Source organism: Papaver somniferum, chromosome 6 (assembly GCF_003573695.1).
Source record: "Papaver somniferum cultivar HN1 chromosome 6, ASM357369v1, whole genome shotgun sequence".
NCBI classification, from domain to species: Eukaryota; Viridiplantae; Streptophyta; class Magnoliopsida; order Ranunculales; family Papaveraceae; genus Papaver; species Papaver somniferum.
Genome location: NC_039363.1, coordinates 148,909,966 through 148,982,054, shown reverse-complemented (window position 1 = coordinate 148,982,054; position 72,089 = coordinate 148,909,966). Strand labels below are relative to the sequence as shown.

General features: G+C 36.6%; 3 protein-coding genes, 1 long non-coding RNA gene and 1 pseudogene across 4 annotated transcripts; 4 read left to right on the top strand and 1 right to left on the bottom strand.

Annotated features, from left to right (window-relative positions):
* Positions 1–18,500: 18,500 nt before the first annotated feature.
* Positions 18,501–20,161, top strand: LOC113289764. Its single transcript, XM_026539139.1, has 2 exons — positions 18,501–18,874; positions 19,676–20,161. Exons 1-2 carry the CDS (start codon positions 18,647–18,649, stop codon positions 19,943–19,945), a joined length of 498 nt encoding a protein of 165 aa, XP_026394924.1. The 5' UTR covers positions 18,501–18,646; the 3' UTR covers positions 19,946–20,161.
* Positions 20,162–23,970: 3,809 nt separating this feature from the next.
* On the bottom strand, positions 23,971–24,924 carry LOC113291648. The gene has a single exon (XM_026541160.1). It carries the CDS (start codon positions 24,922–24,924, stop codon positions 23,971–23,973), a length of 954 nt encoding a protein of 317 aa, XP_026396945.1.
* A 10,216-nt stretch (positions 24,925–35,140) lies between these two features.
* LOC113289763 lies at positions 35,141–37,869 on the top strand. Its single transcript, XR_003331101.1, has 3 exons — positions 35,141–35,934; positions 36,164–36,907; positions 37,241–37,869. It is a non-coding gene; the product is annotated as an uncharacterized LOC113289763 (long non-coding RNA).
* A 1,151-nt stretch (positions 37,870–39,020) lies between these two features.
* Positions 39,021–40,416, top strand: LOC113291647. The gene is made up of 3 exons (XM_026541159.1): positions 39,021–39,171; positions 39,374–39,450; positions 39,583–40,416. The coding sequence occupies exons 1-3, from the start codon at positions 39,021–39,023 to the stop codon at positions 40,414–40,416; spliced, it is 1,062 nt and encodes a 353-aa protein (XP_026396944.1).
* An 11,163-nt stretch (positions 40,417–51,579) lies between these two features.
* On the top strand, positions 51,580–51,679 carry LOC113292151 (annotated as a pseudogene).
* Positions 51,680–72,089: the final 20,410 nt, after the last annotated feature.

Sequence of the window (72,089 nt, the reverse complement as noted above, 5' to 3'; positions counted from 1 at the left end):
CATTTAGATATGAATAACCGTACAAAAACGTGTGCACCTTGTTGGCTCAACAATAGTTAGCCAAAGTTAGCCATATGAACACTTTCATATCAACCATACTCACCTTAACCATAACTAGTTCAAATGACTCAAATGAAACTAGTTCTAGAGTTGTTCAATTTTTTATATTCTCATAGAAGTATACAAGACACATTTGAAGCAAAATCGATTTTCATACACTCGAATCAATTCATAAACATTATAGCCACGGTTTGCAAAAGATTGCATTCCTTAATATATGAATGTACTAGTTCATGAACAAACCGATTTTATAACATAACCTACTCAAGTATGCATACGGGTACGAATACCTAAGTGGTTGGACTAAGTTTGGGTTCGCCAGTATGCGAAAGGGTACGCATACCTTCCAAACTCAGTTGAACTTACGGAACTTGAAAATCACGCCAGTACGCATACCGGGTATGCATACTATGGTTCCCGGACTTGGAATAACTTGCAACAGTTAGCATACAAGTACGCATACTGTGTTATATCCAATCAATGGTTAATCGTTCTAAACTACATGTTAATCATTGAAACATTCCTGGAAGACGGGAATGGCTGTCTCACACAAATTATTAGTTTCAAATCAATTTTCAAGTGATCAATAGATCAACACGAAACATTCTGAGTCTACATCAAATGACTGCCTCACACAAATCATGTAAGATGTTACCAGGCGATTTTCACATGCTCATCTTTTGACCTTCGTCAAGAATAAAGATGAACTCGGTTAAAGCGGAAGCTTACCAACACATATTTGAGAAATATGTAAGCGAGTTAAACTCTTCTCTAAATATCAAATGTGTATAATATGAAGTCTACATAGCTATACGACTTTTGTCTCAATAGGAGATAAAATAAAAATAGACTTCTGAGTGATAGATGAGTTCAAGTCTCCACATACCTTTTGTTTATGAGGTTCCACAAGCTCCCCTTAGTAGTTCTTCGTATTCAATCGATGAACGCCATGAAGTTTAATGCTCAACTACACTTACTATCCTATTCCGAGACTTAGTTATAGGTAGACTAGAAATCAAGACTTATAGTTTTGGCAACTAAACTTGACAAACAAGCTTGAGAAAGCAACGCTTGCGAGTTCGACCGAGAAGTGCTCTAATAATCTCCCCCTTTGTCAATTTTAGTGACAAAACTATCAATACATATGGATTACAAAATAAATAAATTTTGTAACTTCTCATCCAAATGCTTGATTTCCTTGGTTCTTCAACATTACTCGAAATATTCGTCACTTCCAAGCACTCCAGTGATTCGGAACGTGTTCAACTCAGCATCATAGTTGTTGAAGATCTGTAGCTATAACAATGAGAAAACAATAGCTTTCAATCATTGTTATACAGTGTCATAGTATTATTACAAACCATCAAATTCCAATTGTATCACAACTTTGACAACAATACTATGGTGATATGTATCACTCACCCTTAGTAAATACTTCATGCCACAATGAAAACCACTTCCCCTTACATAATGATCCGTAAACCATATGTATTTGTAGTGTGAACTACACATTAATTCTCCCCCCTTTTGTCAATATAAATTGGCAAAGGTAGGAAAACTAGTGGAATCATAATGAAATTCTCATAGAGATTATTCATGACTAAAAGAAAACATATCAACTTTGTTTCGATGTAATCATATATTTGAAACTAAATGCATTCATCAAGGAGTTAATAAATATACAAAAAAACTCCTACAGTATTCCACAGCCGCACTGCCCACAAAGATTTGGCAATTAAGCACAAGTTCAATTAAGAACTCTCCCTCATAAAATGTCATTTCCGAAAGAACAACAAGAGTGACCTTACTTTTGCAAGAAAGAAGGATTTATTTGGACATTAACAAATTACATGAAACATGAATTTGTATCCAGAAATCCCACAAGAGACCTTATGATTAATTTAATCGGAAATGCTCAACATAAGAGAACATACGAAGACATACAGTACTTTCACATAGAAGTGGATCAGGGAAAAATCAATACTGCGGAATATTCAAAGATTCATTATATTTTTCATTAATATTTGCATAATGACATCATAGACTTAGTCTTTGCAAATCAAAAGTTCATCCTATCTTCCATCAATATTTGCATAATGACATAATAGGCTTAATTTTTGACATATATGGGACAATCATAGTTCACGGACGCAATCACACATATCCCATAACAATTTTTTGCAATATATAAAACCAATAAAGATTAATATTGCAAAATCATCTTCCAAATAAACTTTAGAATTTAAATAAATAAATCTAAAAGCATCGCAAGATGAAAATCGTTGGCAATAGCAATGTTTAATCACAATAATTGATATTCCAAACCCTAGTTAACCTTCTTAAAACATAAGAATAAATTCTCATAAGAAGTTTCCTAGACATCAAGACAAACTCGTAATGCACATACAAGATGATTTGTACTTAGAGGGTAGAATCAATCTTTTTCGCACGGATTTACACCAAGAATAGCTACCAAAGGCGTATAAAAATATTTTCTTAACAAAGAAGAACATACAAAGTCATTAACGACCATGCACCATAGTTCACATAAGATGATTGTGCACATTCAAGAATCCCATAGCAATGCGTACTACTGCTATTCTTGAACTTCTTTCTTTGTGATTCACCAACAACATTCTTTTAAAAGCTACAAATGATATTATATGAGTAGTACTCCAAGAATCCAAGTGCCCAAGTCCAAGAGAAGTGGAACAAGTGCGACGAAATGGAGCAAAGCACTCAAAAACAAGAGACAGGAAAAAGGACCAATCTTAACTCATCCAAATTCACGAATTCTCATTTCTATTTTGAAGATAATTCAAAGAGGGATAGAATGCAAAAAAAATGAGGTCATTCCGAGTTCGGAGGAAGAAATTACGGCCAAAACATGTTTACCGAATATCGACGTCTACACGCCAGTATGCATACCGGTTTGCAAACGAATTTTCGTGAGCTTGAGAAGTATGCAAACGGGCTTGCGAACTAAAAACCCTGGATTTTGATTTTAAATGATTGTACGCATACCTGGTATGTGTACCATGAAGTCCAAACATCCCGAACTACTATTTTCAAACCTAAACATTTAAGAACCTTAAACACAAATCAAGTTAGGTAGAAATGAACGATAAACAAGGTACATGGATCATTATAAGTACTCTAAGCAAATGATAAAAACACAAATCTTTCTCAAGTTTATAGGCATACCTTTTAGAAGGATCCTGTCGTGAATCTACGACATTACCAAATATTCAATATCATATCTAACACAATATGTGTGCCCCAATTCTCGTGCTTCCCTCACCGTATATTTAATCGGGAATTCCTTGGTGAGGATTGATGAGTGCCTAATATTGTATATATTTATCCCTTTTTGTTGGCATTTTAACTCATCTTTTGTGCATTAATTCTACATTTTATCCCATATTCTGTATTTTCATTGTTTTCAAGAATAAATATTTTTCTTACTTAATTTTGCATTTTTAGGTAATAAATAAAGTCTGGATAACTTGCGGAGCGGAAAAGAGCTGAAGAGTGGTGAAAAGCCGGAAGAAATTACGCAAGGAAGCCGCAAAGAATGGAGCGCACGTCCAAAAAGCTAGGAATGGGCTCAAGAAGGAAGAATTGTTCTTAAAGAAGATATGGGCTTGGCATACCCAAGGCCCAAAACCCTTACCCAAACCCATTTTCTATATCCATACCCGCCTCCATTATCAACCGTTAGATCGGATCCATCTCATCATCCAATGGTCGATCCTTCGTAGAGCATCAAAATCTGAAGTCTCTGCAAAACACCATAGTACCTAAATTCCAATCCTTCAGATTAGATCACATTTAGATCCTACGGTAGCTTCTTTGCTTGCGCATCAAATAGCGATACTTCCGCTAAACACTACAACACCTAACCTCAATCTTCGCCGTTAACTTCGTTGTATCAAGACATCCGACGGTCTTTACCAGCCTCTTCAGGCGGAGCCGTCCGATTCACCTACCAGCTTCGATTCCAGTGGCTCAGCTTCGCCAACATCTAACTTTTATGATCCCGCTCAACACCCTAAAAACGGATACCCTATACCCTAAACTGTCGACCCATTCTTCTCCTCTTTCTTTCTTCTTCTCCCCCATTCCTCTGCAGAAACACCCATTCCGCCACCATCACCTCCACCTGCTACTTCCACTGCCATCGCCACCACCTACACCAACTACCACCAACTCCACCATCTCCATCATTACCCGACACGACCCATCCCCCTAATTCGAAGCGCTTTAACCTCTCTCACCAACTGACCTAGGTGAGGGTTGATAAAACACCTCAAATTAGGGAGCAATTGTAGCGATTGGGAGCAGGAGAAGAACCGAGAGAGGCAGAGAAGACATGGGGCGACGTCAATTCAAAGTTTTGGTGAGTAAATTTCGGAAATTGAAAACCCTAATTTCAATTCTAGGGTTTCGGAAAAATTGGGTATTTGGTGATATAAATAGGGGGTGATGTAGAGCAGAGAGAGGGTGTTCTTGGGCTAGCCAAGATTCCCCCAAATTTGGGTTAGTGTATGTTTAATTTTAATTTTCAATTTCAACTTCAAATCAATTTAAATCTTTAGGGTTATGTTTAATTTGTTCTCAATTCTGTTATTTTGTGCTGTTTAATTCTTGTTGTTATATTTCTGTTTAATATTTGTTGTTTTTATAATTCCATGACCTGTTTAATTTCTGAATACCATGTCCTGTTACTTGATGTTTAATGCTTACTGTTCCTATTCTTCTTATGTTTTGCTCACTGTAATTCCTGTTCTTGTTCTGTTTAAGTGTCCAGTTTAGTGTTCTGTTTAGGGTTCATGTTTAGGTTAATATTGTTCATTGTTCCTGTTTGTCCCCTGTTAATGATAATCCTGTTAGTGTTAATTCTGTTTAATGTTAATGTTAGTTTAAATGCTCAAATGTTAAGTTTGTTCATTGTGAAGTGATGGAATGTTAGGCTAGAAGCCTTGAAGCATTGGATTGATTGAGCAGTGGGGAGAAACTAGTGCTCACTAGTGACTGTGAGCAAACTGGTTCTCTTCCCACTCTAGTTGTATGCCTAGGCTCTCTTGTTTTGTCAACTGTTAGCTTCCCAAATGTTAGGATTAGTCTACTGTTGTGTGTCAATGCTAGGTTAGAGCCTTAGAGCATTGAGTTGATTGAGCAGTGGGGAGAAACTAGTGCTCACTAGTGACTGTGAGCAAGCTGGTTCTCTTCCCACTCTAGATGAATGCCTAAAGCCATTGCCTTGGCTTTGCTTCTTTTTCCTTTTTTTTACTTCACTGTCTTCTTCACACCCCTGCCCTTGGCTTAGGCCTTGGTTCCATTGTTCTTGTTTAGTTTCATTGTTCTGTCATTGTTACCTTTGCTTCACTGCTTTTACTACTTGCTACTGCCTTGTTTTCTTCCCCTTGGCTTGTTGCCTTTTCCTTGCTGCTGCTGCTGCTGCTTTCTTTCCCCTGCTGTGCAGTACTGCTGCTGCTTTCTTTTCCTTGCTGCTGCTGCTGCAACCTGGTTTCCACTGCTGCTGCTGCAACTGAGCTTGGCTCACAGCATAAGCCCAGTCCAGGTTAAAAGGCCAAGAGCCCATTGATTGTTCAAGGACCATAAGCCCAGTTAACTGCTTGGCCAAAGGCCCAATTCACTCTTGGAGCAGAGGCCCAGCCAATTAAACCACAAGCCTAGATCATTTCAGCACCTAGCCAACTGAGCCCAAGGCTCAGTTCATTTCAGGCTCAGCTCAGTTCATTTCAGGCTCAGCTCAGTTCATTTCAAGTACCAAGCCCACTTCACTGTTAGGGTGAAGTTGAGCCCAAAGCTTAATCAAAGCCCAAAGCTAAATCAAGGCTAAGTTACTCTGATTCCAAGTAAGCCCATAATTCATTGGTACCCATATCCCTTTTGGTATTCAAAAGCCATTGACCATTCAAAACCCAACAACAATTTAGGAGCCCAAAATAGCTAGAAAACTCCAAAACACACCCAGTCTCTGTGGATCGACCCGTACTTGCACGAGCTACAACTGACGACCGTGCACTTGCGGTATTACTGTAGGCCCGCGTTTCATTTCGCTTCAATTTTATACGCATCTCCGGGCCCACCAAGGATGCACTTACAACATAGGTGAACAATGTCTTGCTCACCACAAGTGACTGAAACAGACTTTTCCATAACTATGGATTTTTCACCATCTATAGTTTTTGGCTTATTCTGTTTCACTTTTGGATTATCATGAAAGAGATCACTTTTAGAACCTTTCACATCCAAATCCATTTTTCCAAAGAACTTTTTAAGTTCCAACATCATGGATACTGCCTTCTCCATAGTCATGAAATTTTCTGGGAGATCATTCCTTTTCACACTCAAAGCATCATTGGCTTTCTTTGGTACCCACTTCTGAGTGTGTTTAGGAACAATATGAACCTTCTTCCCATTACTCTATTCTAGATTTCTCGGAAGAAAATTAGATTGACTATTATTTTGCAAGTTAGTCTTTCTCCAATTGGGAGCATCGGATCTTGTCTTCGTCTTTACGAAATTATCCTTTTGATAACCATTACGATTATGAAAAGGATTCGTATGACATTTATAGGCAAAACTAGGTTTATCACAACACTGATTCCTTTGCCTAAAGGTTGGATAGTTACAACCTGTAATGTTAAGGGAATTAGTCTTAACATATGATCTTGGTTTCACAAATTCTTGTGATGCCCAAACATAAACATCATGAAGTTTCCCATTCCTTATACGGAAACGACATCTCCTTTCCAGGTGACCTTTATTTCCGCAATAGTGGCAAACATAAGGAGTGTTCTTACCTCGATCCGTGCGTGCTGACTTTGGTTGTTGATATACTTTGCTCTTTCGAACCTTCACTGTCAGTGAAGGTATTTCACTTTTTCCATCAGTGGAAACCTTTTATTGAGAAGAATCACTAGCCTTGACAAATTTTACCTCTTTGCTAATACTTGGAGCATCTATTCATCTATAGCCCAATCCTCGTGTATCACGATGATTTTTACTTAATCCTAGCATAATGGTTAATTTGTTTGAACTAGTGTTAAACTTTTTCAAGTCATCTTCCAACATCTTGATTTTATCAAGAGCAACAGCTAAATCAGCCTCAATGCGTTTTTCTCGAGCGAGATAAGCGCTTTTTCTGTCATCAAAACTAATTTGTTGAGAGTTAATCCTTGCTTCAGATTCTGCCAGTATCTCTTCCAACGAAAAGTAATTTTGACAAAGATTATCACATTCATGTGATTTTATACGTAGGTTTTCCTCAGAATCCTTGATGATCGATTCGAAACATAAACACCTGCGTAACATCTTCTCAATTTCTTGTTTGCACGACAGAGATTAGTCAGAAAATGTGCGACATGAGAAGTTTTCATATTCTTCTTTTCCACCGAATCCAATAACTTAACATACTCTGAGACTTCTTCATCAACATCTCTATCAATATCTGAATCACCTTCATCAGAAAGTTCATCCAACTGTTCTTCTAGGCGTGATTCTCAGTTATCAACAGTTTCTACATCAAGAGAATGTTTAGATATTGGCCTATATGTGACAGTTCTCTCAGGTGAATCCAAGATTTGAAAAACATCTGGTAATTTCTGAACTGGTACGTTATTAGAGATAAACTCTTCCAAAAAATCAGATTGCTACAAACACAGACTTATGAGGTCTTCAACATGTTTGACTGCTCTGATACCAATTGTTTGAGGGTGAAAACAGTTTCTGCTGATTTTGGTAATTTCGAGTGTGTGGGTGAGAAACGAGTCTAAACCATAAACAATGTACTTCAAGGGAGTACTTTGATTCGAGAGATTAATCTGTACAAATCCGGCCTAAACCAAGAAATGGCCGTTGCAGGCTTGCTTCGGTCACAAAGTGAAGGAGAAGGGTTGGTCTAGGGAGGGAAGCGAAGAGAGTGTTGAGACCAGAATAGTTGATTCGGGAAGAGTAGTTGTTTGACGACTTGTATCAGAAAGTGGAAAGCTAACAGATGGGAAAGCTAACAAGTGATTTCTGAATGTTGTATTCTACTGACCAAAACTTATCCTTTGGTGGAAATAAGTGAGACCTATTTATACAAGTCGTAATGAAACGTACCCTGGTCTCGTAAGAAGTGGAAACGGTTGAGTAAATAGAAGAAAGCGGCAACGGGTAACGCCTGGAATTGATGTTTCCATGATGAAGGAAACGTTTCACCATTACTTCTTATATTTACTAACCGCCTCACTCTTATGACACTTTCTTGTAACAGGCGTAGTGTACGCCGCACGCTGTAAACCGCCAGACCAATCACCCTGATAAGCATCCCCCAGTTTGTGACATGTTTTGATGTCCCGAGTGTTTTGTGTAGCATGTTGCTATTGTTTGGCAAGTTGAGCTTGGGAGGCTTTCCGACTCGGTGGTGACCTTCGACGGTCGAGATTTTGCATCTTGATAGGAAGGTTAGCCGTTGATTGTGGTTACCTTCCGTTAGTAGCCACTGACGTGGCCACAGTGCTGGCATGGCTTGCACATGCTCTTGGCGTGGCTAATTAGGGTTTGGTGCCGTGACCATAGAATTGGCATGGCTAAGTGTGCATCGTGGCCAAAGAGTTGGAAGCGTAGCCAAAGGTTGCCACAAGTCGTTTGGTTTAGTGGCGAGCTTGTACGGCTGAGATTTGCATCTCAAAAGGAAGGATAGCCGTTGATTGTTGCAACCTTCCGTTTGGCAGCCAGCGGCATGGAGGCATGGCCGTCATGGCTTTGGCGTGGCCAAATTAGGACTTCGGCACCGTGGCCAAAGTAGGGTTTTGACACCGTGGCCAAGAGTTGGCACCGTAGCCAAGAGATTGCCATAAGTCGTTTGGCGGCAAGTTTGTACGGCTGAGATTTGCATCTCAGAGGGAAGGGTATCCGTTGATTGTTGCAACCCTTCGTTTGGCAGCCAGCGGCATGAAGGAATAGCCGACGTGGCTTTGGCATGGTTTAGGCGCGGCCAAGCTAGGATTTTGGCATAGTTTTAGGCGCGACCAAAATTAGGGTTTTGGCATAGTTTAGGAGCGGCCAAAATTAGGGCTTGGAATTGGGCCAAAAGTTGCCACGCGTTTGGTGGAGAACTTGGACGGCTGAGATTTGCATCTCAGAAGGAAGGGCGGCCGTTGATTGTTGCAACCCTTGGCTTTGGTGCGGAGGTGTGGCTGGCATGGCATGCCATTGGCACTACGGTGCGACTGGCATGGTTGGTATGCCTTTGGCGCGGAGATGTGGCTGGCATGGCATGCCATTGGCACGGTGGTGCGGATGGCATGGTTGGCATGCCTTTTGCGCGGAGATATGGCTGGCATGGCATTCCATTGGCATGGTGGTGCGACTGCCATGGTTGGCATGCCTTCGGCGCAGAGATGTGGCTGGCATGGCATGCCATTGGCACGGTGTTGCGACTGGCATGGTTGGCATGCTTTTGGCGCGAAGATGTGGCTGGCATGGCATGCCATTGGCACAGTGGTGCGGCTGGCATGGTTGGCATGCCTTTGGCGGGGAGATGTGGCTGGCATGGCATGCCATTGGCACGGTGGTGGGGGTGGCATGGGTGACATGCCTTTGGAGCGGAGATGTGGCTGGCATGGTTTGTTACCAAGGTAGCATTGATTGCAAACCATGATTTGAAGACTATATAAGGAAGAACTCTAACAACTGGGAAACCTAATCCCCATACCTCTTGTGTGATACTAGTTGCGACTAGAGTCGATTCTCCTTTAACCTTAGGTTTTTCCAAAACCCTGTAGGTTAACGACTTGAAGACTTCATTGGGATTGTGAAGCCAAGCCCAACTATTTTCTCTGTGGTTGCGTTTTCTGATCTTGCTGCTTTCTATCGCGTTGAGTATTATCTTCTCTAAGATCGAATTGATTGAACTACGCATAACCTGTGGTATTTCAATTTTATAAAAATATAACGTGGAAAAGAAATAACACAGACATCATAAATTTTGTTAACGAGGAAACCGCAATTGCAGAAAAACCCCGGGACCTAGTCAAGATTTGAACACCACACTGTATTAAGCCGCTACAGACTCTAGCTTACTACCAATTAACTTCCGACTGGAATGTAGTTGAGCCCTAACCAGTCTCACACTGATCAAGGTACAGTGTGTTCCTTACACCTCTAGAACCACGCCAGATTCTGCGCACTTGATTCCTTAGATGATTTCACCCACAACTAATAGTTGCTACGACCCAAAGTCGAAGACTTGATAAACCAATCTTTATCACACAAAAAATTCTATTGAACAAATAAATCTATCTCCTACAGAAATACCTATGAGTTTTGTTCCGTGTTTTGATTTATCAAGGTAAACAGGAACCAATTGATACACCGGTCTTATATTCTCGAAGAACGGCCTAGTAATATCAATCACCTCATAATAATCTTAATCGTATGGTAGCGAAACAAGATATTGTAGAATCACAAACGATGAGACGAAGATGTTTGTGACTACTTTTTATCTTGCCTATCGAGATTAAATCTCAAGCAAATCTTAGAGAAGATAATACTCAACGCGATAGAAAACCGCAAGATCAGAACACGCAACTACAGAGAAAATAGTAGGGTCTGGCTTCACAATCCCAATGAAGTCTTCAAGTCGTTAACCTACAGGGTTTTGGAAAAACCTAAAGTTAAAGGATAATCGACTCTAGTCGCAACTAGTATCACACAAGAGGTGTGAGGACTAGGTTTCCCGGTTGCTAGAGTTCTTCCTTATATAGTCTTTAAATCATGGTTTGCAATCAATGCTACCTTGGTAACAGAGCATTCAATATTCACCATCTGATGAAAACCTGATTAGACTCAAGATAATATCTTTCAACCGTTAGAATGAACTTAGCTTGTTACACACAAATGAAAAGTGACTTCATTTATATATGAATAACCATACCTAAACGTGTGCACCTTGTTGGCTCAACAATAGTTAACCGAAGTTAGCCATATGAACACTTTCATATCAACCACATTCATCTTAACCATAACTAGTTCAAATGACTCAAATGAAACTAGTTCTAGAGTTGTTCAATTGTTTATATTCTCATATAAGTATACAAGACACAATTGAAGCAAAATCGATTTTGATTCACTCGAATCAATTCATGAACATTATATCCACGGTTTGCAAAAGATTACATTCCTTAATATATGAATGCATTAGTTCATGAACAAACCGATTTTAGAACATAACCTACTCAAGTACGCATACGGGTACGATTACCTAAGTGACCAGACTAAGTTTGGGTTCGCTAATATGCGGACGGGTACGCATACCTTCCAAACTCAGTTGAACTTCCGGAACTTGAAACTCACGCCAGTACGCATACCGGTATGCATACTAAGTTCCCAGACTTTTATTAACTAACTAGTACGCATACCCGGTTCCCGGACTTGGAATAACATTCAACAGTTAGCATACATGTACGCATACTGTGCTATATCCAATCATGGTTAATTGTTATAAACTCTCATTTCAATCATTGAAACATTCTTGGAAAACGACAATAGTTGTGTCACACAAACTATTAGCTTCAAAGCAATTTTCAAGTGATCGAATGATCAATACGAAATATTCCGAGTCTACATCAAATGAATGTCTCACACAAATCATGTAAGATGTTACAAGGCGATTTTCACAGGATCATATTTTGTCTTTCGTCGAGAATATAAGACGAACTTGGTTAAATAGAAAGGTTACCAACATATATTTTAAGAAATATGTAAGCGAGTTAAATTCAGCACGAAATATCAAATGTGTATAATCGAAGTCTATATAGCTATACGACTTTTATCTCAAATAGGAGATAGTCTTGTTAGTGATAGATGAGTTCAAGTATCCACATACCTTTTGTTGATGAATTTCCACAAGCTCCCCTTAGTAGTTCTTTGTATTCAATCGATGAACGCCGTGAAGTCTAATGCTGAACTACACTTACTATCCTAATCCAAGACTTAGCTATAAGTAGACTAGAAATCAAGACTTATAGTTTTGGCAACTAAACTTGACAAACAAGCTTGAGATAGCAACGCTTGCGAGTTCGACCGAGCAGTGCTCTAACATGACCTCAACGATGCCCGTTATAAACTCCACACTTCTACATGAATACAATGGAATAAGTGGACATAGTATCGGCGGGGTCCCTATCATTACAAATAATATCATGCGATATTCGACAGTAATTGATCGAATTGAGTATAAGTAATGATAATAACCCGAAATTACACCGAGACCTTTTCAGCACAATTAGCTTCAATTCTACAGTGAAGCGTGGTTGGACAGGAAAAATCCAGTGACGAGTGATATCTAGGAAAGCTATTGGTGGATGACCGCAACAGTTCCCATTAAAAATCCCACATTAGCAGATTACCATAGTGGCTAAATAGGAACAATATTAGTGGAGCGGTAGAGTAATATAATATTTCTAGTTACATCGATGTATTAAATTTATAAAGTTCTCTCCAATGCTAATGTTATAATGAAAAGGTCCATAGCAGAAAATGATTTATTACTACAGATTCAATTTCTTTTTCTTTTGATATCAAACTAACCAATTCACTCATATCAAAAGATTAATTACATGGTGGATTTCAAGAGAAAGTATATCAAATAACAACAAACTCAAAAACCAATTACAAAAAAAATATAAAATAAGCATGTAAATCGAGAAGAGAAGGATCGAGATACCGCAAAATTCTTCTTTAGAGGGTAGAGAGAAGAAATGATGTTTGGATTTAAATTCAACCATTTTGGATGTTTTTCTTCTTGAAGAAAAGATGCTCTTGTGAAAAAGAGTAATTTGCCTGATAACTTATCATCTTTTTTCGATTTAAAAGGTTATATTAAAATAAAAATGAAAAACTGTCAAGTATAAATGAAATCCGGCCTGAGTCTCAAATGTTCGAGATTGAAATGCAGAAAACTTAAGCACTATGCATTACAAACATGACCCAATAAAACATCATAAAATCAATACAAGTCTTCCTCAGACGAAACTGAATTCGAATGAACTCTGCATGCCCAACACTAAAGACTGCAGAACACAACAGAGGCTGTAGAGTCATGGACTGCAGACCCGAGAGCTAAGCACAGTATCATTAAAACACACTTCATGAAAACAAGGAAGAGATTGCAGGTCTCTGCAACACACTAACAGGGAAGAACGCAAGTAAAGTAGTACCCCCTCCATCTTAGGAATGAATGGCAATCTCCCAGTTATGGAGAATTGAAGAACTATCCATGAATTTGAAGGTGTCCAAGTCGCAGCACCAAACGACGGTAGTTTGCTCGACTAATGTAGTCGTTTTCGTAAACCGATCTATTTCTTCCTCCTCCAAAGATCCTGTTGTTTCTTTCAGACCATAAACTTCAAAGAATTATGTAATGAATTATCTCTCAAACCTCCCGGCATCTCCCTATTAATACATTCTAACTCCAAGCATCGAAAAGCTGATGCACACTATTTGGAACATGCCATGAGATCCGAAAAGCTTTCTTAAAGTAATTCCTAACCTCAAAAGAATAAGTACAACTCAGCAACAAGTTCTCCGCAGTTTCCACTTTCGAATTACACAAAACACATACCTCGCTTTCAAGATTAATCCCTCTATGTCGCATCATATCTCTTGTATGGAGTGAATGGTTAAAGACAGCTAGCCCAAAGCATGAAGGAAACCTTGTGCGGAATATTATTGCGCCACAAATACTTCTCAAAGCTATATTCCAATGTATTTGTCGTGAAGAGTTCACAACAAATAACTTATCATCTTGCAGAGAGTAATCAAGACAATCCCTTGTCGATCTCCACAAGAATTAGACTTATATTAACAAACCACAAATAAAACTTCACTAGTAGCTAAAATCCACGAAGAAGGAAAGGCTAGAATCCCACGGAAAGGGAAAGCGAGAATCGCTATGAACAAAAAACAAAAAAGTAAAGGACCTATACCTAAGCTATAAAAGAAAAACCCTAAATCTAATGAAAACAACCTAATATGTTTGTGATATGATATAAGTTTTCATCGGATTAATTAGAAAAAAATTGTATTGAGTGGTGGACAGGTCCGTCTTACATGTTTGGGATGTCCTTGGCGAACTTGAAATTTGGGTTTTTTACGGGAGTTAAAATTTTGGATTATAGGAAGATAAATTTTATACATTTAACGTGATAATTCGAATTAGGCTACGAGCCCTTTTGATTATATTTTGGGTTATAAGCTGAAAATTTGGCATAAAGTACCTCCAAAATTGGTTGGTGTTTCTCAAAAACGAAGATTTCAATTAGGCCTGTCAATGGATGCTAACGTAACGGAAATAGGCTCTGCCGCTGCCGTTTCCGTTAAAATTTAGCGGATATCCATTACCGTTCATTTCCGGCGGAAATAAGAAATTCAAAAACGTTACCGTTACGTTGGACTTACCGGGTAACGGATAATTTTCCGCTGCCATCCGGTAAGTCACATGACAGCCACAAAACAGGCTAAAAACACAGAACAAGTACACATAACAGCTTTAAAATCCAACAAAACAGGTTCTAAATCCATGCCGCACCAAAAAAAGACATACAGATGGTCATGCCATTGCCACACAAGAAAACAAGTTCATAATCTTCATGTTTTTTTTTGAAAAAAAAAGACATCTCCATCTCCATTTGAGTCAACAACTGCAAATGCATTCCTCCTCCATCTCCAGATTCTCCTCTGCCAAGTCCCAAGTGCCAACTGCATCTGCAAATGCATTTACCTTACTCCTTAGTCCTGAACTTCTGTATTTTGAAAGAAAAATCAAAAGTGTTAGACATTTTAAGCTGGCAATGTCATTGTCAGTGCAATAAGCCAATAAATTGCAAAAAAAAAAAAAAGATTAAGATGTACCTGTAACACAACTATCACTGTCACTGAGAGTGAGATCTGGCATCCAATCACCCAAACAAAGCAAAGCTTCAACAAGATCTGAAGCTAATGAACTCCTGTGAGATGTGAGAACTCTGCCACCAATACTAAACATAGATTCTGATGCTACACTTGTCACTGGAACTGCCAATACATCTCTTGTAATCCTTGAGAGAATTGGGTACTTAGGAGCATTATTCTTCCACCAACTTAAGATATCAAACCTCATTTCTTCAGTGGCTGTGCCTTTAGGAAGAACTGGTTCTGCTAAGTATGTCTCCAATTCTGACTTCTCAACCTCAAACATATTGTTTTCCATAATGAAATCATCATAACCAAATTCATATGATGTTGTTGTACCTGCAGAGCTCTCAATTGCAGTTGAATGCATTCCAGTATCAAAGTAATCTGGAGCTGTAGTGTTAGTTTCATAAGCACAGAAAAGAGCATTGAGTTCAAGCTCAAATTTGTTAAAATGACTTTTATAGTGTTCCACACCATATACTCTCTGAGAACTTCTCTGTTGTGTCGAAGTGAAGAACAAAAGAATGACTGAATGAGATGAGATAAGCCAAACAATACATAACGTATAAAAAGGGGAACTTGGGCGCAGGCCCAAAAAAAATGTGCATAACTAGTTATGCAGTACAAAGAAAATGTGGATAACCAGTTATGCAGATGCATAACTTGTTATGTGGCACAAAAAAAAAGTGCATAACCAGTTATGCAGATGCATAAGACATTATGCAGTACAGAACAATGTGCATAACTAGTTATGCAGATGCATCAAAGGTTATGCTTATCATAAATCACTGCCGATGCAAAGAAAATGTGCATAACTAGTTATGCAGTACAAAGAAAATGTGCATAACCAGTTATGCAGTACGCACGTTAGCGGATAACGGAACTAAACCTAACGGAAATACACGGTTCCACTACCGTTACGTTAAGAAGGGATTATCCGTTAGCTTATCGGTATCGGATATCCGTTTACCGCTATGTCGGATGGTAGCAGTAACGGCTAACGGATTATCGGTATTGGCTAACGGAAAATCGGTATCCATTGACATGCCTAATTTCAATAACAGTTATAGCTGTTACAAACTATTTGGTAAGGACTAAAACTGTTACAAACTATCTGTAATGCAAATAAGTGTAACAAAACACTACTAACACCTATATATGTTCCAGATTGGCTATTGTTAGAATTGTTTTTTTTTTTGCGGGTGGATCGCCTAGTCTGCCTAGCCCATAAGACGTCCCTAGTGGTGGATCATGTCTCAACGATCCAAATTCGCCCTCATGTATGCAAGGTGTTACCTTTACTGTCACTATTATTGCTTCCGAGATTCTGCTTACAAGATCCTACCTACATGATTCTGGTCCTGCTAATGTCAAATCCTGTATGTTCTAGTTCTGTTTCTCTCGTGCAACTTTCTTGATTAATCCTACCAGTTTTTGTTTTTCAATAAAAAGAGGTAACGGTATAGAAAATAAAAAAGATCAGATAAAATAAAATACCCATTTCTATTAATGTGCGATTTTATATGCCCATAAACCTCCAAGTGATTCCGGTAGCAAAGTCAACTAGTCGCTGTCTATATTGTCAAAGCTCACAAAGCACATAGTTGTAAATTTTTTGGATAGGTGGTACTTTAAAAGTATTCAACATACAACTATGATAATTATGATTTTGACAAAATTCAGACCAAATGGAATCCACAGGTGAATTATTCGTATCAGGGTTGATTCTGGTTCTAAATTTTTGGCTTTTGTAAAGGCATAATGAGCTGCACGAAAGGATATCCTAAATAGTGTAACGATTTCTCATTTACTTTGTTGAAATCGTGCAAGTTTGAGGAGCTCCACACACATTTCTTTCTGTATGCGGGCGGAGGATTGGATTGGATACACCAACAAATAGATATGATTTTATAATTTGTGAACCAGCCATGGTGTCATAATTGGCCTGAAAAAATAAACGTTTTACTTCTGTACTTGATTAAGTAAAGAGTTTGAACTTCGGAAAATTGGTCATTTGTCCAAATATTTTTAAAACATGGTTCTGATGGACGAGTAAAAAATTAGTATGGATGAAATGGACACCAAAAAATAGCAAGGATGAAACTGGTTTCATCCCGACTTAAACTTAAAAATTAGCGACGATGAAACTGGATGCATCCTGATGTAAATTAAAAATAAGAAAAATTATTTGAAAATGGATAGGATGAAACTGTTTACATCCTGGCTATTTTTACATTTTTGTCAATTTAAACAGTATCAAAATCTGGATGTCTTTTGCACCCAAAAAATTGTTGATTTTGATCTTTTTAACCACTTCTGTGTTTGACTTTGAGAAGAGAGAACATGTAAATCCTGTTACTTTGCCGTAGCAAGAATTCGAACTAACATCTGAAGAAAGAAGATAGCGCTCAGGCTACTCTTTGAAACCCTTACGTTCCTATTTTTCAGAATGCAGCTCCGAATTAGTAATAACTTCCTTTTTTTTCTTCTCTTTTAAATCCCGTATCTGGCAAAAGCCGCAGACGCACGATCAGGACAGTAGTCCCTGATTTTAGGACGTTCAATGACAGGCAGCACCACCACTCAAAAACAATCCAGCAGGGAATGTCAAACATCTTGTACGAACTAATGGAAGCAGTATGAGCAAAAAGAGGAAAAACAACCATTTTGACACTTTTTGACTCCATGTGCCGCAAGAGTGCTAGCCCACCTGCCAATAAACTAACTTATACCAAATGTTTTTTGATACCTAACAAATTTATCAAACTAAGTAAATTAGAACTATCCTAACTTGCAAGTTATGACTCCAAAGCCATCTCTGATCCCCGACTTAAAAAAGAACTCCAAAATTCTGTGAACTTAAAAAACTTTACAGTTTGAGTGACTCATTTGATGATTCCAATTTGCATATCTTTTGGTGCGAAATTTAGTCAATTTCAAATATGTCCAGTATATATTCTTGAGAAAAACTATACTGGCATGTTTTGAGGAAGCCATTCGTGTAGTTATTACCATCACCACCAAAAATGATGACATGCGATCATTTTTCAGTATCCTGTCCGGCCATTACTAAAAATAAGAATCCCATGAAAATCGTCGGACTTAACAATGCCTTTCTAAAAACAACAAAGACAAAATTGATTTAGTTCATTAGCTGTTTTCTCTTGTAACATCGTCATGTCATCATGTCAATAAATAAAAATGATTACTTCCGTAAAAAGAAAACAAATTACAACCTGTGATTTTCTAACAAAAAAAACTCCCGACTTTTCAGTTCCATTGTTAATTTAATTGAGAAAATTAATTGAGTTTTCTCTCTGTTATCGTGTGGTGTCTGTCTGTCTTTTTCCTTAAAATATTTTAAATTCTTCACCACCATTGAAAGAATGTCGGAACGACACAACGGTTTATAATTTCTCTTTATTATATAAACCCTAGAGCTTTCTCTCCTCACATCTCACTTATCTTATTTTCTAAATAAAACTCTCCATCTTATTTTCTTTTTCTTCTGCTTCTGAAATCTTCTTCTCTCAAAAGAAAAAGAACATAGGAATTTTTTTATATTTTTCAGAGAGAAGAAAAGGGTTCTGTTTGTTTGATTGATAATAAATTAATAATGGGAGCCTGTGCAACAAAGCCAAAAGATATAAAAGATGAAATTAATCAAGCACCTGAACCAATACCAGAAGTGGTCAAGGAAGAAACAAGTTCGAACCCTGAACAATTGAAGAAAACTGATGATGGAGGAGTAGAAACTACTACTAAAGAGATTATTGATGGTGAAGAGGATAAGAAGGCTGATGATGGAAACAAAACAGTTTCTCTTAACTCACTGTTAATGGAGGTATAATCTAATCTAATTTCTCTTGTTTTTGTTTTTCAATGATAAATTTTCTTATATCTATCTATATATATATATATGGTTCCATAATGGGTGACTTTTTTATCGTTCCGACACGGATTATTTGGATTTTGTTTCTGATTATCGTCTGTAATGTTACGATCAATGATTTTTTTTCACGTACGGTGTGTATTTCAAAGACATCTATTTAGTTTCTTATTATTTGGCAAACAGAAATCGACAAATAAATCCGACTAACTCTTTTTGGATTTCTTGATGAATGATAATTGGAAAAAATTTGATTGTCTAATCTAAATCTTATTTCCGATCCTTTTAAAAGATGCTTATGTGTTTTTTTTTCAAATATTCTACCAATAAAATCCTTTCAAAAGATGCTCCAAAATATGTATCTTTTCTTGTTTCTTTTTATGTTTACAAAGATGCGGATATTCCCGCCAAACATATTACAGTGGTCCTGCTTTGGATACCTAGACGTGTTTGTCGAGTATCACAAGATTATTAAATTCTGCGCTTTTCTTTGTTTGCATAGTTAATTTACCGATCATGTTTTAGATTTTGATACTGAATCCCTTGAATCCTTAATAATTACAGTTCTATAAGCCTAGAACAAGTCCATTCATTAACAATATTCATTAGTCTCCATTTTCAAGCTTGAATATCTTATAAGTGTGTTGAATTATCCCCCATATCATTCAAATTCAATTGAAATTGTATTAACAAGCTTTTCGACCTTCTTGAATGTTATTGATTCGTCCGGTTCTGCCTTTTAAATCCGTCATGCAGAGTGAACCAGGAAAAGCAACTGTTGAAAGTGAGAAACCAACCGAGACTGTGTCAATTCCCTCAGTGCCAGTTATCGAAGCCGTTAAAGTAGAAGAAACACCAAAGGTGGAAGTATCCTCAACTGAAACAGAGAAAAAACCTGAATCAGCACCCGTAGTTGTTGAGGAAACCTTGAAGGTTGAACCCTTGAAGGATGCTAAGGTTGTAGAGAAGAAGGACGAACCCGTTGCTGCCGCTGAGGTCAAAGGAGATGTTGCAGTAAGCAAGTGAATGGGCGTGAGTTGAGAAAAGCATATCTTTTGTTCTTTTGCAGTACCATTAATAGGAAGGATTTGTTTCGATTGTTTGTTTCGAGTACAGGGGTGGGTTTCTTTTCTGTCTTTATTCTCTATTTCCTTCCTCAATTATGACATGACTTATGAGATTAAATCATTTGTTTGTTGATTCAATGATGAACATATAATTCCAGATAGTCCTATTTTCATTTGGTTTGGTTAGAAATTCATTTTATTAGCTTTACATGAGGTGCATCCATAATGTCCTTGTTGCCTATGCCGTGCTTTATATTGATGCACCATCTTATTGGTTTGTGATCGTCTTTCATTGTTGCTATTTCAACTTTGAATTCTTGAAAGAAACGAGTAGATTGAGATCATTCTGTAAGCTAATGTAGGTGTATGTCATAGATCAGCTATAGAGTTCTGACGGCACACCGTTGCAGTGTTCAAACAAATTACAATTCCCTCCTACAGTTAAATATGTAATCAAATCGAAAGCTTTATTCAACATCACAAAATTTGATAATCACATTACAGAGAGGAAATAAATTCACACCGAATTATAGTTCTGTGTATGCAAATATTAAGAACTTGAAGTTCATAAAAATCAAACAAAAGCTCCTGCGGGCTGAACGTTTTCGTTGCTACTAAGAGGTACATAGTCACCATGGTGATAGCCATCCAAGTGATCCGCAAGGCTAGACTTGTCGATGTTTTCTTTGTGATGGGATTTGCAGACGAAGTAAATGATAGTTTGGATTACCAGACCAAAGTGAAGGAACATTACCAGCAATACTAGGCAAAAAATACCCAAAATGACTCGACCAACCACAGCCAAACATCCCCCATGGCCATGTACCACCAGCGAGCTAAAGACAGATAGTGTACCAGAATAACAGATTTGTAGCGTAATATAGGTGAAGAAAGAAATCCAAAGCTTACCCTTAAGTAGGTCCTTCCCCTTCTTCATGGCTGCAATTCCACTAATGTCTTCCAAAATCGCTGTTACGCTGGCCAAGTACCAAACAAGGCTGATGTACATGGCACCAATCAGGTAAGGGATAAAGATAAATACCATGAGTATCACCGAAAGAATGATGCCGGTGGTTGATTTCACATCGAATTTGAAAGAAAATATTTGAGACAAGATTAAAAGAAAAATTGCCAACAAAAAGATCACTAGAGCCATGATAAAGTTGTACACAATCACGATCAAGAAGTTCCACAAGAAAGTGACCGTAAGTCTTTTCCAAACTTTAGGAACTGCACCCCTGACTTTCTTGAAAGTGATATCTTTGGCAGAATATATACAAGCTATCGTGTAAACGACAGCGGATGTTGAGAGCAGGGAGAGAACACAGATAAAGATCCAGCAGATGGCTTTTGATGCATAAAGAATTATAATTTCCGAAGAAATATGAGCTTGGAGGATGTTTGCATAGTTGGAATTTCCAGTTTGGTATTCATCTATTATCTGGTTGAATTTAATCCTGTTGGCAAGCAGTGCAGATATTTCTATTTGAACTAGGAAAATGATAGCTAAAGGAAGGATTAGCGTGAAGGCAATGTGTGAAAAGATCTTTTTCCATGACAGTGTGACCTTGTAAGCTTCTCTACAGATGGCGCAGATCCCCAGGGATTCAAATTCTTCTGAATTCCTATCCATGATTATTGAGCTTGGAAAAGAGAAAGAAAGGCTAGTTAGCAAATGAAGATGAATGTAGGAGGAAATATATAGGACGGAGCAATTTGGATGACCGATTCATGCAATTGGAGCGGTTGGATCTAAGAGGTGGGAAGAAGTTTGAGCAATTGACTTTGTAGGTCACATCCCGTCCTAATAGGAAAGAGCACAAGCTCCACAGTATTTTAGTATTTTGCTTAGAATCTTTAGATATCTTTATCTTAGAACGCGTATAGAAGTTTGACTTCCCATGGTGGCTCATATTTGTGTAATTTCATATGCATTATTAAAGGAATTCACCTTTAGCTAACAAATTAGGCAAAATAAAGAGAGGTCCAGATTTATCTACGAAAGAGATAAATCAATGGTCATAGTTTGTTCAACTTGAAAACATTATGAATATTATTTTAATTAATGTCTCATTAATTGATTAGAATAACTAATTCATTAAAATTTTATTATAAATGTCCTCTTAATTAATCTAATAAATATGTATTCCAATTAATAAAAAAAATTAATAAAAATTATATTAATAGAAATTAGTGGCGGTAGTGTAAGAAGTAATGGCTGATAGAAGCGGTGGCGGGTATTAGTGAGTGGCGGTGGTGGAAGAAAGAGTGGCAATGGGTGGTGTGTGTTGGTGAATAGTCGTGGACAATATTAGTTCTGTATAAATGTAAAACACGGGTAATATTGTATTGTAAAAGATGCAGTTGGTTGTTTTTAACAAGACTGATATAAACAGATACCATGTTTTGAGGATGATACCATGCTATTTAAGAAAAAGATAATCATAACTGTCGGATCACCTAAACGGTACCCCTCTAGCTTTAGTACCCAATTATATAAATAATGGTTCTAAATGTTAAAAGAAAATTCATGGTTCTAAATGTTAAAATAAAATTGATCCCAATACAAAAGAGAATATAACAATAAAAAATATAATAAAATAAATTAATTAACGACCTAGGTTTGTTCAATTAAGACTTTATACATAGTGTTTGTAATTCAAAATTAGAAGTACGAACAACGGCTAACGGGAGGTGAGTTGCGGTTATGGTGGAGAAAGAAATAGTATCATATGGTTTTGTGGTGGTGGCGGCGGTTGGTGAGTAGTAATAGACTATGTTAATTTTGTGTCACCACAAAATGAGTTCCATTATAAACTAAAAGATGTGGTTGATCGTCCTTAATGATAAAATAGTCTCGGTTAAGGTACATGAAAGATTAAAAAAAAAGCAGAGTGTCACGTCATATTATTACTAGAACAAGTCAAAATCCACACACAAAAAAATTACTTATTGTCGAGATTTTTCGTTACGGTAAAGGTTGTACCCTAGCTAGGTATATTTTTCTGTCTATTTGTTTGTACTGTATTATAAAATGAAGCTTCGCTAAGTTAGGAAAGATAAAGGCCGGTCCTGATTTTTCCTCCCAATTGATAAATTCACGATCGCAGTCGATCCTACGAATACGCATTTTAATTGAGAGAAATTCATTACATATTCTCTTCATCCCATCTGAATAGTCAAAATCAAACCCGAGAAATTTGATCAACTGAAAATAACAAACCTACCTTCGCATAAAAAGAACAATTCATTCTCTTACTCACATCCGTTAGCATGAGTGGATTTTGAAAACTTTAATTCCTCACATTGGAGCAAACAAAAATCAGAAATAAAATTAGGAAGGGGAGATAGATTGCAGAAAGAAGAAAAAAAAAGACTTAAATCCAAAAATATACTTCCGGTCAATCTTCTTTCCACGTTCTCTCAATCTTCTTCCACCAAAACGTACATCTCTGACCAATCAAATTACTCCGAGATAATAATATTTGAGAAAATCATTTCTTTTGACATCGCTTCATATATGAATTTTTGGGGTTTTTATCATTTTCTTGAATTTCATTTATTGTATATTTAGCTGAAATATACATTTTCAACGACAGCCTACTTAATTAAGAAGAAAATGTCATGGTTGAATATACATGACAGACATATGCTCCGGTTATTCATTGTAGGGAGAGGCACATAATTAAGAATAAAATCATGTCAGAATTTCATTTGCTTTTAGAACCTGATTTTATTAGCTTAATTTATTTTGTTGGCATTGCCACACTGCTAATTGTACTTGGAAAATTATGGTTGCAGCAAGGCTGCAGATGCATAATGTGATCAGTCCACAGTTTTATTAATCATCACAAAGTTTTCAAGAGAAAATACATCATCACACGGTACACAATTACAATACAGAGAGAAAATAAGAAACCACACCAAATACAGACAGTTGTAGCAATATCTATGCGGATAATAGAATTTCAAGTTCATTGAAAATTAAACAGAATTATCTACTTCGCCTCTAATGAGAGATTCATAATCCCCAAGGTGATAGCCATCCAGGTGATACACAAGGCTAGACTTATCGATGTTTTCCTTGTGATACGATTTGCAGACGAAGTAGATGATGGTTTGGATTACTCGTCCAAAATGAACAAAAATTACCAGCAACACTAAGCAAAAGATTCCCAAACTCACTCGACCAACCATACCCAATGATTCCCCTTGTACAACCAGCGAGCTAAAGGCAAATAAGTTGATCATATTACAGATCTGTAGAGGAATAGCTGTGATGAGAGAAATCCAAATCTTACCCTTAACCAATGCCTTTCCTTTCTTCATAGCTTCAATTCCTCTAATGTCTTCCAAAATCGATACCACGCTGGCCAAGTACCAGACGAGGCTGATGTAAATGGCTCCAGTCATGTAAGGAACAAGTACAATTATGACTACGACAAGGATGGTGATTGGTGAACTCCAATCGAGTTGGACTGAGAATATCCGAGCCAAAACTAAATATACAATTGCTAACAAAAAAATTATTACAACCACAATAAGGTTGTACAAAAACACGATCAGGAAGTTCCACAAGAAAGTGATCGCAAGTCTCTTCGATGCTTTAGGTAGTGCAGTCATCACCCTTTTGAAAGTGATTTCTTTTGAAGAATAGATACGCGCTATGGTGTAAACAACAGCTGAAGTCGAGAGCAGGGAGAGAATAACAAGAAAGAGCCCGCAGATGGCTCTCAATGCGGTGTTCAAGTTGAATTCAATATTCTTCTTGAGCAGGTCGGTTATTTCTATCTGTGCTAGGGAAATGATAGCTAAAGGAAGGATTAGAGCCAACGCGATCTGTGAAAAGATCTGTTTCCATGATAGTGTGACCTTGTAAGCTTCAACATAGATTTTGAAAATCCCCATGGATTCAAACTCTTCCAAATCTTTATCCATTATTCTTCAGTTTACTAGACTGGTAAAGAGAGACCGGTTATCAAATCAAAGGAGCAGTTATATATATGTAGGATCAAGTGACAGGGTCATGCAATTGTTGTGGTTGAATCCAAGATTTTTTTTCTTTCTTTCTTAGTGACAATTTGACTTTGAATTATCACCTTTATAGGTATCCTAGCAGGAAAGAACGCAAGTTCTTATCCCAATTATTTAGATTAGCATTTTAAAATGTTTAACGCATATATATAACACATGCTAATGTAAAAAGCCGCCTCTAGCTGCCAGCAGGCGGCCTATTAAAGTTAGTTTCTAATGGGAACAAAGGACCTGCCCAGTTGGTTCCTTTTAAATCATCAAAGACACGCCTCAGCTGATCTTTGGGAAATGATTGGGTTTAAGTGTTTGTCTCTGTGGGTTAAAGTAAATTAGACTGATCAATGTTTTCTTTGTGACATGATTTACACATTTAGGAGACGATAGTTTGGATTAGTGGTGAGCATTTGGCCCGTAATCCGCGGATTTAACCGGGACCAATCGTTATTTTGCGGATGGACGCCCGGACCGTTCGTTAAAGGGTTGAATGCGGATGAAATTCTTAAATTCCAACGGATTATGGATCGGACCCGGATGCAACCCTAAAAATCCGTTGGATATCCATATCCATTAAATTAAGGTATTTATATAGTTCTATAAAATATTATGGATCATTTAGGACTTCTCAAGGTGTTTGCCTGGGGTGTCGTACATGCCATTTTTATATTTGTATATATATATATAGGATATGTAGGTTTTATGAGGAGTCATTTGTGTTGACTTTATTTTCTTTATTATAAATTTTAACTAAAACAAATCTATTGGATTATCCGTATCCAATCCGTTCATCCATTGGATGCAAACCCGTTGTACGTTGGATTGGATGGCCAAATTTAAAATCCGTAATGTATTGTTTGGATACGAATTAGGCGAAACCGATCCATACCGGTCCATGCTCACCCGTAGTTTGGATTACAAGACCAAAGTGGTTCAAATAATAGTGATTACAACCAGCAAACATTAGGAATGTAAATTGGGCCAAGCCAGCTGCTCGACCCATTTATTTTGTTATCGCCCTTATTGGAGAATTTCATGCTAACGCCCAATTTTATTTTTACAACCCGTTCGTTTTAAGGAATTGTATTCCTTGGAATCCAATTCCTAGGAAATGCGTCAAATTCCTTGAACCGAACGGGGCGATTGAATTCTATGTAGTTGCGAATTTTGATTTCAAGGAATCCAATTCGTTCCAAAATGATATATTTCCATTGCATTGTCCAATGATGCAATGGAATTGGACTCCGGGGTAAAACAAATATAATTGAATTACCTCAACCAAACATAAATTTTTTGGATTGGAATCCAATTCCAAGAATTGAATTACCCCATAATTGAATTCCTAGGATTCTAATTCTCCCAACCGAACGGGCTGTTATTATTATATCTTATTTACCACCTACATTAATTGCCACCCTCATTTATCCTATTTACCAACCATATATCCTAAATACCACTTGTTGACTTTTTTTATTATTCACTCAACAACAAAACAACCCCAATAACTAAACAAAAAAAAAATAAAAATCCGTAAGTTCTAAAATAATTTTCTTCACCATCTCTGATACCAACCACCTTCTTCGCCATCTTCATATCCCACTGATCACCACTATCACTCATTAAACATCCCAAGTCGTTTATTTTAGAGGAATCAAAAAATATCGATGTCGTCCAGAAACAACCGCTGGTGAAAGCACGTAGTCGTTCAAAAACGACATACTATTGCTTTACATAGTCGTTCGTACCTAAATTATTATAGCACCTTCTTGATTTCCAGAAATCAGTGACTAGTTCAACGAAATTCAAAAAAAAACAAAAAAAACAAATGGAACGTCCAATGTTAATCACTTATCTACCTCCAAATCTTTACCACTCAATATGTTTTCAGTAGATTGATATAATCTTGTTGGGTGTTGGATTCATCTAAGGTTTGGGTATTTTGCCTCAGGTTTTTGAACGACAAGGTAGAGAAGATGAAGGTTTTGTATTATCAAAAGCTTGAGATTACAATTGGTTTCTCTAAATCTAAAATGGGAGAAAACCATAAACATATTTTCCCCAAAAATAATACATTTTCTAACTAATATATTTCCTAATCATATATACAATATATGTACAAATATGCTTATCTCCTAATACTCCTCCTCAAGTTAGAGCATCAAAATCACGAATTCTCAACTTGCGAAGAAGCAACTCAAACTGAGGACGTCCAAGAGCCTTGGTGAAAATGTCTGCAAGTTGAGCGGTTGTGCGAACATGAGAAGTAATAATAGCGCCGGACTAGAATTTATCACGTACATAATAACAATCAATCTCAATATGTTTGGTGCGTTCATGAAAAACAGGATTAACAGCAATATGAAGTATGGATTGACTATCACAATAAAAACGCATAAGGAATTGCTAATTTTACTTGGAAGATTATGGTTGCAGCAAGGCCGCATAAGGCATATGTAACCAATCCACTTGAGTTTTATTAATCATCACAAAGTTTTCGAGAGAAAATACATCATGACATAGTATACAAATATAGTTGTAGCAATATCTATGCAGACAATAGAATTTAAAGATCATCGAAAATCAAACAGGGTTTCCTGCTTCTCTACTAAGAGGTTCATAAATCCCATGGAGATAACCATCTAAGTGATCCACAAGGCTAGACTTATCGATGTTTTCTTTGTGATGCGATTTGCAGACGAAGTAGATGATGGTTTGGATTACTAGACCAAAATGAAAGAAAATTACCAGCTACAGTGAGCAGAAGATTCCCAAACTCACTCGACCAACCATAACTAATTATTCCCCTTGTACCACCAACGAGCTAAAGGAAAAAAAGTTGACCATACTACAGATTCGTAGAGGAATAACGACGATGAAAGAAATCCAAATATTCCCCTTAACTAATGCCTTACCTTTCTTCATAGCTTCAATTCCTCTAATGTCTTCCAAAATCGATACTACGCTGGCTAAGTACTAACCGAGACTGATGTAAATGGATCCAATCATGTAAGGAATAAGTACAATTATGATTATGACAAGGATGGTAATTGGTGATCTCCAATCGAGTTGGAAAGAGAATACCCGAGCTAAAATTAGAGATACAACCGCCAACAAAAAAACTATTACAACCACAATAAGGTTGTACAAAAACACGATCAAAAAGTACCACAACAAAGTGACGATAAGTCTCTTCCATACTTTAGGAATTGCAGTGATAACCTTTTTGAAAGAGGTTTCTTTTGAAGAATAGATACAAGCAATCGTGTAAACAACAACCGAAGTCTAGAGCAAGGAAAGAATAACAAGAAAGAGCCCGCAGATGGCTCTTAATGCGATATTTAAGTTAAATTCAGTATTGCTCTTGAGCAGTTCGATCTGTGCTAGGGAAATGATAGCTAAAGGAAGGATTAGAGCCAACACGATCTGTGAAAAGATCTGTTTCCATGATAGTGTGACCTTGTAAGCTTCTACGTAGATTTTGAAAATCCCCATGGATTGAAATTCTTCTAACTCTATATCCATTGTTCTTCAGTTTACTAGAGAAAGGGAGAATGTTTTTTTAACTTCTAAAAGCGAGACTGGTTATCATATAAAGATGAATATAGGAGCAGTTATATATGATGAAGCGACAGGGTCATGTAGTATTGCAGTGGTTGAACCCAAGAATAATGAATGCACCTTTTCTTATTTTTAATGACAATTGAGTTTGAATTATAAAAATATATGTAGCCATCCTCGTAGGAAAAAACATAAGCTCTTATCCTAATTATTACTGTAATTTTTTTATTTTTTTTTGACTTAAAAGGTTAAAATTTTACTACAAAGAAAAAAAGAGATACAAGAAAGGAATGCACCAAACAGTGCAGCAACAAAAACAACAATAGAGGTTACAAAAAACCAAGCTCAAATCTAAAGAAAGAAAAACTAAGTAAGCAAAGCCTACCCCATCGGCAACCATAAAAACATTCACAAACACATTAGTAGACCATCCTAGTACTTCTTCTTGACAAGGGTTCTTTTTCCACGCCCCAAATTCTCATTGCTAGTAACTCTATTCCTAATTAGTAATTGATTAACAAGAAAGTGAGCGCATAGAGAGATGAATGTGGTATGCGAGTATGACCTCCCATGATAGTTTAACTCATACTAATTTTTAACACATGCTAATCTGAAAGCGCCTCTAGCTGTCAAGCAGTCGGTCTATCAAAATAAATTTCTAATGTGGACCAAAGACATGCTCTAAGGGCAACTCATATGGTATGTAGCTAAAACCATCCATAACTCAATGACTCTCCATATATTTGTGGACCCTTACGAATTTGGGGAGTTAAAATCTACTGTGATAAAATTAAACGGATTCTCCATCCGACCACTCAATGATCGGATGACATTTCCTTTTTAATTTAAAAAAAAGAACTCAGGAAAAAGCTTCTTTCCTTCTATTTTTTCATCGAAAAAAAATGGTTCTTCCCGTCTGAGTTTCTCCTTCTCTGGTTTATCTTCAGTTTCGTTGATTTACTTCTATGATTCATCTTGGTTTATTGCTTCTTGGAGAAAACAAGTCCAAAATCTTCTCTACTTCTTCATAGAAGATCTCCAATGTCATCAGGTATGTTAGGGTTCTCAAAAACTGAAATATCAATTTAGAGATCGATTGATTGGTGTTGTTTACCTCAGAAATCAATTGGTTTTTAGTGTTCTAAAACTAGTATTTGATGATTTTATAGTGTTTGATGATTAGGATTTACATCCATACTCTATGATTGATTTGTCATCTATGATTTTTTTTAGTAGATTTGAATGCAATTGGTGAAAAATTAACATGCATGTTAACTATTTGATGAAGTTAAGATATGAGTTTTGGTGAATGACTTCCACACCTGAACTGTGGAGTCGATGTATTATTTATACAAGATCTCAAAGATGATGTTACAACAGTTTTTACCTATTCAAAAGTAATGAATGCTATTCTTAAGCTAACTGAAAGACTCTTAGACTTATCTGATACTACCCAGTCTTTCCTAGACTTACGGTATTCAACCTGGTCAGTCGAGACTTGTGAGCCGGTGAGACTCGTATGGTTAACATTCCCCCTCAAGTTGTGCTGAGTTTACGAATGTGCAACTTGCTACGTAATATCTGAAATCTTTGTGTTGGTAGACCTTTGGTAAAAATGTCAGCTATTTGATCCCATGAACTGATGAACTGCACCTTCAAGTGATTGCTAGCCACCCTTTCCCTTACAAAATGATAATCTATCTCGATATGCTTCGTGTGAGCATGAAAAACTGGATTAGATGTAAGGTATGTTGCGCCCAAGTTATCACACCACAACACTGGGGCAGAGATAGTAATTCCAAGTTCACGAAGCAATGACTCAATCCAAATAATCTCATAGGTTGCAATGGCAATGCCTAGATATTCTGCCTCAGTGCTAGATTTACTGACTGTCTTCTGTTTTCTAGCACTCCACGATATCAGATTACCACCGAAGTATATACCATAACCACTAGTGGATCTACGATCATCTAGGCAACCATCCCAATCAGCATCTGAGTAACCATGCAAAGAAAAGTCTCGTGAAGGATGTATATGAAGGCCATAATCCACTGTGTTCTTTAGATATCGAAGAAAACGTTTCACTTGTTCCCATTGTTCAATATAAGGACTGTGCATATACTGGCACACCTTATTAACAGCTACAGAAATATCTGGCCTCGTGATATGGAGGTATTGAAGAGCACCAACGATGCTGCGATATAAGGTACAGTCTGCAAATCTTTCACTGCCTGTCTGCCTTAACTTCAAGCTGGAAGACATTGGACTCGACACGGGTTTTACACCATCTAGTCTAGTGCGTTTGAGAAGATCTGTTATATACTTGCGCTGAGTGAGAATTAGACCACCAATTTTCCTTATAACTTCTATACCCAGAAAGAAATGAAGGTCCCCCATGTCTTTTATCGCAAACTCTCTACCCAGTTCTTGAATGAGTCGAGCTACCTGCGAAGAGTCTGACCCTGTGACAATTATGTCATCCACATAAATCAACACATAAGTAAATGATTGTTTGGTTTTGCAGACAAACAAGGATGTGTCTGCAACTGAACCTTTGAAGCCAAGTGTGATTAGATAGTTACTGAGCCGTGAAAACCATGCACGCGGAGCCTGCTTTAGCCCATATAACGACTTATGCAGTGTACACACATGAGTTGGATGATTAGCATCTACATACCCTGCCGGTTGCTTCATATAGACTTCCTCTTCCAAAGTTCCATGGAGGAAAGCATTTTCAACATCTAGTTACTTCAATGGCCAGTTGTTCATGACAGCAATAGCCAGAACCAGACGTATAGTACATGGTTTTATAACTGGACTAAAGGTCTCTCCATAATCAACCCCTTCATGTTGATTAAAACCTTTCGCCACCAATCGAGCCTTACGTTTATCAATGGTTCCGTCAGAGTTTTGTTTTACTCGATAAACCCACTTAGAGCCAACAACATTCATGCCTGGTTGAAAAGGAACTATCGAATATGTGCCATTTCTGATGAGAGCATTTATTTGATTATCCATAGCTGCACGCCATTCTGGAAGTTTGCATGCTTCTGAGTAACATGTTGGTTCCATGCATTCTGAATCATTGAGGGGATGTTTAGTTGCAGTCAAACACATTTTTTGAACATGCTTGTTAATTCCAGATTTTTCCCTTGTTTGCATAAGATGAGTAGAGGATACTACATGAGAAGTATTTACTTCAGAGCTGTCTTGAAGTGGCATACTTGTGACGGAATCAGCAGCAGAGATAGTTTGAGTATTCAGTTGTGATGTAGATGTTGTAGGAGAGGCCTGGAATAGTTCCAATCTTTTCATATCATTGCTTATGCTCGGTAGCAGTTCTGTAGATGGAGATACAACATTCTATTGCATAGGGAGATAATGTCTACGCCTAAAAGGAGGAGAGTGTAGATATGAAGTATCTGAAGGCACATTACCTGGACTGTGCAATGGTACACACTGCTGCTTTGGACTGAATGGAAACGACTGTTCTTCAAACCTTACATGGCGTGTGATATAAATCCTACCAGTCTCTCTATGTAAGCAGATATAACCCTTATGAGAACTACTGTATCCTATAAAGACACATGGGAGTGATCTAGGTTCTAGCTTGTTTGAGTTATAAGATCTGAGGCAAGGATAAGCAAGACAACCAAAAACCTTTAAAAACTTGTAATCTGGTTCTTTATGAAAAAGGAGTTCTAGAGGAGTTTTGACTTCACTGGATGATTTAGGCAGACAATTAATTAAGTAACAGGCAGTGACAAACGCATCAGCCCAAAATGATGAGGGCATATGTGCTTGAAATAAAAGTGCTAGCCAGATTCAGTGACATGGCGAATACGTCTCTCTGCTATTCCATTTTGTGGTGATGTATGAGGACAAGAGAATCGGTGTTGAATACCAGATTCATTCAAATACTTTGTGAACTTCTTATACTCTAAGGCATTGTCAGACTGAAAAGTCTTAATCCTATGATCTGTAAGATTTTCAATTTGTTTTCGAAAATTTATAAAAATGGACAGAGCATCGGAACGTTGTACTAAAGGAAACACCCAAGTGAAATGAGAATAAACATCCATTTGGAGCATGTAATATCGAAAACCAGACCTGGATAGTTTAGGGGAGACCCAGATATCAGAAACAACCAAAGACAGTGGTTTATCATAAGATGTAGTGCTGAGAGAAAAGGGAAGTTTTCTGCTCTTACTAACATGAAAAGAGTTGCAGAAATTAAACATTTTATTCGAAACTGCAAGTGAAAACCTATTGCAAATGCTAGACACGGTACGTAGCATCGGATGACCCAGACATTGATGCCATGTCGGCATGGAAGATGCAACATTAGCTTGAGAAGAACCTTGTTTGGTGATTTGTGTAAGGCCTTCAAGAATGTACAGTCCATTCCTATTCAGTCCGCGCAGCAACAGCTTTCCTGTTGTCTTGTCCTTTACAAAGAAATGAGATGTGTGAAACTCAAAGAAAACACCATTATCTTTGCAGAATTGAGAAACTGATAACAAGTTTGTCTTTATACTAGGTACATGAAAAATGTTATTCAAACAGAATATTCTTGAGTTATGTGTGAAAGATGCATTACCAGTATGTGTGATGTTTAGTGAATTACCATTACCCACATACACTTGTTCTGTGCCTGTATATGCATGAGGGATTGTTAAGTTATTCATATCTGCTGTTAGATGATTGGTAGCACCAGAATCAGTTACCCATTGGTTGCCATATGATGCTTCAGGAAATGCAATATACGCAGCTTGTGGTTTTGGTTGATTGGTGCTTGGTTTGTAACGGAACCAGCATTTGTCACCAAGGTGACCTTTCTTGTTGCAGATTTGACACTTCTCAGCAGTGTTGTTGCTTTGCAGAGGAGACTGGAAACGATGTTGTGACTGATTTTGTTGATAATGAAAAGGTCGTTGATTTTGATTGTGGTTGTTGTTTTGAGGAGTTTTTCGTCCTGATGTAGATGAAGCTGCAATATGTGCAATGGGTTGTTGTATTTCCTCAAGCTGACGTGTGATGCGCATATCAAAGTTGAGAAGATGTGAGTAAAACAGATCCATGCTCAGGTTCTCCATTGTGCTTAAGGTGGAGACAATCAAATCATATGCTTGGTTCAACCCATTGCTGATGGATTGCTTCTTTTCATCATCACTGACTGTATATCTGGATGCTGCAAGCTGTGCAAATAGTTCTTTAGCCTCATTTAAAAATACTCTTCAAGATTTGTTACCTTTGCTTAAGTTGTGTAGCTGCTTTTTGAGATTCATCTGGTGAAACTTTGTCTTTGGAGCATATTCTGCCTCCAATGCATCCCATACCTCCTTAGATGTATTAAGATCACGTACAACCCCAAGACACTCTGGAGTAAGAGTTGAGTTCAGCCATCCAACCAAAAAAGAGTCTTGTTCTTCATATGCAATGAACTCTGGATTTTCAGCATCAGAATCTGGTAGTGTTCTAGGAGGTATAGCTTTTGTACCATCAATAAAGCCAGTTAATCCATGGCCCTTCAGAATTGGTTTGAACTGTGTTTTCCACAGTGGGTAGTTGGTTTATGTTAGCTTAAGAGTTACCAGATGATGGATCTGTACGTTTCTTAGCTGAGTTGTTGTCGACATATTTGGTGAGTTTTGTTTGTTTTGAAGTGTTTTGGAAGCGTAGCTTGGATCAAGTCTGATACCAAGTTAAGTTATGATTTTTGGTGAATGACTTCCACACCTGAACTGTGGAGTCGATGTATTATTTATACAAAATCTCAAAGATGATGTTACAACAGTTTTTACCTATTCAAAAGTAATGAATGTTATTCTTAAGCTAACTGAAAGACTCTAAGACTTATCTGATACTACCCAGTCTTTCCTAGACTTACGGTATTCAACCTGGTCAGTTGAGACTTGTGAGCCGGTGAGACTCGTATGGTTAACAGATGAGACTCGTATGGTTAACAGATGAAATTCGTCACAGAAATATAGTTTATTCCACGTGCATGATGACTTTCAAATTCTTCTTTGTAGAATGACGCATATGGTTGTTTAGGGCTTACCTAATTACTTGAAGGGGCTTACCCATGGTGTTAGTTTATACTCTGTAGGTTCTGACATAAGTCACCACAATAGGACCTTAACATCTTCTTTGTTTTGTATCATAGGTTGGCTATATGGATAATTAGCTTAAATGGTTAGTTGCAGTATGAAAATTATCTGGTTGGTAGTGAAAACATGGTATTTACTTACATTACTCTTTAGTGCCTTGCCGGACTTGAATTGCATCCTACGAATTGTTTCAATGATGTAGCCATTAGCAAATTACCTTCCTAGTGTTAAACCATTACACTGCAATATAGTGATTGCTTAGTGTTTATACTAATGATGTAGCGTTTATCCATTTTAAGATGAACAGTTCCAGTAGATAATACTGTAAGTACCAATTCTTAACTACTTGTTTAGTAAGAAATGATGTGCTAGGAATGTTGTACTTTCTTAAAATAATATTCTTACATAATTTTGTGGAAAATTACTCAATTGTGAACTCACTCAATTGTGATGTTTCTGAATGAATAGAGAGTATGAATAGTTTCCATCAACGTGTTTCGTCAATGGACTCACCACTACCACATATATGTAAGAAAAATAGTACTAGGAAAGAGATAACATTTAGAGGTGGATGGTCTGAAATGAAAGATTTGTATGACATTGTGTCCCAACATGAAGAATGTAAAAAAATCATTGATAAATGTGGTTGTCAAAGATTGTTTGAAATAGATGCCCCGTTTTGTGACAAGAAGCTTGCGGATGCAATTGTTGAGCGATGGTGGGAGTCCACCAATACATTCCATTTTCCGGAGTTTGAAATAGGTTTCACACCACATGATTTTACTTCACTGACCGGTATTTCGGTGGGAAGAGGGAGTAATCCTTCGTTTATACAATGGGAAGACGATGAAAAATAAGAGTGTTTAATAATGGCAAGAGCTTATTTAGGTAATGTGATTGAAAATGCTACACACTCTAACGATTATAACGAAGATTACTTTAAGGGTGGTGGAGTCCCTTGTTCGCACTTGTACCGATGGCTTCTACAATTCAAAAATGTTTCAATTGAAGTTATGGAACCCCATTGGCAAGAGATTACCCGAGCGTTTCTTATGTGGTTTATTGAGCAAGTTCTGTTTCCTAATAGTTCATCAATTGTCAAAGTTGGATGGTTGGCATCCCTCTCTGATCTAGAGGAAGTCGGTAAATATCTTTGAGGTACTGCAACTTTAGCTCGTCTTTATCGATCATTATGCGAGACTAGTAGCGGAAAATCTCGTCATTCAATGGAATGTGGATGATCCTACCGGTATGTGTTAATATGTTTATTATTTTAATTTTGTCTATCATATTTACCGTTATTATTTTTCCAATAGAGATTAATCTAATCATTTTTGCTATTTATGCTGGTTCCATTTTCAAAATAGGCATCCATACAACCTTTTAATCCCTACTCTTTCTCAAACCTAAGAATTGTTATTATGTTTCCTAGCCAGCTGCTTGTATTTACTTGAAACTATATCAATTTTTTTTTGCAGTGTTGGTTCTATTTTTACTTCCACTCATTGGTTCCAATAGGAATCCTAATTCATTTGGTTATGAGGCAATAGATCTTGATAGATTTCCCCAAATTGCGGTATTTAACAAAGACCAACTGGCGCACAATCAAGCAGGAACGGGAAGACACTTAAGAGTAGAAGCTCAGAGACAAATAGACATGAGAACAATTGAGTCCACAACATGGCAGCCTTGGGAACGAAGTAAGCTTGCAGGGAAGAAGATTTTACGCCGTGCAAAACAGTTATCTAAATGTAGATATCTTCTTTACAATCCCGAAGATAGGGAAGCAGTTATGTATTTAAGAGAAAGGTGTTGGCGTCAAGTTACTGGAGAATTCGCCATACACACCTTATACAGAGTTCTTGAGAAACTTCGATATGAAAGTAGATGCTGGTGCTCATAAGCTTGTGGTGGATGATGAAGGACTTTATAAAATGTATTGGAAACAAGTTTCTGTTGGTCCTTATTTAAAGCCATTGGGTAGGCCAGTTCCGGGAAACCGAGATGAGATAGGGCCATCATCGTCCCAAAATCCAGCACATCGTCTTCCTTACCCCATTAGTTTGATTCCAGCTCATCATGTTTACGCTACATAAGAGGACAATCGCATTCCACTAGTTGATTGGAGCATGACCGTTCCAGATTCTGATGGTGATCCGATGTCTATCCCAGTTAGTCCTCGTGTTCCTAGCACCTCATGGAGCGTAGACATGCATCCATTGGTAAGTTCTCTAAGCTTTTTTCCCCTTTCATATTTTCAAGAATAGTTGTTGATTTATCTGTACAGTATATAGTTTCATAATCATTTGCTTATTAAGTTCTGTAGGTTATTAAGTTCCACCATTTTTGTCTTTCTTGAGCCATATGGCTACGTGTATAAGCTGTATAATGCAGAGTGAGTGGCCAAAATTTGTGTATAACTAGACCAGTAGGTTTTTTTTTATGACTTCATATTATGAGTGGATATGTAGATAATCCCTTAGATGGAATCTGTTTGTGAGGGTGTCCAATGGTTCATATGATTAACTGATCAACTACGTTTTCTTTTTGTGCAGAGTGAGCGGCCAAAAGTTTCGGCACAACTGTATGATTTAGACTTCAAAAAAAGTAACGAGTTTTACATCCGCCAAACACCCAACAAATGGATAATACTGCATTGCGAAGTGATAATATGACACTGCGAAGTGAGAATATTGCTTTGCAAAATGATAATACCGCATTGCGAAAAGAAGTTGATTCGCTACGACAATATCTTGATGTTCATACTCAAACACAATGTTACCATCCTTCCGAGGCAGAACCTTCTACTCAAGATTGTGGTCCAGAAACTCAGAATACACAACCTTCTCAACATTTCATGGCATATGGAGAATATGCATCTTTGCTTAGCTCAAACTAAACAGATTTACTTTCATCACTTGGTTATGAGAATAATTGAGTTCACATTACAGTTCTCTTAAAAGTTAGATTACTGGAGTCCGAAGTTTAGAGATTATGTTATGTGATGATTTTAATTTTGCTGAACTAATTTGGGTGTTCCTTCCAAGCTGAACTCTATGGATTTAGTTAGTGTCTTGGTACTGTATTGTGCTTGTTGGTCGCTTTAATTTCCTCGAGTCCTGTAATCTCTATCTTTGTTTTAGTATGAAATTGTTAATGAGAACTCGATATTTCCTCGCTGAAATCTCATCTCTCTCCTCTCTCCTCGCTGAAATCTCCCCAGAAAGAAAACGCCGTCACCATTTGCCTGCTCGGATTTAGGACTAGATCCGAGCAGGACTTCAACTATTTCTCTCTTCTATCACTGTAATTTTAGTTGTTAATCATCTGGAATGTCTGGATTGTTAAAAAAAAAAAAAAAAAAAAAATCAAGTAGACAAGGTTGATTGAAGTTCTCTCTCCCTTTATCTCACTTGAAATCCATGGATCGATGTTGTCCCCTGCCAATCTCACCTCATCTTAGTTCCCATCTTACTACTTTTTCATCAGTGAAATCCTTGACTAATTTTCATCAATCAAAGCCAATAGAACCACACTTAATCTCAACCTAAACGAAACCTCCATCAACCACTTCTTTATACACCCCATCTCACATCCCTTAAAGACTTCTCATACATCCCCTATCAACAATCTCTCACATCGGTTCTTAACCAAGAAAGGTCTTGGTTTCCGATGATGATCTGGCTCCCGATCTTCAATTCATAATCAGCAAGTGTGCTGGTTTTTGTTGACCACATAATCAAGTGGCTCTTACATCCCCTATCACCAATCTCTCGCATCAATCTCTCACATCAATTCTTAACCAACCAAGATGATGATCTGGATTCCGATCTTGAGTTCTTAATCAGCACCGTGCTGGTCTCTGACGATCACAAAAGCAAGCGGCGGTGCTGCAATTGTAGTGGTGGTGCAAAATGTGACTTCTACTGGCGGCTTTGGAAAAGATGATTTTAGTCGGGGTTTCATCTGTCTTGGGCCTTCTAACTTTATGGGAAATATCTTGTTTGGTTTCTTGGGCTTCGTTGTGTCTTTTGGGTCTCTTTGACTCCTTACTCTCAGTTGAGGGTATCCCTTGTAATTTTTATTTTCTGGTCTGTTTGTAAACAATTCATATTTCTCTTATACAATCTCTTTTCACGATCAAAAAAAAAAACTCGATATTTCCTGACTAGATTGTGTGAAATCTATAAATGGATGCATGTCCCTGAAGATTTTTGCCTCCTCTGATCTTTGTTGTGGTTTAGATTGTGGTTTGTTGTTTGCTGTAGTTTACAAATAAGGATGACTATGGTAAGGTACACTAATGTGCTTGATTTTTTATAGGTGTCTACTGAAATGAGTGATCGAGATTCTCAAGACGATGTTGGGACTTTGGCTTCCTATGACCCTATGGATGACATTGACCGTATTCTCCGTAGATGGGAGGAAAGAGATGCTGATGATGAGGTTGAAAGGCTATTATTAATTAACCATTGGTTAGAAACAGGTATGGTTACTCCATCTGTGATGACATTGCCTGGATACATATTATACAGTTACTTGCAAATTGAACATAACCCCTGGAACATGGAAAATATTGACTAGGAAACCATATTGTAAACTGATAATATGTTTGCTTGCATATAGCTTTAAAAAATTGGAACACTAGTTTAGTTTAGTGTTTCTGTTTATGTGTCTTAATCAAGCAGGTACAATTATTGCTCAACCAGAATTGCATGAGGTCTTCCACAGACGATACACCGATAGATTCAGGGTTATTCATGATGTACAGATGATGCGTGACTATTTCACCACAAATTGTGTGTATTCAATCCAAAATTTTCATGACCGTCTCCGTATGAGGCGAGAACTGTTTGTCAGAATCTTGGGTGAGATATGTGTTCATGATCCTCTATAGCCTCAAAGACTGGACTGCAGAGGTGTACCAGGTCATTCTCCCCACATGAAGATGCTTGCCTGCGTCAAGTTACTTGCCAATGGTATTGCAGCTGATGCGAATGACGATTATGTGAGAATGGGAAAGACAACTCAGTACTTTTACTTGAAGCGGTTTTGTAGGAATATTGTGAAACTTTTTGGTCCGAGGTACTTGAGAAAACCCACACCGGACGATGTAAAACGTTTGTTGAAGGAGAATGATGAAAGAGGTTTTCCTGGTATGCTTGGAAGTGTTGATTGTATGTATTGGCCGTGGAAGAATTGCCCGACATCGTGGGCTGGACAATACAAAGGATATAAGCCATGGCCCTCCATTGTATTAGAGGCAGTTGCATCTTATGATAGATGGTTTTGGCATGCATTTTTTGGTATGCCTGGTTCGTGTAATGATCTCAATGTACTCGATGCATCACCACCGTTCGACAATATCTTATCGGAGGATGCTCCACAAGTTGATGTTCGTATAAATGGTCATAGATATGATATGGGTTACTATTTAGCTGACGGAATCTACCCAATATTGTCAACTATTGTTCAGTCTTACAAACAGCCGCATAATCAACAACAGACATTATTCAACGGTTACCAAATGGGAAAAAGGAAGGATGTTGAGCGGGCATTTGGGATTCCGCAAGCAAAATTCCACATTGTGGCAGGACCAGTAAGGTATTGGGATGAAGATGACCTTAAGTACATAATGAAGACTTGTATTATTCTCCACAACATGATATCTGAGGATGAACGTCGTCATGGTGCTTGGAAAACACCAGGAGCAGGAGAAATGAGAATTTAGCACAGTCATGAACCAAGACCTGTCAACTACCATGAATTTATTAACATACCAATGCATGAGGCGCTTCGTGAAGACTTATGTGCACATATTTGGGCGAGGCATGGAGCAGAGGTGGCAAACTGAATTCTGGAAACTGCAATTTTTGTTGCTCTTGTGTCTCTGTTTATTGTGGCTAGCACTTGTAGTAGAAATTCTCACTCTTTATGTATTTAGTCTGGGATCATGTTGTCTTATGCTCCGTTCAAGTAGTTGAATTCATTTCTGAATTACATATACATCCAGAAGTCTAGTTGGATGTTGTTGGGTTTTAATCTTGTAATTCAATTACATATTTTATGGCAATTGTTAATTTAGTTCTTCAGTTCCTTCCTCCTCCTGTTAGTTGCAGAAGATATAGAAAAACGACATTGCTTGTATTCTAATTTCATTTTATACCAATGAAACATAATACCATTGTATTCAGAAATGAAAAGAAAGTGCAACATAAAACAGTGAAACATAAATACCATTGTATTCAGAAATAAAAAGAAAGTGCAACATAAAACAGAGAAAATGATACTCAGAAACAAATCCACATCAAAGTTTTGAGCCTAGTTCTTCTTTAGTATCTCTTTTTGTTGCTTTTCAACCCATGCCTTTTAAATGGAACTCAACCTGGACATGTCCATTGTGATCAACTCTTGCTCACGTCTTGCTTCTTCGGCTTTGAGACGACGATCAATCATTGCATTCTCTTCTAGAGTAGCAACTGACTTTGTTGCATCTTTTTCTTTGAGATATGAGATGATTTTATCGGAGCTTTGGGAGAATATAGAATCGGTTGAGGAAGACGAATTCTCTCCGGTGTATTTAGCCTTCTTAAGCGCTTTATTGTGTTTGATGCCTCTTGTTTTTTTTCTTTAGGTGATCTTTTTCAATTTCAACATTTGGTGTTGGTTTATAGGGAGGGTGGACAGATACCCTTACTCCATCACCGGCTTCGACTTCATCTTCTTCATCTAGTTCTTGTTCTTGTTGTTCTTCTTCCCTTTCTTCGTTTTCTCTATCAGGTTCAACGGTCGGAATAGTTGCATCGGGAAAGTCTTCTTCATCCTCATCGGTATATTTTGTATAGTCATAACCCTTTACATATTTGAAGAGTTTGTAAGCTTCTTCATATGGAAATGGTTTACGATAGATTCTTGTGTACTCGATCCGTGCTTGGTGAGTCTACAATTGAAATTTGTGGGGTTAAAATTCAATAACACAAGATAAAAAATCTTCAAATCCTACACAATATAAGCAATTGGTACTTAAAATTGAATTGAAATTACACTAAAAAACTTAATTTGAGCAACAAGAGTCTTACCAAGTCTTCGGGTGCCCAACCGCTACTTTTCTTTCGAAAAACCTTGCCAATGAGAGAAACAAAATTACGGGTTTCTTTCTTTATAACCAATAATCGATTCTCCAGGCTGTGTTGATTACGTTTATATGGATTTTTCGTTTTTCATTGAAGTATGGTATGATCTTCCCCCATAATTTTCCTTTTCTCTGTTGAACTCCAACAGCACCATCACCTCCAAAATTGATGTATGCTGTAACAAGTGCAGATCTTCTTCTAAAATATAATTTGGAGCTCTCATTTGAAGTAGATTGGTAGAAGGCTGGCTAGAATAGATTGAGAGAGAACAACAAAGCCAAGAGACGTTTTTATAGCCAAAAATCCGACCGGTGAACGATCACTTTTTTTTTTGAATTTTTTGAACACTCATCCGGTGACTGAGTGATCGGATAGATAAAGCAAATTATTTCATCCGATGACTAAGTGACCGGATGACAGGAAAAAAATAAAAAAAACTATATCCGAACACTGAGTGTCCGGATGATGTATCCGGTCATTCAGTGACCGGATGGACTACTCCACAGCCTACTCCACATATAAGCGGAGTACCATTTAGACTTCAGAAAGATATGGACCTAAATTCTACCCATAATGAAATTTTTTATCCATAAAAAGTGGATGATCCGAAAGATATGGATTTATTGTTACTCCATAGGAGTTGCCCTAATGACACTTCATGGAGTTATATTAATTAGAAAAACACTCAAACTAAAAATAAGATATATGGAGTTGGTTTGGATGGAGATTTCTCAAAATTTTCTTCCATTTGTGCTGTTATAACGGTGTTCTTCCGATTACTTATTTGGGTCTTCCTTGGGGAGATAAAAGTGGTGGTAATGCTTAATGAGATAAAGTAATTGAAAGATGTTTGGCTAAGTTAGCTGGCTGGAAAAAAACCTTTACTTTCAAGAGCTGGGAAAATCACACTCATCAACAATGTCTTATCTAGTTTGCCTGTGTACTCTATGTCTCTCTTTGATATGCCTATGTATGTTATATTAAGAAGCTGGAGAAGATAATGAGAGATTTTCTTTGGCATGATAAGAAAGGTAGAAGAAAAGTTCATCCAGTTAAGTGGATGTTCTATGTAGAAGAAAAAGGTTTAGTGGATTGGGAATTAAAATTTCCAAAAGTTTAATCAAGCATTCTTGTGTAAATGGTCTTGGAGATATGCAGTTGAAGAAAATACTCTTTGGAAATCAATTACAACCGGAAAATATGGTGTTGGTGAGGATTTTTTGGTTACAAAGACTCCTAAATGTTCTTTTGGTACTCCTGTTTCGAAAACTATTATGAAATGCAACACATCTTTCATCAGGTATGTGAAATTTAAAGTGAACAATGGCTCTAAAACTAGATTCTGAGTTGATAATTGTCTGTATGATCATCCAATCAAAACCTGCTACCGAAACTTATATGCTCTAGCTAGAGGAAAACACTTATCTGTTGCTGAAATGGGTGTAGCTGTTGGTAAATATATTAATTGAGATTTCCTAGAAGAATAAATGCTGCAACAAGAGTGAAATTGAATCTGCTTTCTTCAGACCTGGCTTCTTTCAGTTTTATCCAAGGTGAAGAGGATGAGCTTCAACGGTCTCTGACTAAAGATAAGCAATTTTTTGTTAAATATTTATATGATAATCTTACTCTGGATAATGATGTTGAGCCTGTTAATTCTATATTTGTTCATATATGGAAGCTGAAGTGTCCTCCAAAAATTAGTTTCTTCTTATGTTTAATTTCTCATGACAGGTTATCAACAAGAGATTTTCTCATCAGAAGAGGAGTGGATGTGCTAGGTACTTGCGTTTTCTGTAATGAGAATGAGTCCATTGCTCATCTCTTTTTGCATTGCAGTTTTGTTAGATCAGTATGGGATAAGTTTTTGGGAAAGATGCATTGATTTTTCTCTATGCATGGTGAAACTACTGCTGCTCTTCATTCTTGGCATCTTTTGCAACATAGCAAAGGTTAGTACTGCAGTATGAAACATGATTCTTGCAGCTATTCTGTGGAGCATTTGGAAAGAAAGAAATTGGAGAATTTTTATAGATAAAAGGCATAATACTAAAGCAGCGTTTAATAAAGCTATTTATTGCTAATTCTCTTGGGCGTTAACTGATGTGATTTGTAGATAGTGGTAAAAGTGGTTCGATTCTCAGACTTGCGAAGGATATTAATCAGACTTAAATTCTAACATTAAAATAGAAAACTCACTAAAAATTATAGCAAACTCAATCAAAGATGATATCAATATTAAAAGAAACACTGAGGCTAAGATTCCACTATTTTCCAAGTTTAAAGTGATTAAACCAATACTTATATTTATGCAATTTTCTCGTTTAATTTGATTCTAAAATATTGCAATAAGTAGATTTTCAAAAGTAATAATTGTAAATACCAAGTATGAAGCATCAAAAGTCTTAAAACTAAGCATACTCCATCAAAATAAATCACAATCACTCAAATAAAAATCATATTCAATAATAGTTCAAGGCAAGTAATCATATAATTATTGCAGATAAAAAGATAAAATAAAATATACCACTTTTTGTTGGAAAAATAGCTTCCTCTATCGCCTCAGCAATGGGGTTTAGCTCCTCATATTAACCATGTTCTCAAAGTATGTTTTTATAGCTCAAAAGTGTACAAGGAGGTGAAAAAGTGATAACACAGCCGATTCGCAACAGTGTGAAGGTGTTGCAGAATCTCTGTTACAAAGAGGAAACAGTAGCTAAAGACCTAATGCAATTACTGTTGATAAACGATAGATGGGTTCTTCTGTTGAATAACGATAGTGTTCTGTGACAGATTCTTGTGCGTCAATGTTCTTCGTGTTCTTCCTCTTCAGCAGCATCAGCAGAATATTGTATTTTCCTGCAACTCGATCTCTGGAGCTCTGTGGTGTTCTAAACTTCTCCTAAGGTTTCGTCCCCCTTCTATGAGTTATCCCAACTCCTTTTATAGACCACAGGTCGATTTAATCTCCAAAAAATCTCCTTTTTCTTCAACCAAAAGTCTCGGCTTTTCCTTTCTTTCCAAACTCTTTGTACGCGTCTCATGCAGTTATCCAAGCTCTACTCAGCGTATAGAATAAATCTGGAGGTTCATATCATCTCACAATCTTCACATAATCTTCCAAATATTCTCCAAATCAAGATAAAGAAAACTCGAAACATGCACGTCCCTGTTTTACTTCCAACCGGAGAAACTCTCGTATTCTTTCATCTAAGCACCGTACGTACTTCCCCTGTTTATCTCCTCTTCCCTTTTGTGATCAAGTTCTCGAGAATATCTCCCACATAGCTTCCATAAATATAGCAGCAAATACCCGAAAAAACTTGAACTTCCCTGTTTTACCTAAACTCGATTTCTGTCCCCTTGTCTTCGTATCTACAAGTCTTACCAACCCTGTTTTGATGAACCAGGGTAGTACCATATCATTCCCATGAAGAAATATGCAACAATCTTGGTCAAGTCCATCTTCAGAAGTTCACGCAGAAACCAAACAAATTTCCCACCATTTTCTGTTCGTATGAAAGTCATGAGGTGGAGTGCCCCTATCCTCTGAAGGGGTGCGAATAGCAATTGAGTACCCCTTATCATTTGAGGTTCCCCTTATCAAAACTGAGAGTCCGAATAGTAATTTTCTCCCACGAGCGCAAATACCACTTTTCGAGCCAATTTTCCCGCAAAAGCTTATTTCTCCAAAAACACCTACAAAGACATAAAATAACCAAATAAGTATAAAATCGAGCACTAACAATATATACAATTGAGATATAATAGACACATAAGTGCGTCTATCAAATACCCCCAAACTTATTATTTGCTAGTATTCGAGCAAATCAAGTAAAATAAAATCCTAACTCACTGTCGCAGGCATTTAGCGTATGCAATAAGCCTTTGAACCCCTGGGTGTTTCTAGTGGCGGAGTGTTGTCTCCGGAGGGCTTACCAGAGGTATACCCACAAAACCTTTATACTCCAGACCCTAGTTATCTACACAGAACCTTGGAAGGCACTAAAAAATCTCCTTGGTTGGCATACTTATTAACTACAGGAGGAAGTACCTTGATGCGAAATTCCAATTGTTGTACACGAGTTTGCACTCAAGAATACTAAAATTCATATATAAGTGACAGAGCTCTACTCAGATAGTTGCACTATGGACATCAATATCCGGAGTCGAAACTAATCACATGGATAGATCAAGAAGATGGATATAGAGAAAAACATGGATGGTTTTGATGTTTACTAGGTGAACGGTGTTTCTCATATCTGTCTGAAGGCCTCCGCAAAAATGAACCTATCCTAATGGACTGAGATACTAGTCTGACTAATATCAACACACTGGCATATACAAGAGAACCAGTGATTGATAATCCTAACTCTAGGTCAACACAACTGGCATATACAAGGGTTCCAGTGGTCGACTTTATTGAATTTATTCCAGTTGGTCTGATGGTCTGGTCTCAGTTTTTTTTTTTTTGTATCTCAATCACTGTAATTCACCCTAGCATTGGTAACAACTTGAATCGTGAGCCCCACTTAATCACTTAGAGAAACCTAGTTTAAAAACAAAACAAAATAAAAACATAAGTGAAAAGGACTCAACGAGATATGGTGAAACTATCATGTTATTTCTAACACCTGAGCTCTGTGATTTTATGAATAGACTCTTTAGATGTTGCCATCTAGTCATATTGGTTCCTCAACTCCTAAAACCAAAAATGCTTCCATCCACTTAGATTGGTTAGTGCCATTCTTAATAGGCATAAATTTCTAGGCTCTGGAGTTTATTTATTGCAACGAAAAGGTAACAAAAAGTTCTACCCCACCCCCAAACTTAAATCTAACATTGTCCTCAATGTTTCTAATCAAAGAACAGTACCAAAAATATAAGTAACATGAGGAAATAGTAAAGAGAGAAGTCGGAAAGATAGTACCTGGGTGAAGTGTAACCAAAAACCTACAAAAATATTATACAACATACAAAATCGCCTCGATGGTCAATCAAGGTAAACAGGGTCCTCCAGAGGGACCTCCTAACATCACCTGTAGGAAAAGGCTCTAAAAAGGGCTTCAATCGCTGACCATTAACCTTCGAAGAACTACTACCATCTGGTGTCTCAATCTCAACAGCGCCATGAGGAAAAACAGTACGGACCACAAAAGGACCGGTCCACCGAGAGCGCAACTTCCCGGGGAATAGATGCAAACGAGTGTCATACAGAAGAACTTTTTGACCTGGAGAAAATGACTTTCGTAAAATATTCCTATCATGCACAAGTTTCATTTTGTTCTTATACTCCTTAGCACTATCGTATGCATCTCTACGAATCTCGTCCAACTCATTGAGCTGGAGATTTCTTTGAGCTCCTGCCTTGTCAAGTGAAAAGTTTAAGTTCTTAATAGCCCAATAGGCTCGATGCTCTAACTCAACAGGCAGGTGACATGCCTTTCCAAACACTAAACGATAAGGTGACATTCCAATGGGTGTCTTAAACGCAGTACGGTAAGCCCATAAGGCATCAGTAAGCCTCGACGACCAGTCTTTCCTGTTTGGATTAACTGTTTTCTCTAGAATACGTTTAATTTCCCTATTGGAAACCTCTACCTGACCACTAGTCTGAGGGTGATATGGGGTTGCTACTTTATGGGTCATACCGTATTGTTTCATTAAAAGAGAAACGGTCTATTACAAAAGTGTGAACCTCCATCACTAATTATAGCTCGCGGCGTACCAAAACGTGTAAGTATATTCTCTTTCAAAAACTGGACTATGACCCTGTGGTCATTCGTTTTACACGGAACCGCCTCAACCCACTTAGACACATAGTCTACAGCGACAAGTATGTAAAGATAACCAAACGAAATAGGAAATGGACCCATAAATCAATGCCCCACACATCAAAGACCTCAATCACTAAAATAGGGTTCAAAGGCATCATATTTCTACGGGAAATGGTTCCTAGCTTCTGGCAACGCTCACAAGAAACACAATGACTATGGGAAAAAAACAATCTTAAGAGGCCAGTAAAATCCGCACTGCAAAATCTTAGCAGTCTTCTTAGCACTAAAATGACCCCCACATGCATGTTCATGACAAAGGATAATACTAGACTGGTCACTCTCAGATACACATCTCCTAATAATCTGTTCCGGACAATACTTAAACAGATAAGGATCGTCTCAAAAGAAATGATTAACCTCGGCTAAAAACCTAGAACGATCTTGCTTACCCCAATGTTGAGGCATTCGACCAGTAACAGATAATTCACTATATTTGCATACCAAGGTGATTGGGAAACAGAGAACAATTTTTCATCAGGAAACTATCCCTTATAGGAAGGGAATTATTAGGGGAACTAACAACTAGCCTAGACAAGTGGCTGTTACTACATTCTCTGCACCCCTTTTGTCTCTAATGTCTGGACAAAAATCTTGTAACAAAGGATCCATCTAATCAATCTAGGTTTGGTATCCTTCTTAGACAAAAGGTATTTCAAAGCAGCATGATCAGTATAGATTACGATCTTAGAACCTAATATAGGATCTAAACTTATCCAAGGCAAACACGATGGCTAAATTCCTTCTCGGTAGTTGTATAGTTCATTTGGGCATCATTCAGAGTTTTGCTAGCATATAAATCACATGAGTAATTTGTTTTCTCGTTGACCTAACAACGCCTATAGCATAATCTGAAGCATCACACATAATTCAAAGGGTAGGTTCCAGTTAGGTGCCTGGACTATCGGGGCAGTAGTGAGTAAAGTTTTAAGCTTCTCAAAAGCCTCTAAACAAGCATCATCAAAGACAAACTTAACATCTTTGCAAGCAAATTGCAAAGAGGTCTAGAAATCAAGCTAAAATCCTTAATGAATCGACGGTAAAAACCTGCATGCCCTAGGAATGACCTAATATCTTTTACGGTTTTTGGGACCTGTAAAGTCTTAATAAGGTCAACTTTGGCTTTGTCTACCTCTATACCCTTTGAAGAGACGATGTGCCCTAACAATTCCTGATTTAACCATGAAATGGCATTTTTCCCAATTAAGCACTAAATTTTTTTCCTTACACCTAGTCAACACTAATGTCAAATGATGCAAGCACTCATCGAAAGATGAACCAAACACTGAAAAATCATCCATAAAGACCTCTAAGAACCGTTCTACCATATCAGAAAATATGCTCATCATACAACGCTGAAAAGTTGCAGGGGCATTACATAGCCCGAAAGGCATGCGTCTATACGCAAAGGTACCAAAGGGACAGGTAAAAGTGGTTTTCTCTTGGTCTTCTGGGGCAATAACGATCTGATTATAACCGGAGTAGCCATCTAAGAAGCAATAGTGACTATGTCCAGCTAATCGCTCTAGCATTTGGTCGATAAAAGGAAGGGGAAAGTGATCCTTCCTTGTGACCTTGTTCAATTTCCTATAGTCAATACACACAGCCATCCCGTGGTCACTCGGGTTGGGATTAATTCATTATTATCATTCTGGACTACAGTGATACCTGATTTCTTGGGGACAACCTGAACAGGGCTGACCCACTTACTGTCTGAAATTGGGTAAATAATACCCGCATCTAACAACTTAAGCACCTCTTTTCGAACTACCTCTTTCATGTTAGGGTTCAGTCGACGTTGCATCTCCCTAGAAGGTTTGGAGTCTTCCTCTAAATGAATCTGATGCATACACACAGTAGGACTTATACCCTTAATGTCTGCTATAGTCCACCCTAAAGCTTCCTTATTGTCTTGAAGTACATTTACTAGCCTACTTTCCTGATCACTATCCAAATGGAAGCTACAATCACAGGTAAAGTCTCAGATGGGCCTAAAAACACATACTTTAGAGTATCGGGTAGTGGTTTAAGGTCCAACTTTGGGGGCTCTTCTAAAGAAGGAATTAGGGTAGTCTCAGAAACTGGTAACGGTTCGAACCTAGCTTTCCATCTATCAGTGTCTAACACAGGGGTAGAATCTAATAGAGCATTCACCTGTTCAATAGTGCTATCGTCGTCAAAATCTAAACCAAAATGGGATAGACAACTTTCTAATGGGTCTTCAGACAAATGTTTGGTAATGACTCCTGAACTAAGGCTTCTATCATGTTCACCTCTCAACACATGTGTCATCTAGCTCATGAGGTTGCTTACTGACATTAAAAATGTTCATCTCCATAGTCATATTACCAAAAGATAAACTCATCACACCATTTCGACAGTTAATGATCGCATTAGACGTAGCTAAAAATGGGCGACCTAAAATCACAGGTATCTGGTTCTCTGGGTCAGGGACAGGTTGGGTATCTAGGACCACGAAATCCACTGGATAAATAAACTTGTCGACCTCAATAAGAACATCCTCGATAACACCTCGAGGGATTTTAACAGACCTATCAGCTAACTGCAGTGTCATCTGAGTAGGTTTCATTTCACCAAGTCCTAGCTGTAAGTATACATGGAATGGCAGTAAGTTCACACTGGCTCCTAAGTCAAGTAAAGCTTTTTCTACCCGGAAGTTACCTATTGTGCAAGCAATGGTAGGAGAACCTGGGTCTTTGTACTTTGGAGTTGTGGTGTTCTGAATGATTGAACTTACGTGACTAGCTAAAAAGGCTTTCTTATGGACGCTAAGTTTTCGCTTTCGCGTACACATATCCTTAAGGAACTTGGCATAAGCAGGAATTTGCCTAATTGCATCTAATAAGGAAGGTTTATGGTAACTTGCTTAAAAACCTCCACTATGTCATTAAAGTTCGATTCCTTCTTTGTTGGTACTAATAGCTGAGGAAATGGGGCTCTAGGCTAAAATCAGACCTTTCAGGAACCGAATTCACATCATCAGAAACTTTATCAGTCTCTCAGCTACTGGTCCTGAGAGGTGAGATCTGAGGGGTGAACTACAGTATGTTCACTATCGGGCATGGTTACCTTATTGTCTACAACTCTACCACTTCTAAGGGTTCTAACAACATTCAATTGATTCGATGGTTTTGCACCTAATTCATGAACTCCTCTAGGGTTGGGTTGTGTTTGACTAGGAAACTTTTTTCTCTCAAAGAATCACTTATCAGACCAACCTGGGTTTTTAACTCGGAAATAGCCTGACTATTTTCTTGTCCTATCCTGTTACTAGCTTGTAGACTCTGTTCTACGGATAACTGAAATTTTGCAGTTTGCTGAGTTAACAAGGCGAGAGATTCCTCTAAACTTAGGATTTTCTTATCTGACTGATTCTGAAACTGAGCTAGTCCTGAAGGATTCTTAGTATAGCCAAAACCTGGGGGAGCATTAGAATTACTAAACTGACCTTGACTTTGGCCCTTAGACCACGAAAGGTTCGGATGGTTTCTCCAACCAGGATTATAGGTTTCTGAATATGGGTCAATCTTTTGACGGTTATCAAATCTAGTGTTATTATAAAGAGCATTGGTGCTCTTCAATATTCTGGCCTTCCCAAAAAGGCTCCACTCTACCACTAGTCTGGCCCACTTCTAAGGCTTCTAACCTTTTTGCTATAGCACAATTTTGGCATCTGATTCATAGCCTCCTTCTACCCTATTAACGTTTCCTCTACTTAAAAGAATTGTTTTCTGGGGTGCCCTACTATTTTCCCATTGCTGGGTTTTTTCGGCGATTTCATTAAAAAATTCCATCGCCGCATCAACAGTTTGGTTTTCAAATCCACCAGTGCATAGAGACTCAACCATGGTCGTTGTGGAATAATCTAAACCCTCATAAAGGATCTGAACTAGCCTAACCTTTTCTAAACCATGATGAGGACACTGGGATAATAAATCATTGAACCTTTCCAAATACCTATATAAAGATTCTCCCTCTTGTTGTGAAAATGTGCATATTTGCGTCCTAATAGACGATTTTGTGCCTAGGGAAAAACTTATTGAAAAAGGCAGATGTAAGTTGTTCATATGTCTCAATTGACTCGGAGTCCAAACTATATAGCCACGACTTGGCCTTATCTTTCAGGGAAAATGGGAATAACCTAAGTTTCAAAGCATCATCATCTAAGCCTCTAATTCTTAGAGTACTACAAATTTCCTCAAAATCCCTAACATGGTAATAAGGGTTTTCATTTTCTTTCCCTAAAAAGATTGGGAGCATCTGTAAGGTCCCAGGTTTCAGTTCATAGGGTGCCTCCGTTTCAGCTAACTTAATACACTAGTTGGATTCAACAAAGCTTTCAAAGTTGCCATTTCTGGCGCTAGAGCAACATGGATTCTCTCCTCAGTCAAAGACGTTCAAAAACAGACTCTTCAAAAGTCGGACTTTCTAGATTAAGGTAATCGAGACGCTTCGAACTACTAGGTTTCTCTTTAACAAATCTACCTAGTGCGTCTCTTTTACGTTCAGGCATACAATAGAATTTTCTAAATTGGAAGGGTAAGCAAACACAGATCAAGGCCGACTCAACCAAATCAAACCTATTGATTTCTAGCAAACAAAAAGCATGATGGCTCCACTTAGATTGTTTCTAGACCAGCTTCTAATCCTTCGAACGGGAATTCGTTACAATTTAAGCAAACCCCTCTGGAATCAATCCGAGTTAACGTAAGTTGAATAGAGGCGAGGGAAGCTCGGTGGAGCTTTGATACCCAAGGCCTCACCGGTATTACAAGGCGGCGCAGTCACGCATTCAACTTACAGAAACCGTCAAGAACTTCGAAGTATGCTTAAAAGAGTAACCAATATTTTTCGAATGACTTTCCTGTTAAGCTCGTTACCCTATCGGTCTCGTTCTAGTCAAAATTTTAGGCTTAGGTTCGCGTAGGTTACGTGTTCCTAAAGGCAAGAAGAGAACGGTGATGAAATCCGAACCCTTATCTTGTATGGCCAGGCCTTGCCCTTTACTAGAAAAATAAATGTCGTATTCAGTCCTCAACATATATGCATACGAAGGAGTCCAGTAACTCGCTGACAGGGGATTCGCGAGTGTTTAGAATCTTACCTCCCGTTCCAGACGGGGGATGAATCGGTTGTAGTCGACTCGGGCCACTGACTCCGATGTCTAGTGTACGAACCCAAGGTGCAGAGACAATATCGTAATTGTCCTCCTTCTCTGCAAACAGATATTTAAAGTACCCTTCCGTAGGGTAATAAAAAAATAATGTCCCAAAGTCCAAAAGTCCAAAAATAAAGAAAAATTACAAAAATAAACCCTAATACATTTTTTTTTTAAAAAAAATAAACAAACCTAAAATAAAATTGTCTTCTTTTCTGTTCTTTTTTCTTTAATCTTTAGCTCCAAGTCTTTATGAAATCACCAAACTCTTTGGCTCAATTTTCTTTATGATCCAGAACCTGTAGACACAAGATAAATACCCAAAAACATAAAAAAGAACAAAAATAATAAATAAAATAAATCTAAAACCCTAAAAACAAGTCCGCGTCGGCGGCGCCAAAAATTGATGTAATTTGTAGATAGTGGTAAAAGTGGTTCGATTCTCAGACTTGTGAAGGATATTAATTAGACTTAAATTCTAATATTAAAATAGAAAACTCACTGAAAATTATAGCAAACTCAATCAAAGATGATATCAATATTAAAAGAAACACTGAGGCTAAGATTCCACTATTTCCCAAGTTCAAAGTGATTAAACCAATATTTATATTTATGCAATTTTATCGTTTAATTTGATTCTAAAATATTGCAACAAGTAGATTTTCAAAAGTAATAATTGTAAATACCAAGTATGAAGCATCAAAAGTCTTAAAACTAAGCATACTCCATCAAAGTAAATCACAATCACTCAAATAAAAATCATATTCAATAATAGTTCAAGGCAAATAATCATATAATTATTGCAAATAAAAAGATAAAAATAGAATATACCACTTTTTGTTGTAAAAATAGCTTCCTCTATCGCCTCAGCAATGGGGTTTAGCTCTTCATATTAACCATGTTCTCAAAGTATGTTTTTATAGCTCAAAAGTGTACAAGGAGGTGAAAAAGTGATAACACAACCGATTCGCAACAGTGTGAAGGCGTTGCAAAATCTCTGTTACAAAGAGGAAACAGTAGCTAAAGACCTAATGCAATTACTGTTGATAAACGATAGATGGGTTCTGTTGTTGAATAACGATATTGTTCTGCGACAGATACTTGTGCGTCAATGTTCTTCGTGTTCTTCCTCTTCAGCAGCAGCAGCAGAATATTGTATTTTCCTGCAACTCTATCTCTCGAGCTCTGTGGTGTTCTAAAATTCTCCTAAGGTTTCGCCCCCCTTATATGAGTTATCACAACTCCTTTTATAGCCCACGTGTCGATTTAATCTCCAAGAAATCTCCTTTTTCTTCAACCAAAAGTCTCGGCTTTTCCTTTCTTTCCAAACTCTTTGTACGCGTCTCATGCAGTTATCCAAGCTCTACTCAGCGTATAAAATAAATCTGAGGGTTCATATCATCTCACAATCTTCACATAATCTTCCAAATATTCTCCAAATCAAGATAAAGAAAACTCGAAACATGCACGTCCCTGTTTTACTTCCAACCGGAGAAACTCTCGTATTCATTCATCTAAGCACCGTACGTACTTCCCCTGTTTATCTCCTCTTCCCTTTTGTGATCAAGTTCTCGAGAATATCTCCCACATAGCTTCCATAAATATAGCATCAAATACCCGAAATATGCAACAATATTGGTCAAGTCCATCTTCAGAAGTTCATGCAGAAACCAAACAAATTTCCCGCCATTTTCTGTTCGTATGAAAGTCATGAGGTGGAGTGCCCCTATCCTTTGAAGGGGTGTGAATAGAAATTGAGTACCCCTTATCATTTGAGGTTCCCCTTATCAAAACTGAGAGTCCGAATAGTAATTTTCTCTCACGAGCGCAAATACCACTTTTCGAGCCAATTTTCCCGCAAAAGCTTATTTCTCCAAAAACACCTACAAAGACATAAAATAACCAAATAAGTACAAAATCGAGCACTAACAATATATACAATTGAGATATAATAGACACATAAATGCGTCTATCATTAACATTCACGGATTTTGAATCTGTTAATTCCTATGATGTATGAAAAATTGGTGTAAAATTTACTTTGATCCTGACTAGGTTTGGTAGTGTGTTACCAACTTAGTTTTGTTGCTTTTCTTTCTTTGTACTTTGTTTAGGGCGGTATAATCTTTATACCACTTTTTTTTTTGATCAATCTAATCCTTTCTTTATCGATCAAAAAAAAACGTAATAGAAGTAGAAGAGTAAAATAAATCACTTATTCATCAAGTTTCGAACCTTAGCTTGAAGGAAAACGATTTTTATTATAGAGATCATGAAGATATATTCCTTATGATCCGGTGCTAATTGAAGAGCATATAAGTTAAAATTAAATATATTTCAAGGTTATTAATTCCTAATCATGGTCCTTGCGGATCGGACCATCCATATAGAATTAGGCTTTTACATGGTATAGGTTATCCGTTAGAATCTGATCAAACCGAATAAAGAAAAATTGGAACCGAGCCATTTACTTATGGTTAGGCTTTGGTTTAGAAAGTTAAAAACCAATAATACTGGTTTCGTTTTGGTTTGAACACAAACCAAACCTTCTACCAGTTGATAAACCGATTATCCTTGTGTACTTAGTTTCCCCCATCGATTTTAGATATATTAGATTATAACCGTTAGTTTAGAGTATAAAATCACCCAACCCTAGTTCTAATCCATTATTCTTCTTTCTCTTTATCCCTTTATCAATCTCATCGCCTCCCTCCTCCAATTACTTCACTTTGTTATTCTTGTCTTCCTACTTCCTTTGTAAATAATATATATCTGTTTTAGAGATAACAGTTGATTCATATTTCGATTTTGGATCTGTTACTTATTGATGTGATGATGTATTAAGACATTATGAAGAAGATGATAAGCTCATATCTTGAAATGTCTTATCTCAGACGAAAGAAGAAAAGTAATCACTTTTCCGCCTCAAACAATCAATCTAAGGATAGGATTTGTATCCATTTTTACATTCAAGCTTGGATTCTTCTGATGATAATAATACTACTGTTTTTTTTTTCTTTTTCTTAATGTTTGATTCATTTCACAACAATTGGATCTAAATACTCGTCCGAAATATGTCTAGGTATGTGTGTATATTAGTTCACTTGTACTTGATTTTTCTTTTCATCGTTGTTATGATGATGATTTTTTGGTCTTTACGGTATGAATCAGGTGATAATGAGTTCATAGATTTCTCTAGTCTGGATATTCTAAATTATGTTAGCGAAGTTATTTACTCTTAATAGATACGAAATTATAGAGTAAGTCAATCATGGATTTCTGGTTATATATCTTTGATCACTTTAATTTAATAAAAATCTTATTATGAGAACACATATTTTCTTGATTGATTTTTTTTTTCATTTTTGGTCACCATTTCTATATCGCTATGTTGAATTATATAAGCTTAAGAATGTTGTCAATGTGATTTATTTGCTTTGTGAAATTTTCTTTTCTGTGTAATTTTTATTTTTTGAATTGTCAGTTACCTAAATCTGACAGAATAATCGGTTATCACGAACCGAGTTGGTAAAACTGAAACCGTCTGGTAAAACTAAAATCCAACCTTTGGTTAATGGTGCGGTTTTGGTTTGAAAAATTAGAAACCGAGAGTAGTGGTTTCGGTTTTGGTTTTTCTAGAAAATGAGCTGAAACCGACCATGAACATCAATATATAGGACACAAAAACAAACTCTAGATATATGATATCTTTCTCTTTAAATGAGATCTCAATTTCAGCTCCCGTTTTCTTAAATATCTTATAACTAGCACGTGCATAGAGCCTCATACTTAGTCTTTGGGATTTTAGATATTAATTCCCATCATGGCGGAATTAAACTTTCTCTATGGTCCAGGTTTGAGCATTTTTTACCCGTGATTAAGCCTAAAATTTATACACTTTTTTATGCCCAACTGAAAAAGGTTGTGAAAAAAATGGATTTTGAGCTTTTTGGGGCGACCAGAAGGGTAAGTCAAATCCTAATTCAGCCCCCGCTTCCCATGTAGGTAATATTTTTCACATTGACTCTTTTTTTAGTTTGATTGGAAGATAAAGATGAGAGAAAAAGATCCTTAAATAGCGTCTTTTCAATTCCGGTAAACCCCCATTCCCTTAATTACCGCATGTTTAATGTTCTATCATTTTTTATTTTGACCATTCACAGGAGGGTAAGAGAGTGTATGTTTACTTTCACTTTCTTACTACAAAAGATGTAAAGGACACGAAAAAGAAAGAGTTTGGATAATGTTTCAGAGGCTTTGCTTGATGAAGAAAAGGGGTGAGGATGATAATATCTAAGCAAACAATCAACTCCGACATTCTCCAGTAAAAATTATTAAAAAATAAAGAAACTTACTAGAAGAGTTTATTAAAAAAATCAAGAAAAAAAAACAAGATAGGCTAGGACTGACCTCGAGAGAAAGAAAAAAAACAATGAAAAAAGCTACAATTATCTAAATCAATAAACAAACAGATTAATGTTTTGGAAAAGAGAGGATCCAAGTTAAATCCTGGGGAGGTGGTTCAACACTTTGGGAATGCTAAAAAGCATTACTACAGATTTTATAGATAAATTTGTGATATTTGGTTTTTTTCTTTTTGTTAGATCATTGCTCAGTTGAACCTACCAAGTGTTGGTATGTCAAAGTTGGTTGTCATATTTTAATACCAAAACTCATAAATCGCCTGATTAGATTACTAGAGTCAACTTCGTTAGGTTAGACTAGGAAGTCTAGAAATATTGAGACATACATGTATTACTCTGAAGACCTGAAGATTCCAAAGACGTATCAACAGCGACAATAAAATCATCCTTCCACTTAAGGTTAGCCATTTATATATCATAAGCTTTCAAGTCGTTTCTGATTGAAAACATAACATGCGAAGTTATATATGTGAAACTATACTAAAATAGACTTGATCATCATATTGTGATAAAACTGTCAAGAAATAATATATCAATAATGATAAGTGCTTTATATTGGTATATTGATTTATGAAGTCTAATGCTTATTTTTTGGACTTCGTAATTGCGACATCGATATAATCGTTGTGCTCGTTAATAAATTGTGTAGTGAACATAGTTTTGATTTCATACCTAGAAAACTATGTTTAATTGCATGAGTTAAAGGAAGTAAACATACGAACTTTTTTCATAGTCGAAAGGAAATCTAAAAGATTGAAGGTCCGTTTTTCATTAAAGATCTTAAGGTTGGATCGATCCTAACCTATATAGGGGAATCAAGTTAGAACTGATCTTAGCTTATGTTGGGAGTCAAGGTAGAATCGATCCCTACCTATATTGGGAGTCAAGGTAGAAACGATCCTTACTTGCTTTAGGTATCATGGTAGAACCGGTCCCAATAGGAAAAACCGATTTCTATAAGTCAGGTACACTTCAGGGTTTGTGTGATTTGGAAATTGAGTTTGAAAAATAAGAAAGTTCAAGATGTTTACATAATGAGTAATTTGAACATGTGATGAAATATTATTTCTTAATTGTTCAAAGATATTCCTTGATACCCAAGATGAGATCCCAAACTGAAATAATAGAGCATCTTTTGAGATTTTCGAAGTTAATATGTTTTGGTTTTACCGGCAATCAAAACATATCTATGGAAATATATATTAGTTAACTGCTATCTAATATTGAGTTATCCATGAAGATTTCGGTTGTCCATTTGGATATTGGTTGGAATTTATAAAACCGAATTTAGGTGCTTTATTGCATATCTTTAGAATATCTTCGGTTATGGAAATTCCTTGGTGTCCAAACTACCTTGATCTATAAATAGTGAAGTTTGTTCTTCTTACAAACTTATCCCGAGCCAGGCAAACTTTATCTTTTTTTATTTTTGGTTTAGCCGACTAATAGTATTCTCGTAATACTATCTTGGAGAAGAGAGTAAATAATTAGGCGAAATCTCTTACGTACATTAGTTTAAAGACTTATTTGGGATCAAGAAGCGTCTACTAGTACCGTTTATGGGAAACTAAATCCATATTGTCACTTTAGTTTTCGATTATTGATTTGATTGACTAACGGTAGTTATCTCTTGATTTGCACCTGGTTTGATTATTATTGAGAGCCTTCTCTTCTGACATAAGGTCACTCAAACTAGATCAAGAGTTTAACATTGACTGGTGATCATCCATTGTTAACAGACTCTGTTTTGTGCATGATCGATCATAAGTCAGGAATCAAGTTTGTTATTGTGCAGGTATAAAAGACTATTAAAGATTGAAGACAAGAAGATTTTTCTTATTGGTTTTGTATCTTCATGATTTTATTAGTGCACAAACTTGATCGGCTGGGATCTGACTAGATCTAATTTTTCTTTTGATAGACTGATTATTCAGTAGTCTTATTTAGATCAATAAGATATCATTTGGTAGTACTCTTCAGTATCTGAATCTGGTAATTTTATTTTGAAAGTCGAGGGTACCCAAACACATCACAATCTTTTAATTTCAACCTATAAGTACAATATCAAGTGTGATCGTTTACGGACAAAGTCGAGATAATACGACAACTTGATATTCACTTGATATAGTTATGGTACAATACCGATTAACTATAGGATCCATGTCAAGTGATTAGGATTAATGTACAAGTGTAGTTTACTTTATTATAATAAAAAAATATAATGTGGAAGTAAAGTAAATAACACAAACAAGATTTTGTTAACGAGGAAACCGCAAATGCATAAAAACCCCCAGATCTAGTGGTCAGTTTTGAATACTCTCAAAATTAAGTCATTATATAAAGAAAAAAGACGACTTCGTATAACTGAGACCAAGTAAACTACCCCTAATTACTTAGTTCCCTCAGTATCCCTGCGTCTTCGACCTTTTGGTCACGCACGTGAATCTCAAGACAGAAATCACTATCTCAGGTTTTTTTGCTCCTTTTGATCGTATCCCAAACAGTAAAGGAATTGATAACCACTCTATTCAATCTTTGGTAAAAGATATATTGAGTTGTCAACAAAGGATGTTATGCTTAATCTAATAAACTCCTTTGTCTGGTTAGATCAATCCGAGTCTTATATACATAAATAATCAATTTACGGATTTGCAATCAAACAATATAGAACTCAAAGAGAAACTATAAAGTGATGTCGATCTTATCAACTAGATAATCACAAGTCTATAAAAGATAAACAATATCTAGTTGGATCCTAGCCGATCAAGATGTGTGCACAAAATTCACAAGATACGAAAACTAATTAGATAAATTAAATATTCGTTTATATTTAAAGTACTTGCACACAAAAACTTGAATCCACTTGTGATCAATCACGCGCAGAACAAATTCCATTAACAATGAGTTATCACAACATGTCTTTAGATCTAACAACAGTTTTAAAGATCCCGTCGATACTTTGACTAGTTTGAGTGACCCTTATGTCAGAAAAGAAGGCTTTCAACAATAATCAAACTAGGTGCAATCAAAGTTTCAACAACCGTTAGTCAATCAAATCAATAATCGAAAAATAAAATAACAATGCAATTATCTAGTTTCCCACCAACGGTACTCGTAAAGCTTCTTGATCCCATAGAAGTCTTTAAACAAGCGGTCATAAGAGATTTTCCCTAATTAGGGTACTTTCCTCTCCGGATAGACGGCTCCACCAGAAAAAACACGAATGAAGTTTTCCTGACTCTTAGGATAGTTTGCAAGAAATGCAAAATCAAATATTTATAGACTAAGGTTGTTTGAACAATAAGAAAATTCCAAAATCGAAAATATTCTAAAGATATGCAATCCTATTTCCAATTAATGTCAAACAATATTTCCGAAATCTCTCTTAGAAAATTTCTATTATTAGTTTATCACATTAACTAATAATCTTTTTCTAGAGTTTATGCCTTAATTGCTGGTAATTAAAACATATAAAATCGAAAATCATAATTAAATACTTTTCAATATTTCAGTTTAGGATCACCTTGAGCCTCAAGGAATATCATTGAACAATTAATGATAAGAGTTATGCACATGTTCAAATAATATCGACATCTATAAGTTTTTTATCTTAGCAAATCCTAATTCCAAATTCAAACACAACATAAAGAAATATGTGAATATTGGAAACTCGGTTTTGCTCCTGGGACCGGTTCTACCATGACTCCCAAACTAAGTTAGGACCGATATTATACCATGTCTCTCAATATAGGTTATGACCAATTTTACCCTGCTTTCCAATACAAGTTAGGATCGGTTGTACCATGTCACTAGATATAGGTTATGACCGGTTATACCTTGCTTCCAAAAACTAGTTAGGATCGATTAAACGATGTGACTGAATATAGGCTATGGCCGGTTATACCTTGTCTCCAAATACTAGTTAGGATAGGTTATACATTGTCACACAATATAGGCTATGACCGGTTCTACCTTGATTCTCAACATAAGTTAAGATTGGTTCTACCTTTTCATCTTGCATTGTAATCTTCAATGAAAACCCGAGCAACACACTTATGATTTCCCTTTCGATTGTGAAACAAGTTCATACATCTACTTCCTTGAACCAATGTAATAGTATGTAGTTTCCTAGGATGAAATCACAGCTACATCCCACACATAATCAATTAACTACTACATAGATTATGTTGATGTCGTACTTAAGAAGTGCAAAAGATAAGCGTTATACTTCGTAATTCAATATAATTCCTTGATACTTTGATCATACTGCTATGACCAAGTTTAATCACTAGAGTTTCATAAATATAGCTTCGCATGTTATGTTTACAATATAAAGCGACTTGAAAGATACGTTAGAAATGGTAACAATTCAAGTCAGTATTACTAAACTCAAGTGTAAGGATGATATCTTTGTTGAAGTCGTTACTTCTTCACACTCTTCAGGTCTTCAGAGTAATACTTGTAAGTCTCAACATTCTTATACTTTCTTGTCTAACCTAAACGAAGTGACTCTAATAATTAATCAAGCGACTCTAGATGAGTTTTGGTACTAATATATGACAACCAAACTTGACATACGAACGCTTGATGAGTTCAACCGAGCTATGCTCTAACATGTTTGACTTGATCTGGTTAACTTGTTTAATCCAGAACTTGGAATATATAAAACCCGATAAAGGAGTTTAATTGATTTTAAATACAAAATCCTTTATCACACTCAACACATATATTTGTGATTAATTTCTTGAGATAAAAAGAGTGCTTACCAAACAAATTAGTCATTTACTGTTTGTAAGACGATCTAAAAGGTTGAGTGCTTAAAGTCTTCAGAGAGACTGAAGCAACTTAAGATAGTGGATTCTATCTTGGGATTCACATGCGTTGTCCAGACTGGTTGTAGGCGCATGGTTATTGAGGAAACTAGGTAACTAAGGGTTTACTTGGTCTCAACTATATGAAGTTGGTTGCGTATTTGTGTAGCGGCTTAATTCTGAGAGTATTCAAAACTGAACTAGGTCTCAGGATTTTTCTTCATTTATTGTTTCCTCGTTACCAAAATCTTGTTGTGTCACCTACTTTACTTCAATATTTTAATTGTTTAGTTATAATAAAGTAAGTTACACTGTACGTTAATCCAAGCACTTGATATTGATCCTATAGTTGAATCAGTCATGTACTATAACTATTATCAAATGATTATCTTGTTGATGTTTAAATGTTTTTTTATCTTGTTGTTGTATTGTCTCGAATTCTTTGTCCATAGACGATCGCACAAGGTATCGGACTTATAAGTTGATATCGAAAAGATTGTGGTGTACTTGGTACCCTCGTCATTTCACTTTTGACTTTGTCCTTTATTTTGTGAGGGTTTTTAGATTATTTTTTAGTATGTGATTAAAAAAGAAGAATATCGTATCTGTCATTCTCCAACGCAACTCGGATAAAATGGTGAGTCACTCCTATTCGAAATATATATTTAAAACATAAATTGATTTTCATTTAAGAATGTTAGAGCATTGCTTAATCAAACTCACAAGATTTGGTATGTCAAGCTTGTTATCAATTTTAGTACATCAAAAAAAATTTCTTGATTTCTAGTCTAATAGAGTCAACCTCAGAATTGTAATAAAACATAATAGCTCACTATCAAAATTTACTAATCGACCTTGAAGATTGAAGACTGAAAAACAACGGGTTAACGGAAATTTCATATTAGAATGTGTTGGTTAATGGGAATTCTTGTGGCACATTCAATAGTGAGAAAGTCTTACGCCAAGGTGATTTTCCTCTTAATGTCTTGTTCTCTAAGTCTTTGGTGGCTGGAAAGTTGGAAGGATTCAATGTTAAAGAAGAGGATACTTCTATATCTCACCCACAGTTCCCTGACGACACTTTGGTGTTTTTAGACGCTGATTTGGAGCAAGTTAGATTCTTAAATTATTTGATTTTATCTTTCGAGTTTGCTTCTGGCTTATATACTAACCTTAGTAAGTGTAGTCTTTTTGTGTATACTTATCTAGATAATAGCCTATACTTCTGAACTTGAAAGTTTAATACACGCTCTTAGTAAGGTTAGTACTTCTCTAGATGATTCTTAATAAGGTTAGTACATCCTCTTAATAAGAGAACTATATGATTCTTAGAAAGCTAATACATACGGGGAAGTTAATAGCCTAAATACTCTTGCTGCTGTGCTGGGTTGTAAATGCGATAGAGTAATAAGTGTAATGTTTTTTCCATCTATTTACCTCGGCCTTCCTCTAAGGGAACATGCTCTTTCAAGTTCGAAATGGGATAAATTAGTTGAGAAATGTAAATCCAGACTTGCTAGTTGGAAAAGAAGCTCTTTATCTTCGAATTTGGGAATGCATTTATACCCAACAAATGTGGGTGTATTTTTGTGCTCAAGCCAATATCCAATTGCTTACCTTTTGAATTTGCTTGAGTTGCACAAGTCTTGTCTGTCTATAATGGTTGCGGTAAAGATGTGTAGAAATGTATCCATGTAAGCATTTGCTGGAATGTCGGTCTCGAAAGATATTCTGGATGTTTCAACGGTAAGAAAAGATCAATTGATGCTGTTAACAGGGAGTGCAAAGTGAATTCCTTTCATTTGGATTCTACCAATCATAGTTCTAACTTTAACAATTTTTATCTTCAAGACGTAATTGCTAACTGGAAGCTTTTGTTGTTTGATCCTATATTCCTCTCTAGTGGTTCTAAGGTTTTTGATTTTTCTTTATTGTTATGTTTCTTTTTTCCTGCTTGGCGGCTTACTTCGTGTATTTCTTGTAATTAGCCTATCTTCTTAGAGATTTATAGGGAATTTTAGAGACATTCCAAATCTCATGTTAGTCGATAGGGAGTTTTTGTAAATCTTCGAGAGTTTATGTTATAGGATAATGACTTTCTGAAAGTCTTTAGAATTCTCTGTTATTGGATTTGGATTTGGATTTGGATTTGCAAATCAATGATTTTAGGTTATGGGGGATTCTTAGAGACTTTTAAGTGAAAATATACCATAAAAGGGTTAAACAAAGTCTCTCCGAAATATGTGATATTTGAAGAGACTTTTGAATATTTAAAAATAAAATAAAATAATAAAGAATAAATTCCATTTCTATAGATTAGGTGTTTCTATTCAAAAGGGTGTTGGTGCTCAGCTTGTTGCTAGGCTACCAACCAAGGTTTTGTATGAATCTATCGATCAAAAATTAAATACTATGCTTAAAAAAACAATAAAGAAATAACAATAAACCAAATAAGTTATAATAAAGTCTATGCATGTATATATATATTGAAAATGCGGGGGTCTAACAACCACACCCAACAATTCGTTTGGAAATCTGAGAGGACATACTGTAATATACTTTCTAGAGAGTCAAATAGACAGTCAGACTCAATCTAGAGAAAAGTATATAGAAGAGTTTAATATCTCCAACTCTTAATTCAATCCGCAATCAACAAATAGAAATCTTCCAGCTCGATTGAATATAAGAGGAATTACTTGAACGGTACAAGAGACCAATGTTCAAGGATCAATCAATCTCAATCAACAACCAAAGGTTGGATTTCCTAATTGATCGATACAACACACAACCTGTGATATTTCAATTATATAACAAAATATAATGTGGAAAAGAAATAACACAAACACCAGAATTTTGTTAACGAGGAAATCGCAGATGCAGAAAACCCCCAGGACCTAGTCCAGATTGAACACCACAATGTATTAAACCGCTACAGACACTAGCCTACTATCACTGATTCAAGGTACAGTTGCGCTCCTTAAGTCTCTGATCCTGTAGGATAAGGAGATGCCTACAATATTAAACTGCAAGTGCACGGTGCCTTATTGTGTATAGTGCAAATGCAGGTCGATCCACAGGGACAAGGTGGGTGTAGAGTTGATTCTAAAGTCTTACTTAAACTGATTCAAACAAGAGTGACAAAAGGGTTTTGGTTGTGCATCGATACGATTATATGATGTTGATGAAACACAAAAGAAGCAAACAATGCAAAGATAAACTAGGGATTTGAATCTACCCCCTAAAAGCATAGAAATTCCCTAGTTGATATACTAGTTCTCTTTTCAATCAAGGAGCTATAGAGATGCTAGCCTCAAACAACCTTGAAGTGATATAATCACATATACAAATGAATGACTTAACCTCAGCAAAATATGTCAATCCCTAGCATTATCTATCTGATTAAATCATAGATAATCACAGATTGAACAAAATCATTTCATATAAGCTTCAATACATAACAAAGAATTGTTCCAACTACCATGGATGCTTCACATACAAAGTGAGAGTAAATTGCTAGTATTCAGAGATTAAATCATTCTTTTCATTCAAAACACCATGAAGAAAAAGTAAATCAAACAAAGAAATTCTAATTATTAAAGGGTTTCATCTCTTCCCTAGCAGAGATTTTAGAACATAACAAACATTGAAATTAAACCTAATTCACTACTTCTAGTTGCTCCGGCTAGTCCGGGTTTGAGTTTTACATCACAACCCCCTTCTCTATTTATATAAAAATTTCTCCTCAATTTTCAATCAATCCCCATAGTCAACAATTACAAGTGTAGAAAATAGGGATTTGATATGACTACTCACCACTGCAGCGCCACACTATTGCTCCCAATAAGTGATTTTCTGATGATGTTGATGTTGCAGAGAGATTGAAAATCAGAGCTTTAGCTGCGATTCTCACTGCTCTTAGAGACAAATTCGCCGACCCTATTGTTCCTGAAGTAGCAACTACTGATATTTAGGGCTAGCTTGAAATGAGTACAAAGATGACTGGTGAAATATGGTGATAGAGGTACTTGACAACTTGAAAGAGAAGGAAACAGAGTTTGGCGGTGATGGTCTAGTACACAGAAGATAGAGGAATGGGTGCAGTTGTCGGGTGAAAGAGTACAATTTTTTTTGCTTTTTGTTCTGATCTTGGAATTGGAAATGGAAATGGGAAGATGATAAAAGGGTTCACTTGGATGTTAAACATTAACACCTGGCTTGAGTATATGAGGTTAGGTTAAAGTCATATGGGCTTCTTCTTTCCCAAACGTGTGTAGCATCTGTTACTTGAACTTAGGCCCATTCAGTCATCCACTATCAATTGTTAGCCAATACCTCAACTATGATCCCTTCATGTTGCTTCTCATGCATTCACTTATATATATTGCACCGAAATGTCTTAGCATGGTGCGACAACTTCCCATTGTTCAACCCTTCTTTGCTGACTCTATTTAGTCTCCTGCCATTACAAAAATCAGAATATTACCACAATTTTACTCCCAACGAACAAGATAAACAAAATATATAAAATTTGGCACAAATATAAGAAATTAGTGCAACAAGATACCATAAACACCTATAAAATGAGAAGAATATATACAATATTAGGTTCCTATTAGATTCCAACAGGATACTACGCACTTGATTCCCTCAACTGATCTCACCCACAACTAAGAGTTGCTACGACTCAAAGTCGAAAACTTGATAAACAAATCTGTCTCACACAGAAAAGCTTATAGGATTGAATAAATCTGTCACCCACAAAAATACCCAAGAGTTTTTGGGAGATTGAGTTTGGTTTTCCCTATCGTGTGCATCTTCTATGTATTTGGCTCATGGACCCAAAAAAATATTCCGTGCAATCTTATCCATTTTTTGTGGATGTGTGCCGGAAGTAGTTGAGTCTGCATCACATGGTTACCTATTGGAATTAAAGAGGATTTTATGAGCATCCACCTTCCCGCTTGGTTGAAACATTTTTCCATCCATATTTTGGCTTTCCTTTCAAGCCTTTGAATAAGCTGGGAAACAATTAGTGATGAGTTCCCCTCTTGTTTAAATTGCACTCCTAGGTATGTTGGTGGGTTGTGAGATGTTGGTATGTTGAAGGTATGTGCTAGCCAGTCTCTTTTTGTTGGTGAATTTTTGGGGTGGTGGATGAGAGTCGACTTTTCTGTGTTGAATTTTTGGACAGCAGAAGTTGAGTAGGAGTGTAAAACCTTGTTGAGGTTGTCACACGTTTTCTAGTTCTCTGAGCAGGTTATGAGTAGATCGTCAACATACATCAAGTGGTGTATTGGTTGTGTCTTTATAGATATGCTTAATCCTTTCAGCTTCCTTGTTGCTCCTATTTTTCCAGTTTGGAAGACAATATCTCTGCACACATTATGAAGATATATGGCGACAGTGGGTCGCCCTGTCTTAACCCCCTCTTAGGTTGGATGAATCCCTGTGGTGTGTCATTCACATTTACGGAGTAGGTGACAGAGGTAATACATATCATGATGTATTCAATGAATTATGCCGGAAATCCTAGGGAACCTAAGGATTGCTTCACAAAGCCCAATCAAGATTATCATATGCTTTTTGAATGTTAGTTTCAAGGCTATTTTTGGGTTCTTTTTCGGTGTTGAGGTTCTAATATGGTGGAATATTTCTGTGGCAATGACAATTTTGTAATGTGTTGCTCTGTTTGGAATGAAGGCACTTATGTAAGGACTAATCATGAATTGTAGTAGAGATCTTATTTGGTTGACTAATAATTTTGATATGACTTTATATACTACATTACAGAGTCCAATGGGTCGAAAATCCTTTGGTTTGTTAGGATTATTTATTTTGGGTATCATGGTGATGTTTTTGTGATTGAAAGGGTTTACCAGCTCAGCATTTTCAAAGAAGTTTTGTACCAGGTCTATAACTTGATGGCTTGTTATGTCCCAGTAAAACTTGAAAAACTTACTTGTATAACCATATGGCCTGGTGCTTTTTCTGATCCAATGCTGAGCAGGGCTTTATGTATTTCTTCATTTGTTGGTTCCTGGTCAACGGGCTGCATTGACTAGCGGTTAGTCTCGGTGCAAGATTGTTGAACATGTTCATATCAATCACAGTTGGAGGTGAAGTGTATTTTTGTTCAAAGTGGTTCACAATAATGTGATCTATTTTCCTCTGGTTATCCACCCAAACTTCGTTTTCATCTTTCAGCTGATGGATGTGGTTGATTCTTCTATTGATGGTCGCCTTTGTATGGTAAAGTATGGTATTCATGTCCGCGTTTTTCAGCCACTCGATTCTCGACCGTTGTTTCCAATACATGTCGTGGCAATGCTGCAACATCAGGTGCGAGTTGCGTGTCTCTCTTTCATGTTGTAGCCAAAATAGTAGTTCTGCTCCTTGTGTGCTCGCACATTTGGATTGTGCCAGCTGAATTTAAAATTTGGCTTCTTTGAAAAGTTCTGGCAGATTCCTGAAAGTATTTTTGTGCCAAAGTTGCAAAACTGTTGCAGTTTCCTTCATTTGGAACTGCAGGTTACGAGCTATGTTTGGATCATTGTTTTGAATTCATGCCGAGATAACGACCTCCTTCATTTGAGGATATAAAAACCAAAGATGCTCTATTCAGAAGTTTGGTGATGTATGTCTTGGAATGACATTTTGTTGCAGCAATAGCGGGGCATGGTCTGATCCAATTCTTGGTAAATGCCGTATCAAGGCTTGAGGGTGTGAATCTACCCATTGTTCCAATTAGGTTGACAAAATAGTGACCGTGTAAATTTATAATTTTTGATTGGTTATATTTTTATTTTATTTTTTATATTAAAACTATGAATTATTTATTATATATTAATTTTATAAAGTGATTTTTTATTTTTTTTCCTTATTATTCGATGTATGTAAAGTAAACTTCCTATATATTTTGATCTCAATGACTCTCCGAGATTTTTTAAAAGTCACTCAGAGAGTCCCCAAAACCAATAAACTTACGAAGAGTCTCCCCAAATCTCTTACAAAAGAATTCTCTCGATATGTCTAAAAATCCCAAACCAACCCCTTTTAATATATTTTCTATTTACCAAGCACCCAAAAAAAATAGTGACAAAAAAAAATATCTACACCTGTCACAACAGCCATTGTGGATGAATAATGTTCAAATATTTTATAATTTTTTATAATCTTTGGAGACTTAATGTCGAATTCCGATCAGAAAATTCAACAAAACTTTTAATCCAAGGTAAAGATGAATATTTTGGTATTTGAGTTTTCTTTTCTAACAAATCGGTTGAGTCACGCTCTGCAAATCGGCGACGAACTCAGTAAGGTTTTTTCATCTTTCTTCATTGAAATCTGTAGAAAACATCATTAATTCAGGGGATTTTCAGTTGAATTTTCACTGAGATCTTATGATTGGAGTTTAATTTCTCATCGTGGTAGCTATAGTTAGTTAATTTAGTTTTGGTTCATTCAATTTTTATGGAAAAAAATATGAACCCAGAAACGGATTCATCAGAAGTACATCTAAACAATACTTATGAAGAAACTCCATCGATCGATCTTACTTCAGATTCTGAAAATCGTTGTATTGCTTGGAGGTTTTCTCTTATAGGTCGTCTTGATCTACTTCATCTAAAACTTTCTGAAGCTGTGTCAAAATCTGAAGGCTCAATGGAAATTAAAGGGTCAATGCAAAATGATTCCTATGGGAAAAGGTTTCTTTACTATTAAGCTTAATAATGAATGATCAAAACACAATCAAAGCAGGAAATGGGATGTATGTAATCAAACTCTATGGATAAGGAATTGGATTCCTGAATTTCGACCAGAGAATCATAGAACTTCATCAACAAATAATTGGGGTGCATCTTCCTGGACTTAGTCTGGAGTATTGGGATGAAAAGACTCTATTCACTATTGGAAGAGCTTTGAGAGAGCCTGTTAAAACGGATGATGCAACTTTGAATTTTGATAATGGTTATTATGCTAGAATTCTTATTAATATTGATTTGGCAAAGAAGGTCCCTAATAAACTCTGGATTAAAACAAAGTTTGGAGGATTTATGAAATCTTAAACCTCCTAGATTTTGCCAGCACTGTAAAATTTTAGGTCATCTACAAATGGAATGTAGATTCAAAAATAATCAAAGTAATTCAGGTGGAGCAGAGAAAGTTGTCGAGCAAGAAGTTGTTAAGAATTCAGTTCCAATGAATGTTCATCAAAGAGTTCCAAATCAAAATTATTCTATTAGGGAAGTTCACGAATCCTCTCCAGTTCATGGTTAATTTACTCAAAGATCCAAGAGCCTTTTGATATATGTAAAACTCCAGTAACTCAAATACATCAACATATAGGGTATCAAGCTCTAAGTGAAATACGTATCTCTAAAGGAATGTTCATCTCTCTACAAAAATAAGATCATCATCAAAGCATAATTGGTTCAGAAAATAAGGAGGAATCCATTCTTAATCCAGATAGAATACTTCAAATTTCAGAAGATAATTCAATTAAAAACAGTGTAATTAAGTATATCAATGGGAAGGATGGTTCAGTTTTAGCTGCTAGTGTTCCTGTAACTTCATGGTCTAGAGTTGTGCAAAATCCTCCAGCAACAAAGCCAACAACACCTCCAAAATACGAAAATGAAGTAATAACAAAGATTAGTATTGCTAGTACTTCATCCAATGTTCAAGTTCCTACCAAATATAATTTTAGGAAAAATCCAAGCAAATGAGGTACAAGAGGCCTCCAAACTAAACCATGAAAGTTCTTTATTGGAATATCAGAGGCCTTAGGAGTACAAGGTCTCAAGATAAACTTAGAACGTTAATAAAGCACTTCAATCCATCAATAGTTTGGGTAACAGAACCTAAAGTTTTTTGTAATTCTTCTTTTTGCAATAAGCTAAATTTGCATGGAATGCAGAGTATGGTCATTCATAATTCACTTTCCAATAAAAAGGAAATATTTGGTTATTCTGGAACAATACACTACCTACTCCTTCTGTAGTGTCCATGTCAAGTCAAATGATAACAATAAGTGTGGTAGGAGTTCTTATTTCTGGAGTTCATGCACATGTTGGAGTTAATCAAAGGAAATTTCTCTGGTCAGAAATGGAAAGTATTAGTGATTTAAAGAAGCCTTGGATGGTCATTGGAGACTTAATATTATTACTTCAGTAGATGGAAAAATTGGAGGAAAAACTCCTAACAAGAAAGCAATGATGGATTTTCTTGATTGTCTTAACAACTGTGAACTCATACAAGCACCAAAAACTGGAACTCAGCATTCTTGGTCTAACTGTCAACATGGCAGTAAAAGAATTCTACGCAATCTTGATAGAGCAGTTTTGAATCAAATGTGGCTTCAAAAATATGAAGACTGGAGTTATAAAGTTGGGAGAATAGCATCTGATCATGCTCCATTGATGGGTGGAAATGTCACAATTCCTAAGCCAAAAAATTCACCAATGAAGTTTCAGAAGATGTGGATTTCTCATCCAAACTTTGTTGAAGTAGTTCAACAATGATGGTCTTCTCTAATGGAGGGTGATCCAGCTTTTACATTTCAAAATAAATTAAAAAGATTGAAACAAATACTCAAAGATTGGAACTGGGAGGTTTTTGGAAATATTCATAGTAAAGTTAAAGAAGCTGAAATCAAAGTTCAAGAAGCAATGGAAATTTCAGATAAAAATCTTTTTGATGAAGATAATCTAAATAATCTTGTTGAAGCTCAAAATTTATATAATTCTAAAGAAGTGCAATTAAGTACTATGCTTAAACAAAAGTCAAGGATAAAATGGATCAAAGAAGGGGCAGCTAATACCGGATTCTTTCACAGCAATTTGAAAATAAGGCAAGCAAGAAATTCAATCAGTGAATTGGAAAATAGTAATGGTGAATTGATTACAGATCAAGAAAAAATTGTTGAAGAACTAGGAAAGCACTTTGAGCAAAAATTTAAATTTCAGCAAGTATCTATTGATAACTCATTACTAGACACAATTCCTGAGGTTGTAACAGATATGG

Coding starts and splice junctions, on each gene's coding strand:
- LOC113289764 (XM_026539139.1), top strand. CDS start 18,647: ATGGGAGCCTGTGCAACAAAGCCAAAAGATATAAAAGATGAAATTAAT. Junction 18,875..19,675: donor TTAACTCACTGTTAATGGAG/GTATAATCTAAT, acceptor TCCGTCATGCAG/AGTGAACCAGGAAAAGCAAC.
- LOC113291648 (XM_026541160.1), bottom strand. CDS start 24,924: ATGGATAAAGATTTGGAAGAGTTTGAATCCATGGGGATTTTCAAAATC.
- LOC113291647 (XM_026541159.1), top strand. CDS start 39,021: ATGAGTGATCGAGATTCTCAAGACGATGTTGGGACTTTGGCTTCCTAT. Junction 39,172..39,373: donor TAACCATTGGTTAGAAACAG/GTATGGTTACTC, acceptor TTAATCAAGCAG/GTACAATTATTGCTCAACCA. Junction 39,451..39,582: donor GATTCAGGGTTATTCATGAT/GTACAGATGATG, acceptor GATCCTCTATAG/CCTCAAAGACTGGACTGCAG.